This window comes from Monodelphis domestica, chromosome 2 (genome assembly GCF_027887165.1).
Source record: "Monodelphis domestica isolate mMonDom1 chromosome 2, mMonDom1.pri, whole genome shotgun sequence".
Taxonomy (NCBI): Eukaryota; Metazoa; Chordata; class Mammalia; order Didelphimorphia; family Didelphidae; genus Monodelphis; species Monodelphis domestica.
In genome coordinates this window covers 111,572,775-111,637,575 of record NC_077228.1, presented here as the reverse complement: position 1 = coordinate 111,637,575, position 64,801 = coordinate 111,572,775, and the positions used below count along the sequence as shown (strand labels likewise).

The window sequence follows — 64,801 nt, the reverse complement described above, 5'->3', positions numbered from 1 at the left end:
ATAGAAGGATTCCTGTTATCCAGACAGTATCCTAGTTGGGTGGGCAACCCATAGAGTTGCTCCACCAGTTAAGATCTTGGCCAGATGATGCAAGTGGAAAATGAACTAACTTGGGAATAAATAGGAGAAAGAAAATGGGCTGGCTTGCCCTTTGGAAAATTAGCAGGGACAGCTAGATGACTCAGTGAATTGAGAGCCAGGCTCAGAGATGAGAGGTCCAGGGTTCAAATTTGACCTCAGACACTTCCTAGCTGTGTGAATCACTCAACCCCCATTGCCTAGTCCTTACCACTCTTCTGCCTTGGAACCAATCAGAGTATTGATTCTAAGATGGAAGGTTTAAAAAAGAATTGCCAGTGCTTTTAAAAAATAGATTTTTATTTATATCTTTTGTTTTTACATTGACTCTCTGTATCCTTCGCCTTTCCTTTCCAGAGAGCCATTCCTTGTTTTACAGAAAAAAGAATTATTTTATAAAGAGGCAGAAGAAAAATTTAAAAATTAGCAAAACCAGTCAACACATGGAAAACATCTGAAAAATATATGCAATATTTCATATCTGTGACATTCCAATTTGGTAAAGGGGAGGCGTCTTCTCATATCTCTTCTTTGGGGCAATGCTTAGCTTTCATAATTTCACAACATTCAGTGTCAATTATTTTGTGATTATTCTTTCCATTTCCATTATTGTTGTCATATGCATTGTTTTCCTGGCTCTGCTTCCTTTACTACTTCAGTTCAGATAAATCTTTCATCTCGGTATTCACCATGTTCATCATTTCTTATTGCCTGGTAATATTCCATTACATTCACAGACCACAATTTGTTTGGCCATTTCCCAGTCAATGGACATTTGCTTTGTTTTTTGGCTCTTTACTTTGGGGAAGTGATGCTATAAGAGTATAAGGTTTGCCTTGCTTTATTATAAAGATATTTTATCTTACAGTTACATGTAATAACAAATTTCCACATAAGTTTTTTGAAGTTTTATGATCCAAATTGTCTCCTTTCCCCCTTATGCAGCTGGCAAGCAATTTGATCTGAATTATACAAGTGTTATCATGCAAAAAATACTTCTGTATTGTTCATTTTTGTAAGAGAACAATCATATACAACCAAAACACCCAAATAAACTAAAGTGAAAAATTGTATGATTTGATTTGCATCTGACTCCAATAATTCTTTCTCTGGAGATAGATAGCATTCTTTGTCACAAGTCCTTCAGAATTGTCCTGGATCATTTTATTGCTGACAGTTGCCAAATCTATAAAGGATCATTTAAATATAATAATCTTATAACTCTAAATACCTTCTAGCTAAAGGTACATACAATATTGCATTTTTCTAATAGGAAGTTACAATAGTTAGAGATGAGAGTAAAATACAAAAACTGATTGATAGATGCATTGAAAAAATGCCAATTAGGGGGCAGTCCCCTTTGGCATAAGAGTTTATATTCAGAATAAGTATGTTCAACCCCCTTCAATTCAGTTCATTATAACCCAAAGTTCATTCTGGATCTTTTGATGCAGTATGTGGCTTCTTCAGGCATCTTTACAGCACCTTCTCCAAAAGGATCCACTTTCTTGATTCAGGATGTTGGCAAGTTTCTTTTCCTGAAACTTCTCCAAGAAATTTTAAACCTTGAATTTTTAGGATAATTACACAATCCCCCCTGAGGAGGGTGTTGACCAACACCAGAATCACACTGGGATACATGACTAGGTTATGAGGTATATGAAATAATTGTCAAAAGAAAAACAAAACAAAAACCACCCCAAAATCCCAAAACAAAAGAGTAAAAGTAAAATTCTATATAAAAATAAGGAGTATAGAAATGATAAAAAAAAAATAAAAAATCTCATGTGTATAAAATTCTGAGTAAAAATAAACCTGTAATAGGTTCTTGAATCACAGAAAGGACCAATTAAAGTGGCTTATGTTCCACAAGCCTGTAGGACAATAGCAGCAATATAGCACTTTACCCATTTGCAACCAGGACTACAGAAAATTGCCAAACTATAAGAGAGAAAGGACTAAGTTTCAGCAGCAAATGGGAAATATCATTCCCTGGTCTGATTTTACTGTCACTGTCAGGGATAAGGGGAGTCAGGATAATAGCCAACCTGAGATACTTGACTCGAAGTTTTGCACATGGAGTGTGGTTCAAGGGAGTCCTGCATCTTAACATATGTCAAGCATTGAAACCTCGATTCTCACACTAGGTTCAAGTCCTTTTGTATTGGCTTAGAATTTCAACAATCCTCTCTGGATTGGGTTTGGTCCTTTTTTGACCTATTGCTACTTGACACTGTATAATGGCTCTTTTGTTCCCTTCTCTTGGAATCAGACATAATCATTAAACAAAGTCCCATAACATTTATCAATGTATGGCAGGTTTCCATAGTCGAAAGCTTTTTGGGTACGTATATTACTAGGGCTAATAGATACTGTAAACTTATACTGTAAAATTTATCCTTCAAGACAAAAAACAAAACAAAACCATTAATAGTGATTTCATGTACTTCAAGTATCACCAAGGATAGAAAAAAAGGAAAGGAAAAAAATCACATATCCTATTACAAACATAAGAGAAAAAAATAATTTTAAAAAATCCCAATTTCACAGTTCACATTCCATGTGACAATGTGTTAGCCAAGCAGAGGCACAACACAAAAGGTGCTCACTCAAAAATGAAATTTATATCACTCTTAACTTGGCCAGGATCCACAGTATGAGTGTACATAATTTTTTCACCAGGTAAAAACCTTTTAAAAACAATAGTACAATAACTAATACAGATTCTAAGAAATACCAAAATCCCCAAAATTATAAGAGCCCATTTAAGGATAACTGCAAACAAATCCATTCCTTGCAGCCATGAGAGGGTACACCAGCTATCATTAGGATTCACATGAGTCTCTGTGTGACATTCAAAAAACCTATAAAACATGAATATTTGTCACAAGTTCTTCAGATTTAGCCAATCTTTCAACTTTGGCAAAGATATTTTTAACAAAGTCTATTCATACTATCATTCTAAAATTTGATAGGAGAGAAACCTGAAAAACCTCTTTATTGTTGATGAAGAATTACAAATATAAGAAATCCATTTCAAAGCTACTAGACTTCACAGGAAAAATCATTCCCACCTCCCAGATGAGATTATAACACATCACAGGGTAACTTGGGCACCTCCCTCCCTCTTGGTATGAGACTGTAACAGTGTAACAGAACTGTCTTCAATATGTCCCACCTATTTTCACTTGTAGCCAAGGACTAAAAAATAAAAATCACTGCAGATACGTCACCCATTACATTTACAATAAATGCTGAGATGAGAATATAACAATGTCATTGCACTCTACTTAAACTACAAATGAACCCTTACCTCTTGTTACAAACAACTCAGAGGCAGGCAAATAAATGATGAGTCAGAGGTAGGGATGCTCCCAGATATCTGAAAATCATGTCTGAATGCCCATTAAAATAAATTTAAATTGTTAAACAAGTAAATTCCCAAAATTTGTATACAGGTTGAAACCAATGTGATGGAGTTCATCCATCGGCTCTGTGTGAGAACAAAGGCAAAAAAGGAACAAAATGCTGTTTATGGGCTTTTATGATGGCATTCTTCCATACAATCATAGGGGAGGTACAAATAAAGATAAAATAACAGAAAATTTCAATTTTGATAGCTTATGAAGTGGTTAACAGTAAATTACATATATCTTGTATTTAGAATTGAGTTAAAGAGATTTCTTATTCTGGGATGGGGAACAAACTAAAACAGTTAACATCAATAAGGCAATTCGATCTGAAGAGGCTTAAAATTCACCTTCAGACTCTTTGAGGTTTATGCCCCTCCCAAGTACAGCACATTTCCTTGTCCACACCTCTGCCATCCCCCATACTGAGGGGAGTTCCCACATTGAGTACAGGTGTTTGGGTGTGAGTTTTGATTTTCCTCATTGGAATAACTATTGCTCCTATCAATATTACTATTCCTGAAACTTCTATTCCTATTTTCCTGATTTCTCTTCTTACAATTCATAATTACAGGACCCACTTTTCCACAAAAATAACATGTGAGTGGTTGTTTGGTGGATTCATGTAAGAGAGCTTTCCAACCTTTCCAACTGTTTCAGTTAATTCTTTTATTTCCTTCCTTAATGTCTCTACTAAAGTAGCATTCTCTTTATCCTTCTCACCCTGTTTAGAAGTCGATTCCTTTATTTCCTTCCTTAATGCTTCTAAATCAGTGTTCTCCTTCTCCTTTTCCTTATGTCCCTCAAAAGCATAAACTGCCACTTTTCTATTCAAGGTTGTTGTAATTAAAATAGTGTATGGCATAAATTGTGATAGATATAAGAGTGGGTGAGTAAATTTGACTGCAGAAAATATGTTTCACTATAGTGTCTTGGTTTTTAAATCAAATATAAGGTGGTCGCCAGGGAATATATTCCCAATCATGAATATGCCCAAGTGTGACAAGGAAATCACTTTAAAAGACTGATATATATTAATTTAAGGTTGCCAAGGAATTCAGCTATGTAATTCCTAAATGAAACTCAAGTCAGCAGTCAACCTTTTATGGAGGTTTTAATTACAAACAGGAGTAAGAAAGGTATTAGAGAGAGAGAGAGAGAGAGAGAGAGAGAGAGAGAGAGAGAGAGAGAGAGAAAGGGGAGAGAAGGGAATAGGGCTTAAATACCCCCTCTGTACCCCCTCTGTTTAGGCTGGGCCAAAAGGACCAAGCACTTAGATAGCTGAGGCAAAGAAAAGAGATCAGTCCCTATCACTCATGTGACCAAAATGGAGAAACAGTCTCAGGGGCCTCCACCTCCAGCCTCCTTCAGAGCAAGCTCCTCAGAGCACAACCTCTCAGAGCAAAACCTCTCCTCACCCTTCCCCTTGTCCTCAGACCCTGCTATCTTTAAGGAAACCATCTAAGTCCCCTCCCCTCAGTTCTCACATCTACCAATCACTGTCCATGTCTCCCCTGTGCCAATGGTGGCTCTAGCTTAACCCAGGACCGCCCAGAGGTCTGCCCCCCTTTGCACATGTCTGTTGAAGGTCATATTCTCAAATAATTAAATTTTGATCTATGCTGCAGCCCTTCCTAAATCCTGTTAGGCTGAGTAGGGTGGAGATTGTAAGTTCCTGTAAGACCTGGTTCTGTCATTCCAAGTATCTCTATTGTATCAATTCCAAAATCAATCATGACTCAAAGAACTTTCTGTTCTATGCTTAAGCATAGGTCAAAGCCCTTTCCATTGTTCAGCAAAAGGTTTCTGTCCTAAAGCAGTCCCAAGTAGGGAGAAGAAGGATCTTCCCATGCCAAGGGGGTTCACATTCCAAATAGAGTTCTTACTATCAGTAGGAATTTTTTTCCAAGTATGAAACTTTCCAATGGTGAAATTTCCAACATTCACAAGTCTAAGAAATTTTAAGGTTTACACAAGTCAACTAGGTTTTATAGAGAATTTAATTAATAATACAATAGTAATCAAAGAGAGAGAGAGAGAGAGAGAGAGAGAGAGAGAGAGAGAGAGAGAGAGAGAGAGAGAGAGAAGAGAGAGAGAGAGAGAGAGAGAGAAGTATAAGTGAAGGGCCTTAAGCCAACATGGCCTAGACCTGAGTCTTAAGAGCGAGAGAATCAGTCAGTCAGTCTTTTATCACTCACCACAAGGTCTGTCTAAGCAAGGATTCTAGTGACACCAGGCCAGCTCCATCTCAGCTGACTTCACCAGAGAGAGCTCCAGTGAGACCACCTTAGAGACTGTCCTCCAAGAGCTTCCCTTCTCCAGAGCCTCTCTCAAGAGATTCTTCCCAAGCGATCCTCATAAGAGATTTCTCCAAAAGGATTCTGCTTTTTCTTATATAGGGGGTTTTCTCCTATGTCACCTCCCCTAAGTCCTTACATCTACCAATCACTGTAGACTTTTTCCAAAGGACAACCCATTCTAAAAACACTGCTGGGTTGACTTAATCCCTTTAGTAAGTTTGAATCAGAAAAAACACTGCTGGGTCGACTAATCCCCTCAAGAGAAAACCTCTGAATAAGTTTTCACCTCTTTGCTCCTGGCAAGTTTACAAGTTGCCCGACCTTTATAGGTACCTAGCATCCCATTGTATCTAAAAACAGGCATGGCTCAAAGAACTCCTTGCCTCATTATAAGCATGGGTCCAAGTACTTTCATTGTTTAGCAAGGAGTTTTCTCCCCTAAAGCAGTCTTAAGTACTGGTAGAGTAGAGGTCCTCCCATTTCTGATCCTGGCGAGTTCTCACAGTCAAAATGGGGAATGTTCCTAGTAGGGAATTGTTCCAATTGAGAATTCCCCGATGGGGAAATTTTTAACATTCACAAGTCTGAGAAATTTCAAGATTTACAAGGTCCATAGTAGGCCAGTTTGGATAGCTAGTATCATCTGTGATAACTGCTGCTTGACCTGTGTTTTGGAGTTCAATGAAGTGGGTTGTAGTGAGGCTGGTAAGGGAAGGGGGTGGGGTGGTGGAGGTGGAATGGAGCTGGTCAGCAGGTGGGGAGGCAGAGTGAAAGGATCAAGGGCAGGGATGGGGGAATGGCAGAGAGAAATGGGGGATGGGTTGGGGGCAGGGTGGAGAGGAATAGTAGGGGTGAGACCTAGAGGAGTCATAGTAAGGTAGGTGGGAAGGAGGGTATGGAAAAGGATTGAAGTAGGGATGGTATAGGTGGGGATACCGAGATAGGTGGGCACTGGGTAGTGGGATGTTAAGGGAGGGTACAGAGGTAGATTGGGAGGAAAGGGGATGAGAGGAGTAGGAGATGAATGAAGTCTGACAAGGAGAGGAGCTGAGGGGTTCAAGTCCTGGTTTTGGTCAGTTTGAGGAGAAAATGTGGCTTTTGATATGCTAAAGAAGGCATTCACTCTGCAAGGAAAGTTTGAGAAAGAAAATGTGGCTTTTGATAGTTAAAGAAGTGCAGGCAGTATGCAAGCAAAGTTTGAGGGTGGGGGAGGGAGAGAGAAAATTTAAAAAGAACTTCCTTGTAAAAATGCAGTTTCTCCTCCCCCAGAGGTTAGGCTGTAGCCACATTTTTTCAAAGTTGAGGGGGGTGGCAGGGAGCTCCTAACCTCAGTCCACAGCCTGGAAGGACCCCCAGGATTAATTTAACAGGTGTCACCAAGCAGGTCCCTTCGGCAGCAATCCAGCTGCCAGTACTCAGAAAGTCAGGCAGACCCTGGGCTGGGAAAGATCTGTTCGGTCCTAGTGCCCCTTGGTAAAAAAACAAACAAACAATTTAGTCCTGTTTGGAAGGGGGGGGGGTGCTCCCATGCACAGGGCTGTGTTGATCGCACCCCTGGGAAAGCACATTGGCTAGGAAGAAATAGGAGTCTGTGTTTTTGGGGCCGGGAAAGTGACACTGGCTGGGGGTGCGTTGCGGGGACGGGGAGACTTCCTCTACCCCCCCCACTCTTATCCAAAATGGGTGGGATGGGGTGGGGTGGGGAAACACGTGAGGAGTGTCTTTAAAGGACGGGGGGGGGGGGCAGAAACAGCCGCTCCCCTGCCTGGGTCCTCAGTTCTGTTTCTGGCAAAAAGCATCCTTTCCCTTCTCTACTGCTCCAGGGAGCCCCTTACTCTTATCCACTGCCCAGAAGGACCCCCAGAATTAATTTAAGGGGTGTATCTTCACTTAGCGCAGCGCCTGGCTGAGCAAAGCGGCAGTACAGCCAGTGGTTTCAAGCGCCCAGGGAAGTCAGGGGCAGGGCTGGGCTGGGTTCCTGTGCTCCAACTTGGACTTTACTGACCCACCCTGGGCTAGAACAGCGGTGGGGAAACTCATGGGAAGGAGGTTTCTCACCAATCCATCTGAAGAGGTGCTTAGATGATTCTGTTTCTCTTTCTCAGCAAGTGTTGTGTATGCAAGCAGGTAGCAGCTGCTTCTATCTTACCTAAGCTAAGCTAAACACTTATTTAAAACTTCTCTCAGAAGAAAATTAAGCTCCTAAAAAAAGTCCCTGACTGATGTCGCCATCTGTAAGAATTGAAATAATATTTCTACCCAGATATATATTTTATAAAGTTTATTGGAAAGGGTAGGCAATCATTCCTATAAGTAACCTGACCACATGGTCCCTAGCCTGCAAGTCTCTTCTTCCTTCCCTTTTACCTGCCTGCTCTGTTCCTGACCTCTTCCTTCTTCCTTCTCCTCTCAGTTCTCCCCCTTTCAACCTCCAAAGCCTTGACTTTGATTGACTGTACCGGCATGTAGAGGGATGCAAACCTGGCACAACTGTGTTATGTCAGGAATGTTTGATGAGTAAGTCAAGCTATTCAGGAGGGGGGAAGGGATGAACTTCCTTGATACATGTCATATACCATGCTATAAACACTTTAGTGCAGGGCCAAATAGGGGGCTTAGTAGTCTGAGAGTCAGGCCTAGGGATGGAAAGTCCTGGCTTCAAATTAGGCTTGTGACACTTCCTATATGACCCTGGATAAGTCACTTAACCCCCATTGCCTAGCCCTTACTACTCTTCTGCCTTAGAACTGTCAACTAGAAAAAACAACTATTAAATAGTCAAAATCACTCTGTAATCAAGGGAGAAAGGGGTTAGAGCTACCAAGTGCTACAACAGAGTTGCAGCTGCTTCCCAAGACTGCACAGAGTCTAGACCCCTGGAAGTGCCACTGACTCAGGATGGACTCTGAGGAACAAAAGAATTTGGGGAACCTATATACCACTCTAGATGACCTGGGGGGGTTAGGATTAGAGGGACAGTTGATTGACTTTACAATGGTAAGAAAGGAAAATGAGGGGTTCCAGACAGAAATAACAGTGAGGGGCTGATGCCCTACAATAGACACAAAAGGGAAAGACCAAACCCAGGGCTGGGCCACCTTGGTAATGGACCTTAGCCTAGGGGGAGAAACCATTGGGACAAAAGGGATGCTTAATATTGGATGGGATTAGCTGTTCCCACCCAAACTACCAGGAAGTTCCTTGTCTGGTGTAGAGGGACCTTCCCTCAGGGGGAAACTTCTCCCGTGACAAGGTCAAAACCTGGGGTTTCTACACTCAAACTAAATAAACTGGGGATCTCTAGATTTCCATGTTGACAGAACCAATACACAATACTGATTCTAAGATGGAAGGTAAGGGTTAAAAAAAAAAACCTTCTACTTATCTGTAATATTTAAGTTCTTGAATTAATCTAAAATGTCAGTAAATACTACATGCATTCAGACTGCATAGAGCCTTGGGTCATCTCTGATTTCTTTCTTTCTTTCTTTTTCCATATTTCCTGTCTAAGAATCAATACTAAATATCAGTTCCAAGGCAGAAGAGAGGTTAATGACCAGGCATTGAGAGTTGTGACTTGCCATACAACTACAGAGTATCTGAGGCTAGATTTGAACCGAGGACCTCCTGTTTCCAGGCCTGGCTCTATGTCCACTGAACCACCTAGCTGCCCCTCTGGCTTCTTTTGTATCAATCTGTCCTCCTTTTGGGCTAGCTTAGGTATTCCCCTGGAGAGTAGTAGAGGCAGGGGCTCTGCCATCAGAGGAAGCTTTTAATAAAAAAGGATAAGTGGTAGAACTAGAATAGTCAGTCTCCATAATAATGCCTGTGTGTGTGCGCGCATAAGGGCACAAAACTACTCATTAGAATTGGCAGAAATACAAATCCTCCTCCTCCTCAAGCAACCAGCATTGACTAAACACTTGAAATGTGCCAGGCACTATACTAAATATTTGTGTTACTGAGTCAGAAATGAAACTGTCTCTGCCCTCAAGGAGCTTATACTGTATTCTGCTGAGGCTATTGATATAAGTATACTTAAACTTAGAAATATAGTCGGGGCCATCCCCATGAGGTATGATGTGTGTGACAAGGAAATCACTTTAAAAGACTGATATATATTAATTTAAGGTCGCCAAGGAATTCAGCTATGTAATTCCTAAATGAAAACTCAAGTCAGCCGTCAGCCTTTTATAGAGTTTAATTACAAACAGGAGGAAGAAAGGTATTAGAGAGAGAAAGAGAGAGAGAGAGAGAGAGAGAGAGAGAGAGAGAGAGAGAGAGAGAGAGAGAGAGAGAGAGAGAGAGAGAGAAAGGGGAGCAAAGGGAATAGGGCTTAAATACCCCTTCTGTTAGGCTGGGCCAAAAGGCCCAAGCCCTTAGATAGCTGAGGCAAAGAAAAGGAGATCAGTCCCTATTATTCACGTGACCAAAATGGAGAAACAGTCTCAGGGGCCTCCACCTCCAGCTTCCTTCAGAGCAGCTTCCTTCAGAGCCAGCACAACCTCTCAGAGCCAAAACCTCTCCAACCAACCCCCCTCCGTCCTCAGACCCCCGCTATCTTTAAGGAAACCATCCAAGTCCCCTCCCCTCAGTTCTCACATCTACCAATCACTGTCCATGTCTTCCCTGTGCCAATGGTCGCTCTAGCTTAACCCAGGACCGCCCAGAGGTCTGTGGCTTTGCACATGTCTGTTGAAGGTCATATTCTCAAATAATTAAATCTTGATCCTTTGCTGCAGCCCTTCCTAAATCCTGTTACCCTGAGTAGGGTAGAGATTGGAATAATTAAATTTTGATCTATGCTGCAGCCCTTTCTAAATCCTGTTAGGACTGAGTGGGGTGGAAATTGTATTTTCCAAGACCTGGTTCTGTCATTCCAAGTATCTCTATTGTATCAATTCTAAAATCAATCATGACTCAAAGAACTTCCAGTTCTATGCTTAAGCATAGGTCAAAGCCCTTTCCATTGTTCAGCAAAAGGTTTCTGTCCTAAAGTAATCTTAAGAAGGGAGGAGGAGGAACCTCCCATGCCAATGGGGTTCACATTCCAATAGACTATCAGTAAGAAAATTTCCAAGTATGAAATTTCCCAATGGTGAAATTTCCAACATTTATAAGTCTAAGAAATTTTGAGGTTTACATGTGTCTGTACCTTGATACCTTTCAGTATACCACAAGAGCCCCTAGGTAATGAACTTGGACTTCCAGAGAATGAAGTCATCCTTTATTGATTCCCATGTCTGTGAAAGTATGACTGAGTCAGGAAAGTCTTTGAACTTAATATGAACTAAGGAGAAACATTTTCTCTCTTTGTCTATTTGGAGTGTTCATTTGGGACTCTGCTGTCTTTCTCTTTGGCTTCTTGATGGGTGGGGAAAGGTAATTTCTCTGTCTTTCTCCACCACTAGCAATGATGACAGCTACACACCCATGGCATTGGGAACACATGTTTTACTAGTTAAGGCAGCCTCCACAAAGCACATGTTCTAGAAGCCAGAGGACCACATATCACTGAAAGTCACTTGGCAAATGCCCTATAGCATGGCTGGTTGTAGAAATCACCTTCCACTGGCAATATACACATGTTGCCCAGAACTTTTGAGCTAACAAGGTAGCCACCAAGGCCAGAAATGTCCATTGATCACTGTTTGGTCACCTGTGCTCAGAGATAGACACACAAAACAGAATGGGCATCCAGGGGCTTCATGTTCTATCTCAGGTTCACTTAGACAAGTATATATTCCTGGTGTTCTGTGTATCTAGTTTCCATAGCTGTTGGGTAGAGGATGGGGACATGGTAGGAGAATAATCTTCCTTGACAATTTGGAAATCCAAATGAGAGGGCAGAATTCCAAGTGACATACTTGGAAAGGTAGAAGATAGAGGAAGGTTTTTCTTTGTTTTGCTTTGTTTTTCCTGATTGTCTCATAATCTACTGAATGAAGGGCTCTCTCAGTCATTTTTGACATAATCACATAGTCATAGGGAACCATGAGGGAGTGCTATGGGACGAATCCTTAAATAAGGGACAAGAGTACATTGGATACCCCTGCAAAGACCCAGGCCCATCTCCACTCATGCTCTGACTGCCACAGGTACAAAGCAAATACAAGCAGGACAGCTAGGTGACTCAGTAGATAGAAAGGCAGGCCTGGATGCAGGAGTAATGGGTTCAAATTTGACCTCAGACACTTCTATGTGTGTGACTTTGGACAAATCACTTCACCGCAATTGCCTAGCTCTTGTTGCTCTTCTGTCTTGGAACTGATACCTAGTATCAATTTTAAGACAGAAGGTAAGGGTTTTTAAAAATAAACACAGATTAATTTGAGAAGGCACTAGCAACTGAGATCAGGTAGAGATTCATATTTGAGGTGTTTTTTTTTTTAACCCTTCCCTTCTGTCTTAGAATCTACACAAGTATCAATTCCAACAAAGAGCTAAAGGCTAGACAACACGGTTAAGTGACTTGCCCAGGGTCATAAAGTTAGGACATGTCTGAGGTCATATTTGAATCCAGTTCTCCTGACTCCAGGCCTGGTACTCTATCCACTGAGACACCTTGCTATCCCTTGAAGGTGTTAGAGGTATCAGGAGAGATGATCATTAGCTATCCCTTCTGAACTTTTCCAACCCCTTAAAGGATACAATGAAGGGAAATCTGACCCATAACCTTCAAACTTCACTAACCTGAAGTTTGTTCAGACTTGCCTTAAAAAAAGGAAAATCATTAGCAATGAACACCAAGGCTTGGTGCCAAGAAACTTTCACAAAGGATCCCTAGTGACTTTACTCTTGCTGTGAGTGACAGCTAGCTCAATTAAACCTGACTCAGAGTGCCCTTTCAAAATCAAGGAGTAACTGCTTGTCTTAGTTCCAAAGTTAGACTGGTAAAGATTTCGATATTTGAAATTGGAATATTGAAAATGGAATTCCTTCTTGCTACCATGGCTCACAGTTTAACATTTAACCATAAATTAATCAAATATTAATATTAATAGCAGGAATGGACAGTAACTTCAGACAGCACCCATACCCCTTACCCACCCACACCCATGCCCATACCCAAGCCCCCTACTCCATAATAAGGAATATGGGAAGATGCTGTTGAGTAAGCCATTGACCATCAATATTGGTCCTTCCTAAATCCAAAGGAATGATTCTTCTGATAGCCAAGATAACTCTTCTATACCTGTATAGATCCTAGATTTACAGCTACAAAGAACCTCAGAAGCTTCAAACTCCTTCATTTTACAGATGAGGTAACTGAGGCCCCAAAAGGTTGTGACTTAACCAAAGCCATACAGATCCTAAATATTAATGGTAAATTCAAATCCCAGGTCTTTTTGTTATCGGTAGGAAGGATACCCTTGGGGTTCGGGAAGGATACCTTTTGCAAGAATACAAGACACCAAAACTTAGCTTAAAAACAAAAAAGAGATTTATTAATTTAGAAAGTAATGTTGAGAGTGGCCAGGAGGATAGCAAGGTAGAACAGCAAGATGGGGGGGCAGTTCCTTGGTAGGACAGCATGAAAGGAAAGGCTGTTCCTCCATGGGGACAGCATGGATGTAGAGGCTGTCCCCCAGACTACACCAGTTCTGGGGTTTATATACTCTTTAGATGCTAGGTCCTGGTGTGGACATGACTTGGAGAGTGTTAGTCCCTCAGGCATTTGGTGGGGTGGAGTGGTCATCTGACTGGGGCCTGCCTGGAGGCATAAATATTCATTTCTTTGTCCACCTTAAATCTAGAGGACAAAAGAGGGTAAACATCTCAGGACCCTGGGTGGAGTCATTGGGTGTTTCTAGGTTAAGAGTCACAAGGATGCAAGGGCTCTAGGGAGTTTCCCTGATAATAGTTCACCTGGGTTTCTGGGGTATAGTGCCCATGTCATTTTGACTCCCAAACCCCCAATTTTTCCTCTATTGGAAACACACTGACCTTGATTCAAGCCTTAGCTCTGACACTTGCTCTGTAATTTTGGGCAAGTTGCTTTATAACCCAGACTAATGAACAAAATGTTTCTACACTGTACCAAGGCCTTGCTTAAGATTGATGATAGAAAGACAAAATAGAAACATTCTCTGCTCTGGAAGGGAGAATATTATGGTGAGGTAGGGACATGAGGAGGTGGGGAGGTAATGACACAATAGGTTGGGTGGTAGTCTCTCGGTGACCGAGAATGACAATTGTCTTTGTGCATTATCATCTATTGATGCACCCTCATGTGGCTTTGGAGTCCGAAGGCTGAGGCACAGAGTTTGTGGCACATGGGACATGGGACGCCAGTTGTTACGGGAGGTGCGGCTGTGGCCTGGTGTCGGCGTTCACGCGCAGCGGCAAGACGTCGAGGTCGCTCATCTTCAAAGGTGGCGGCAGTGGCATGGTTAATGTGGGTTCGCCAGCTGCTTCTGTTAGAGGCAGCAAGTTCTAGTTGCTTTGGTGTAATGCCAGACCACTTCAAGTTGGACTTTAGCTGATCCTTGAATCTTTTCTTTGGTCGGCCTTGTTTCCTGGTCCAGTCGGTATTTGATGTAGACGCCCAGGTCTAGATCCATCACAGCATGTCGTAATACTTGGGTGAAAAATAGGTTGAATAGTACCGGAGTGAGGACACAGCCTTGTTTCACGCCATTTGAGATGTTGAAGCAATCGGAAGTCTCTCCACCAGATAGGACTTCCCCTGTCATGTCCACATGAAAGAGCTGGATCAGTTTGACGAATTTTGCTGGGCAACCGAGCTTGCTGAGGATCACCCACAATGCATCCCTGCTCACTGTGTCGAACGCCTTTGTCAGGTCTATGAAGACAATGTAGAGACTCAGGTTCTGCTCAAGGCATTTTTCCTGCATTTGCCTCACCATGAAGACCATGTCAATGATGCTGCGATCTGGTCAGAAGCCACATTGTGATTCAGGCAGGTTCTGCTCTGAAACAGATGACAGGAGTCTGTTGAGTATAACACGGGCGAGGATCTTTCCAGCAGTGGAGAGTAGTGAGATGCCTCTGTAGTTGTCACAGGCTGCTCGTGCGCCTTTGTTCTTGTATAGGGCTATGATGGAGGCATCTCTGAGTTCTGGGTACATGTCTTCCTCTTCCCATATGCTGGTCAGTACTATGTGTATTGCCTGGAGAGCCTTTCCATTTAAGGCCTTGTACACCTCAGTTGGGATCCCCTCTTTACCGGGTGCCTTGCCTGCACTCATTTGTTTAATGGCTTTTTGGACTTCCTCTATTGAAGGAGGGACGTCAAATTGTTCAATGGTGAGGTTTTGGGGGATCTGGTCAAGGGCGCTTTGGTCGACTGAAGAGGGTCGTTTGAGAAGCTGACTGAAGTGTTCTTTCCACCTGTTGCTGATGCCTTTTTTTATCTTTTATGAGACTGTCACCATCAGAGGATAGCAAAGGAGTGGTGGTGGGTTTTAATGGCCCATAGACAGTCTTGAGGGCACTGAAAAATTGTTTGTAGTTTTTTCGTATCAGCAAAACGCTGGATTTCTTCTGCCTTTTTTTCCCATCATTGGTTTTGCATCTTCCTGATCTCACACAACAGGAGGAAACAGATAAATATGGACATGATATTTTGAGGAGGAAAAGAGTATTATTAGCTAGGGGCATTAGGAAAAATCTTATATAGAAGGTTTTATCTTAGGGGAGTCTAAAAGGAACCTCGAGATTATAAGGGGAAGGTGCATTTTAGATGTGGTCTGTTTCTAAAAAGATCACACAGTAGGAGGTTAAATGTTGAATTGAAAGTCTGGCTAAAAGGTAGAATGAATGCTGGGGAGAAATTCAAAGAAAGCCTGGCAAGTAGTCTGGAACCAGAATGGGAAATGTTCTAACTGCCAGAGTGGTACATCTAGGCTCTGGAGGTCTTTATTAGAATGCCCAAATGCACCAGCAAATTGGGTCTCCTCAGAAGGGCTGACTCCATCACTCCTTAGGGCTCTAGGGGTAACACTAAGAGGTAGAGGGTTTCTTTCTAATGATATAGAGCTCACCAGCCCTTGTGTGCTCTGTCCTCCATTATTATCAACAGGTCAATTAGGCTGAAAATCAGTTTTTAGAGATGAGTATTTATTATAATAATATATAAAATATTGTTGCACCTTTTTATCCCCTGACCCCAAAGTCTGTGAAATATTTTCCCACATGAATACACAATTCAACAGAAAGTGTTCTCAAGCTTTAGAGTACACATATGGCAAAGGGGAACTCTTGGCTAGAAGTCCTTTGTACTCTTTCCTTCCTGGGATACACATATATTTCTCCTTGGACAAGTTGAAGCTTTTCTGTGGTCTTCCTTGTGGAGACTTGTATTTGCCTTTCTGAACTGAGAACAGTCTATTCTTGGCTCCTGGCATAGACACTGCCAATAGTTACTGCTGACCAGGTGTAAAGATTAAAATTTAGGGGAGAGAGGCAGGTAGAAATTAGTTTCTCTCTGTAAGGAGTATTATATTTTATGAGGTTTATTAAAGTTAAGGATTAAAGAAAATATAGGATAAGAAAAACGTGCCTAGGCCAGAGAGGCCTAGACAAGATAATCTAATGGAAGAGCCGTGTCTGCTCCAAAATGGAAGTCCAAAAAAGACACAAAAGCCTTTGCAATCAGGTTAAATCCCTTCTCGATCTGGGCCCACCTGAGAATTCCATGAGATTACAAAGCATTTTGGGGAAGTGGAGTAAGGGCTTGTGGGGATTGAAGTCCAGAGTTCGAGTCTATTTTTACATATCCCTGTTTGATCATTTGAAAAAAATTAATTTTTTTCCCCAAAGGATCATGAAAACATAATCAATTTAAAGATTACAATAATTTGAGGATAAGAGGGAAAAAAAGAACAAAACCAATAATTGCTGGATGCATTGACAGAAAGCCAGTTAGGGGGCAGTCCCCTTTGGCATGAAAGTATACATACAAATAAATGTTCAATCAACTACACCCAAAGTTCATTTTTGTGCAGCTTGTGGTCTGGAGGCTTCTTCATGGTGGCTTCTCCAACAGTTCAGTTTCTGGATTCAGAGAGGTAGCATCTTCTTTACCTAAAATTCTTCTCAAAAGGAATTTAAACTTTGCAATTTAAAATAATAATTTTTTTACATTTCCCCGTGTTGTGGATGATTGAAAAATACAGGATCACTTAGGGATGCATGGCTGAGGTATGAGGTATATGAATCAATTGGCAAGAAATATTAAAAAGACATCAGAAAATTCCAAATAAGAAAAGAAAATACTGGATGAAAATGTAGACTATCAAAGTCTTATGTGTAAAAATTCCAAGTAAAAAGAAAAATAAATCTATAACAGGTCCTTGAATCAGGGCCCAATCAAAATGATCTAAGCAATGATGCATTTACCCAGTCAGTAGCCAGGACTACAGAAAGTTACCACACTATGAAAGGCAGAAAAGGGGACCAGATTATAGGAGCCAAGGTTTTGGGGATACTGGTCTGTGAGTATTTTCAGAGTGAGTATGGACACAAGGAAAGCCTATGTCTTAACAACATTTTAAACACAGTAACCTCGAGTCTTCACACTAGGTTCAAGACCTTTGTATTGGCCTAGAAGTGCATCAATCCATCCTGGATTCGGTTTTCTTTGGCCCTGTGCAATGGCTCTTATGTGTATATCTTGTCCTGGAATCAGACAGAATCATTAAGCAAAGTCCCATAATTTTTTAGATAATTAGTGGCATCATTTTTATAGTCACAAGCTTTTTAGGGCATGCATTGACAAATGTATCTTAAACTTGTAGTACTGAAAAATCAAAAGGTTAAAGAAAATCTTAATACTGGTGACATGTGCTTCAAATATAAAAAAGAGAGAAAAAAATAAAAAAACTGAAAAAGTATATTGCACATGCAAGAAAAATATAATAATAAAAGAGCTTTAAAAATTAAAAAATGTAGCTTTTATAATCATTGACACTCTGTATCAGCTAAGAAAATATAAAATACAAGGCTTTCTCAACAAAAATGAGACCCATTTCCTCTTTGTATCTGGCCATGATCACTGTGAGTAGAAGGCAAATGAATTGAACAATGTTAGCAATTTTTTCATTTTTTAAAAATACAGTAGTACAAATATGTAGATATCAATATCCCCAAAATTCTCAATAGCCCAATTAATTACTATAGCAAACAAACACACTTTCATATTTCACAGAAGTTGCTGTATGGCATTTTTTAAACCTATGAATTGATGGACATTTGTCACAAGTTTTACAATCATAGCAATCTTTCAACCTTGGTAATAAACATATTTTTTAAACAAAGTAAAACTCATCTTGGGTTAAGAACATAATCAAGAAATCTATATATCATTCTGGTGCAAGTAAAGTAATGAGCTGAAGAGTATAAATAAAGGGGTGCTCCTTTTTTTGGAGGCTTTTTAGGGATACAAATGCCCTGAGATTAACTGCCCCAACTTCCATTCACATGTGGGAAGTTTGGGGTCTATAAAATATATTTCACTTCAGCTATGGGCCTTACCTCGTGGCAGGGGAAGGCAAAATAACCAGAGATTGTTAAAAAAAATTCCAAAAATCATACTTAAACAACCCTTAAAATCATTTGAGATATTTAGCACATTTAATTTTCCAAAGGTTGTTATACAATTATAACCAGTCCTGAAGTCCATCTATCCTCTATGTGAGAATTTACAAAATCAAAATAGAAAGGCTATTTTTTTTTCATATGGTCTTAATTACAATAATATTTGTTCAGCACAGTTATAGGGGGAAAACAACAGAATTTTTAAAACTTAGTACATTAAATGAACAGTATGACAGAATAATATTGAATCCAGTAATATATGAATTTAACATCACAAAGTTATATCTTAAACAAAACAATCAGGAAAAATGCAATAGAATACATAGATTTGTATAAACCATTGGAGTCTGAAATGCCTCAAAATATAGCCTTTAGTCTCTTCAAAGTTCTTTGGGGTTGTTTTTGTTGTTGTTTGTTGTTTTTAATTATCCATTTAGATGCCTATTGTCAGAAGGCCAAGTGGTAAGGGCTAGGCAATGGGGTTTAAGGTATCTGCTCAGGGCCCCACAGCTGGGAAGTATCTGAGACCAGATTTTAACCCAGGTCCACATGTCTTTAGGTCTGGCTCTCAGTTCGCTGGGCCACCCATTTGCAACTTCAAAGTTGAATCTTTGGGCTGAATCTTTCTTCTGGCACACAGGTGAAATCAGTGAAATTACCAGAATAGCCAAAAGGTATCCTTTTAAATAGCCCATTGCTTAAAAGTCTGTTTCTTTTCCTCTCCCTTTCTCTCTCTCCCCTGCTACCATCCGCCCAGGTGGCCAATACCCCAGTTTGTTTGTTACCAGCTGGTCGATCTGCTCTGAGGATCTGGGTTTGTTGGGCAGGCAGGTCACCAGATGATTGCAATCTTGTTTGAATCAGTGGGGCCAGGTGAGCGAGAGAGGTCAGGAGCAGCAACAGGAGAAACAGGCAGGCAGAACAAAGCAGCCAGGTGCCAGGTGGGCAGCAAATGCAACAGGTCTGGATCAGGGACTGCAGGCAGGAATGGAGAAGTGGCCAGCCGGCAGAGCCGGGTGGGGGAGCTATCTAATGGCTGGAATGAGCAGCAGCTTTGCAAGGGTAAAAAAAAATCTTGACCAGAGAAATGTGGCTCAAAAAAATTTTTCTAGGCACTAGCTATTAAAGCTGAACTAAAGATCAGAAAAGAATCAGAAGATTGAGAGTATTTTCTCCCATTAGGTCGCCAACTATAAAGATTAAAATTTAGGGGAGAGAGGCAGGTAGAAATTAGTTTCTCTCTGTAAGGAGTATTATATTTTATGAGGTTTATTAAAGTTAAGGATTAAAGAAAATACAGGATAAGAAAAATGTGCCTAGGCCAGAGAGGCCTAGACAAGATAATCTAATAGAAGAGCCGTGTCTGCTCCAAAATGGAAGTCCAAAAAAAGACACAAAAGCCTTTGCAATCAGGTTAAATCCCTTCTCGATCTGGGCCCACCTGAGAATTCCGTGAGATTACAGAGCATTTTGGGGAAGTGGAGCAAGGATTTGTGGGGATTGAAGTCCAGAGTTTGAGTCTATTTTTACACAGGGGATACTGTCAGTCAGTCAGTCAAGAAACATTTAAGTATCTACTATATATATGCCAGGCACTGTACTAAGTGTTGGGGATACAAAGAAAAAGGAAAACAATCCCTGCCCTCAAAGAGTTTATAGTCTAATAGGGATGACGAAATGGAAATAACTACACACAAATTAGCTATATGCAGGATACACAGGAAATCATCACCAGAGGAAAGACACTAGAATTTACAGCAATCAAGAAAGGATTTTTGTAAAAGACAAGATTTTAGTTTGGATTTGCAGGAAGCCAGGAAATCCAAAGGCGAAACTAAGAGGGACAGAGTTTCAGCCAGTGAAAATGCCCAGGGTCTAAGAGTGCCTTCTGGGAGAAATAGTAATGAAGTCAGTATCACTGTGTGTGGGAAGGGGTTGCTAATGGTGAACCCCCCACCGAAAGAAGTTCACAAAAATGAAGCTCAGAAGCCAAAGTAGAAGACAGCAGTTTATTCTTTTGAAAAAGGGACATTCCCTTCTTTGAGTGCCTAAGGAATGTCAAAGTATTGAGCCCAGGGAGCCAATTTATAGGGCAGGGATAGGGAACCTTTTAGAGATGGAGTGTTGGTCGCTGCCCCCACCCCACCTCCCTAGAGACTCAGTGCCATGCCACAACCCACTCCATTGCTGGGCATGCCATGCCCCCCTCTTATCCCTCAAAGGGGAGAGAGAAAGCCTCCCCATGGGCTGCTGGGCTGAGGGATGGGTATAGAGAGAAATGTCCTCAGTGAATATAGAGAGGGGGAGTGGAGTGGTCTGAATACTCCACCCTCCTCCAGCTCTGCCATCTGTGATCTGCCCACTTTACCCCCTGTGCTCTCCCATTGGCTGCTGGGCAGAGGGACGGGGAATGTGGAAAAATGTCATCAGATACCTTGGAGAGGGGGAGGGGAGCAGTTCTGCCTGAGTCTCTTTGCCTTTCTAGTAATGAACTCTGGGATGGGGGGGGGGGAGGGCAGCTGCATGCTCACAGAGAGCACCCTGCATACCATCTTTGGTACCTGTGCCACAGGGTCACTATCACTGTTATAGGGTCTCCTATCCTAGAAACCCTACCCCTTCCCAGCTCCCTCCTTCCACCTTTTGTTTCAACCACAGGTCTTGGACATCTTTAAAAGATAAATGAATTACTGGGTTGTAGATTATAAAATAAGAGATGGATTGATGAATTGTGAATTACCATTGGAGGGAGACTGTTTATCCCCAGAGAACTACTCTGCCCCTCAAGGCCTTTGAAATGTGCCAGGGTTTTTGTTTTAGAGAAGGGGGAGGTGTTCTAAAAGGAAGGGAAAATACTCACTTCTATCTAGGTCCTTAACAATTCTTAGGAGAAAGACAGATTATATCCCCCTCAATGGATCATAGAACAGTTGGGAGAATTAAGGCTAAGAAGATTGGAGAGGTGGAGGTAGTGGTAAATTATGAAGAGCAAAGATTTTACAAAGAAGTCCAAATCCTCTGACCCTCTAAAGTTCATGAGGTCCTTTTCTAGCCAAGACATGTCAGGGGAAAGAGAAGAAAGACAAGGAGAGGGGCAACTACGTGGCTTAGTGGATAGAGAACCAGGCTTGGACTCAGATAATTCCTAGCTGTGTGACCCTGGGTAAGTTACTCAATCTAAATTGCCTAGCTCAGTGATGGCAAACCTATGGCACAGGGGGCCAAAGAGCTGCTCCCCTCCCCCTCTTCACAGCACCTGATGACATTTTTTCACATCTCCCACCCCTCTGCCCAGCAGTCCAATGGGAGCACACAGTGGATAAGGTGGGTGGATCACAGGTGGCAGAACTGGAGGAAAGGGGAGCAGAGTGCTTGGGCCACTTCCTTCCCCCTCTTCACCTGCAATGAAGACATTCCTCACTTCACCAGCCCCTCCTCACCCAGTAGTCCAATAGAAGTGCTTCTTCCCTCCCTGTGTGGGGAAAGGAGGGGGGCAGGGCATGCCTGACATTCAGTGGTGGGGAGGGGCATGGCACTGAGGGGTGGGGGTGGGGCATAGCGCTCCATCTCTAAAAGGTTTGCCATCACTGTTCTAGTTTTTAACTGCTCTTCTGTCTTGGATACTTAGTGTCAGTTCTAAGATAGATGGTAAGGGTTTTTAAAAAAGATATGCTCAGAAGAAACAAAGGTCCAGACTGAGTAAATTTTCTTAAGTACTTCTTTCTCAGAAGCTTAGCCCAAACTGCTTCCTTCTGGGTCCTACTTACTTGGATATCAATTCCAATTAGCTCTCTAATTTTATAAAGGTCCTATAAGGTGTTTCCAAGTCCCTTGAACAATCTGAATAGTTTTTCTGTCCCACCTACAAAGGCATCTTGGCCTCATTCACACTGAGTATGTAGTCCATAAGTATTCTTTCCTAATAAATGTATCAGAACTAAATGGGGAGTGTTGTAGGGTGCAGAGGTCAACCCTCAGGGTTCAGGAAGGATACCTTTTGCAGGAATGCAAGACTCCGAAACTTAGCTCAAAAATAAAAAGAAAAATTTATTAATTTGGAAAGTAATGTTGAATCTGGCCAGGAGGGCAGCATAGGTAGACGCCTGACTCCTAAGTGGAACAGCATGTGTGGAAAAGCTGTCCCCCCAGATGACATCTATTCTGGGATTTTATACTCTTTACAACAGTGAGCACTTGACTCTGGAGCTTGGGGTAGGGGGAAGGTTTGCCCGAGGGCATGGATGGTTCTCCCAATTTGGAGGACAAATGAATGAGCTTTGTCTCTTTGTCCATCTCAATTCAATGGGGCAATAAGAAGGGGGTGATCTTTTAGGTCAGATGTTTTGGGTAGGGAGTCACCTGGGCCTAAGGGAGCAAAGGAATTTCCCTGATAATAGCTTGCCTGAGTTTCTGGGGGTACAATGCCCATGCCAGGGAAGGGCAATTTTGGTGTCTTACTCCCCCTTCCCTCCCATCCTCCCCACCAGACAACTTAATTTGTTAAATTATTTAGATTTGCATTTAATCTTTGAGACAATAGGGAGTCACTGTGAAGATCTCAGGAGTCTAGGATCTATATTTGAATTTTGCCTTTTTTATTGGCTTTGACATCATGTATGCCTTGATGTCTACACTTGCACTTGAATTGGATTTAAGTGAGGCAGAGTTGCACAGTCATCAGCCTTATTTTCTCTTCCAGTCACCCAAGTCCAGTGGCAAGAGAAAAGTCAGGATCACTGAGTCTAGCTTGGGATGCAGTGGGTGACCTTGGCATCTTTGATGTCTAACCAAGCTCTAAGCTTCAGCAGCTTTCATGGCCATTGGAACAAACTTTTTATTTGCCCATTCTCCTGGGGGAAATCTTTACATGCTTTCAGTAGATACCTCCTAATTCACTGTCAGCTAGCTAGGCTTCAGAAAGATGACTCTGCCAGCTAAACCGAGGGCTAATTGGAGTGGGGAGAGGCTTGAGGCTGGCTGACCCACCAGCAGATTTTACATCATTCAGGGAATGTGGCAAAGATGAAATCGATAAACCTAGGCAACAGCTTGAATATTGGGGGCGAGTATTAGTGACGAAACATGTACGGTTCTTAGAATATGAGCCCGAAGGACTGAGAGGATGCAGAGAAAAAAAGGAAGAAAAAAGAAAGGAGGGAGGCGGGGAGGAAAATAGAAAAGGAGAGGAGAGAAGAGAAAAGAAAAGAAAAAAAATTATAAGCTGGGGGAATTTGTAACAGAGAACAGAGACCGGGACAGAACTTAGGCAATACAGGGAAGGAGAAGGGACCGCGTAGTACCTGGGGACAGCACTTCTCACAGGAAGAGGCGGAGTTACCCAGCTGGGGGCGGGGCCCGCGCTTGTTTCCTGCCTGTCTGTAGAGGCCGGGGGCGGGAAAGGGACAAACTTCGTTTTCTGGCCTGGCCCTTTTAGGAACGGGATGGGCATGGCCGCCCCCAGGGCCAATGGCCCGGAGCTTTGTTGGCCGCCTCTCTAATGGTGTCCACTCCTTAATAGGCACGCCGGGACAACCCCCAGGCCGGATCAGACCTATCCTCCACCCCCTGCCTTGCTTTCCCGGCGGCAGCTGCAGCGGCCCCCGACGCCGTCATGTTCGCTAAGGCTTTTCGGGTTAAGTCTAACACTGCTATCAAGGGCTCGGACAGGTGAGGGCCGCGGGGCTCCACCTGGGAGGGGCCTGGTGGAATCTTGGGAGGCTTCGGACCCTGTAGAGGCTTGGGCATTCGGGGGGTTTTCGGGCCCCAGGGGATTTTAGGGGATCTTGGACCAGGAGGGGCTCTGGGGTCTCTGGGGACTTCGGACCCAGGCGGGCCCCGGGGAATCTCGGAGGTCTCAGACGCGGAAGGGACTCAGGGATCTCTCGTGGCTTAGGATCCGGGAGGGACTCGAAAATCTCCGGGAGATTCGTATCTGGAGGACTCCGGGGAATCTTGGGGAGTCTCGGACTGGAAAGGGCTTGGGGATTTGGGGAGGCCTCAGACCCGGGAGGGCCATGGAGGATCACGGGGAGGGTGGCCCTGGGACCCAGGAGTGGCTTGAGATATTTAGGGAACTGCGAACACAAGAAGGGCTTGAGATTACGGACCCTGGAAGGAGGCTAGCACTCTTGTGCCCTGGGACATCCTGGGTGGAGGGGGGATGGGACCAGGGGTGGAGTTGTTTGGGCTTTAATGAAGTTTTGCTGGGAAGAGCTGCCCCGCCCTATGATGCACTTGTTTGGTACCTCTGGAGGATCTGTTGGAAGGTAGGCACTGACAGTAGTACCCTGGGGAGCACAAAACAGTCACATTCCATGAGAGGAGGGAGGGACCTTAGAGATCTTCCAGGCCAGTCACCTCATTTTATAGGGGAAGTAGAGGAGGCTCAAAGAGAGAAGATCTTTATCCAGAGATTGCTAGCAAATCTGGAACATGAACACCTTTGAAGAGACATCCACAGATGTCTCTGCATTCATTAATACCCTTTGAAGAAGCCTGTGTGATGGATGTCGTGAAGATAAGCAACTCACAGGTAATGAAAAAATACATGGTGGGTTTGAGCAGGTTATATAGCATATAATCAAGAAGAAACTAAAGAAAAAATAGGATTATATAATATCATCAGGGAATTGTGGGACTGAGAATAAGGGAGGGTAACATAGCAAGAGTAAGGAATGCAGGTGGTCTGCCCTATTGGTTGAGTCCCTTATAGTAGATGTTTGGGAAGACATGGAAAATAGGACCTCAGGAAAAGTAGGTAGATATGGGATGCACTTTGCAGTTTTGGATGGAGCCTTCAAATAGATAACATCACAGGCCCATTTGAGAGTAATCTGTGAGTTAGTGTGTTACATATCTAGATTAGCAAGCAAGAAAGCAATTAAGGCAGCTAGGTGCAGTGGATAGGGCATTGTGCCTGTTGCTAGAAAGAATTGAGTCTATCTAGCTTCAAACCTTTATTAATTTTGTCATCCTGGATAAGCCTTCATCTTTAGTTTCCTCTTTGTAAAATGTGTACAAAAATAACACAACCTCTTGTAGGATTGTCCTGAAGATCAAATGAGATACTATGTAAGACTTAGAACTGTGCCTGGCTTATAGTAGGCACTTAATAAATGCTTGTTCACCTGTCCTTTCAGTCAACAAGCATTTATTATATGCCCTTTTGCCAGGCATTAGGATAAATGCTTGGGTTACAGAGACAAAAAATAAAACAGCTTAGTCTCTGGAGCCTATAGTCTGTATTGTCAATCAAATTGTACTTTTTTAAGTGTCTGTTATAGGGGCAACTAAATAACACAGTGGATGGAGTCAGGGTTACTAGGTTCAAATATGACCTCAGATACTTCCTAGCTGTGTGACTCTGGGCAAATCACTTAACCCCAATTGCCTAGCCCTTGCTGCCCTTCTGTCTTGAAACTGATACTCAGTATCAATTCTGAGAGAAGGTAAGGGTTTTAAATATACATATGTAAACAAATAAAAATAAAGTATCTATTGTGATCCTGGCATAGCACTTGGTACTCTGGATAAACAAAATTGACCTGCAGTCCTTGACTTCAAGGGACTTAAAAAGATAGAGATGACATTTAGTATCACGCATATCTTTTTAATAGGAATATACAAAGTAGATACAATTTTGAGGGGAAGATACTAGTAGATAGGTAGAGAAAATGGTGTTTAGGCTTATCATTGAGGGAAACCAGGGATTCTTATAAGGGGTAAAGAATTTCAACCCAGGTAGTACAAATATAGGGATAGGGGAGATGGAATGTCATATATGAGGGACAACTAGAAGGTCAGTTTATCTGGACTGAAGTATGTGTGGAAGGGAATAAAATGCACTTGTAAAGATTAAAATTTAGGAATATGGGGAGACTGAGGCAGGTAGAAATTAGTTTCTCTCTGCAAGGAGTATTATATTTTTAGAGGTTTATTGAAGATTAAGAATTAAAAGAAAATACAGGATAAGGAAAACGTGCCTAGGCCAGAGGCCTAGACAAGACCTCACCTACATTATGGAAAGAGTCACGTCTGCCCCAAAAAGGAAGTCCAGAAGAGAGACAGAGAGCTCAAAAGCCTTTGCAATCAGCTTAAGTACCTTCTAGATCTGGCCCACCTCAGAATTCTGTAAGATTACAAAGCATTTTGGGGAAGTGGAGCAAGGACTTGTGGGGATTGAAGTCCAGAGTTCAAATCTCAATTTTGCACACTAAGGCTGGAATGGTATGGTGGTGCAAGGTAAATACAAAATATCTATGGAACTTCTACTTCAATATTCCCAATACACAAGTTTGACTAGTATTCATCTGCTCAAGAAGCTGGGTTCAAATGTGGCCTCAGCTACTTCCTAGCTGGGTGACCATGGGCAAGTCACTTAATCCCAGTTACCTAGTTCTTACACATCTTTTCCCTTAGAACTGATACTTAGTATCAATTCTAAGGCAGAAGGTAAGGTGTTTTTTTTTTTTAATAAAGCTTTGATGATTTTCCATTGCCCCTATATTAAAATAAAAAATCTATATGCCCTATTTTTCAAAATTTTTTTCTTACCTCCACCTCTTATAATCTCTAGCTCTTTTTCCATTTTTAAACTTTACCTTCAGTTTTAGAATCAGTACTAAATCTCGGTTTCATGGCAGAAGAGTAGGAAGGACCAGGTGATTGGGGTTAAGTGATTTGCCAGGACTTATCATGTCCAATCCTGACTTTTTAAAAAATTAATTTATTTAGTCAATTTAGAACATTATTCCTTGGTTACAAGAATCATATTATTTCCCTCCTTCCCCTCCCCCCACCCTTCCCACAGTTTTACTGGTGTTTTTTTTTTTACTGGGTGTTACATGTGTCCTTGATCAGAACCTATTTCCGTGTTGTTGGTGTTTGCACTAGGATGTTCATTTAGAGTCTATATCCCCAATCATATCCCCTCGACCCATGTAATCAAGCAGTTGTTTTTTTCTGTGTTTCTACTCCCACAGTTTTTCCTCTGGATGTGGATAGTGTTCTTTATCATAAATCCCTCCAAGTTGTTCAGGATCACTGCATTGTCACTAATGGAGAAGTCCATTACCTTCAATTGTACCATAGTGTATTGGTTTCTGTGTACAATGTCCTCCTGGTTCTGCTCCTTTTGCTCTGCATCAATTCCTGGAGGTCATTCCAGTTCCCATTAATTCCTCCAGTTTATTATTCCCTTGGGCACAATAGTATTCCATCACCAACAGATACCACAATTTGTTCAGCCATTCCCCAATCGAAGGGCATCCCCTCATTTTCCAATTTTTGGCCACCACAAAGAGCGCAGCTATAAATATTCTTGTACAAGTCTTTTTCCATATTATCTCTTTGGGGTACAAACCCAGCAGTGCTGTGGCTGGATCAAAGAGCAGACAGTCTTTTATCACCCTTTGGGCATAGTTCCAAATTGCCTTCCAGAATGGTTGGATCAATTCACAACTCCACTAGCAATCCATTAATGTCCTGACTTTGCCACATCCCCTCCAGCATTCATTACTTTCCATTGCTGTCTTGTTAGCCAATCTGCTAGGTGTGAGGTGATGCCTCAGAGTTGTTTTGATTTGTATCTCTCTGATTATAAGAGATTTAGAACACTTTTTCCATGTGTTTATTAATAGTTTTGATTTCTTTATCTGAAAATTGCTTATTCATGTCCCTTGCCCATTCATCAATTGGAGAATGGCTTGATTTTTCATACAATCGATTTAGCTCTTTATAAATTTGAGTAATTAGACCTTTGTCAGAGGTTATTGTTATGAAGATTGTTTCCCAATTTGTTGCTTCCCTTCTAATTTTGGTTGCATTGGTTTTGTTTATACAAAACCCTTTTTAATTTGCTGTAATCAAAATTATTGATTTTACATTTTGTGATTTTTTTTCTTCTAACTCTTTCTTGGTCTTAAAATCTTTCCTTTCCCAAAGATCTGACATGTATACTATTCTGTGTTCACCTAATTTGCTTTTAGTTTCCTTCTTTATATTCAAGTCATTCACCCATTCTGAGTTTATCTTGGTGTAGGGTGTGAGATGTTGATCCAAACCTAATCTCTCCCATACTCTCTTCCAGTTTTCCCAGCAGTTTTTATCAAATAGTGGATTTTGGACCCCAAAACTGGGATCTTTGGGCTTATCATAGACTCTCTTATTGAGGTCACTTACCCCAAGTCTATTCCACTGATCCTCCTTTCTGTCTCTTAGTCAGTATCAAATTGTTTTGATGACCACTGCTTTATAGTATAGTTTGAGATCTGGGAATGCAATGTCATCTTCCTTCACATTTTTTTTTCATGATTTTCCTGGACATACTTGATCTTTTGTTCTTCCAAATGAACTTTGTTATGGTTTTTTCTAATTCAGTAAAAAAGTTTTTTGGTAGTTCAATGGGTATGGCACTAAATAAGTAAATTAATTTGGGTAGGATTGTCATTTTTATTATGTTAGCTCATCCTATCCATGAGCAATCAATGTTTTTCCAGTTGTTTAGATCTGGTGAGTGTTTTGTAGTTGTGTTCATATAGTTCCTTTGTTTGTCTTGGCAGATAGATTCCTAAGTATTTTACATTGTCCAGGGTGATTTTAAATGGTATTTCTCTTTCTAATTCTTGCTGCTGAGATGTGTTGGAAATATATAAAAATGCTGATGACTTATGTGGGTTAATTTTGTATCCTGCAACTTTGCTAAAGTTATTGATTATATCGACTAGCTTTTTAGTCCAAGCCTGACTTTCTATCCACTGAACTACCTGTCTGCCCTTTCTATCTCTTTTCAAACTCAAGTGCCATCTTTTTCAAGAGATCTTTTCTGATTTCCTCAGTCATTGGACTCTTTGCTCCACAGCAATGTGTGTACATACATCTTCTATTTCTAATTGGTGGAAAAATTAGGGATTTTTCAAGTTGGGAGGTGGACAGTGAATAGATACAGTTCCTTTAATTCAGAAAAGTAGGTATCTCCCCCCCCCCCCCCCATATCTATAAGGAACATGATAACAATAACTGATTGATCAGTATGGGGCCAGTTTCCAGATTAGATATCTAGATTGCTTGACATGTACAATTATGAGAACACTCCTTTAATTATCTTAGGATTTGGCTTCATTTCTGGTCAATATAACCCAGGTCCTTCTTTGGTTAAGGGTCTCTAAATAGCAGGTTCAGGTTATAAATTTCCCAGTCATGAAGGATTAGGTTCAAATAATGAAATAATGTTTTCTCTCATTTCTCACAAATGAATAAAGTTTTCTTACAGGACAGAAATTGGACTGGACACATACTTGAATAGGAAGGGAACTAAGCTAGCTGTCAAAATTGTCACAAGATAGATGGAGTCAGTGTGGTTCAGTCAATTCCCACTACCACTTGCTGTCCTAATCCCCTTGATTTTCGTCAACATATTGACTGCCAAGGCAGTATTAGAGAGAATCATTTTGGGGGTCAGTGCGATCTTGTCCCCTAGTATAACATGCCACTGCCTTCTTCAGGTAACCTGATTATTTTTTTCATGCCAAATATAGAAGACAAATAAGTACATGAGGAAAGTGTCCTGGGCTGAGAAATTTTTTCATTTCATGTCAGAAAGCTAGGTGGCACAGTGGATAGAGTACTAGAACTGGAGACAAGAAAATCAGAGTTCAAATCTACCCTAAGACACTTACTAGCTGTGTGAACCTGGACAAGTCACTTCATCTAAGTCTGCCTTGGTTTGCTCATCAAATAGAGATATTATGGGCTTAGCAAGCAGCAAAAGTTCAGACCTCAGAAAACCCTTCCTTACCGATTACAAACTGAATGCTCCTAGGGCACTGAAATTCAAACTGAACAACAGGACAGAGGCAGGGAACCCTCCTTCTGGACTCAAAAGGTACACCCCCCAAAAGCCGGAATCCAAGAATACTTGGGTCTAAGGGGAAGGCAGAGGGAAGGTCCCAGGACCCCTCCCCCCCAACCCAGAGGGCTGAGCCCCCAGCGGCAGCAGGAACCTCTGAGCGGGCAAAGGTGCTGGTTTGGAGGGTCTACCTTAGGAGCAGCGGGGCACCTGGCTCGGAGCGTCCAGCGTGGACAGCGGGGAGGAAGCCAGGGAGAGACTGGGCCGTGGCTGGGTCCCTCCATCTGGCTCCAGTCTCATCGTTGCCTCGGGGCACATCCAGACCAATCCAGTTGAACCTAATCCCATCAGGACTCCTCAGAGCTCAGGGAGGCAGGCAAAGGCACTAGGGAACCTTGCAGACAGTGGAGAAGCAGCTGGAGAGAACTGGAGAGAGCCCCCTCGGCCCAGACTTCCAGGAATCTTCGGCCTCAGAGCATATACAGCACAACCCAGTTGAACTTAATCCAATCAAAAGCCTCCAGAGGACAGGAAAGCTAACATTCCTCCCCTAGAGACTGTACCAAGAGATCTGACAAAGCTCCAAGAGGGGAGACTGACAGCCCCAAAACCAAAAACAATGAGAGGAGCAAGAGCACAGACAAATACGGGGAGCAAAGAAAGGGTAAACTCGAGCAAACAACAGAAAAAGAAGAAAGAAATTACAATAGACAGCTTCTGCACAGGTAATGAGCAAAGAGGGAACAAAACAGAAGAGGAGGGATCAGCAAAGGAAAAATCAGAAATCCCAGTGAATTGGATATAGGCTTTGGAAGAACTCAAAATGAAATCCAAAACACAATTAAGAGAGGCTGAAGACAATTGGGAAAATAACTTTAAAACTAAGGTAAGTCATCTGGAAACGGAGGCACTTGAACTAAAACAAGAAAATAGTGTCTTGAAAGCCAAAATTAACCAGCTGGAAAATGAGGCAAAGGAGATGAAAGATGAGGCAAAGCAGATGAAAGATGAGGTGAAGAAGAGGAAAGATGACCTCCAAAGAAAATCAGATGAAAAGGAAAAGGATGACCAAAAAACCAAGGATGAAATCCAGGCTTTAAGAACCAGAATACAACAAATACAATCAAGTGACCTCACAAGGCAGCAGTACACTATAAAACAAAACCAAAATAATGAAAAAATTGAGGAAAATATGAAGCATCTCATTCACAAAACAGAGGATTTAGAAAATCATTCAAGGAGAGACAATTTAAGAATCATTGGTCTACCAGAAGACCATGACAAAAGAAAAATCCTGGACATCATACTACAGGAAATTATTAAAGAAAACTGCCCCCGATATCCTAGAACAAGAGGGAAAAGTGGAGATTGAAAGCATCTACAGATCACCTCCTGTACTTAATACCCAACTGACAACACCCAGGAATGTTATAGCCAAATTCAAGAACTATCAGACCAAAGAAAAGATATTACAAGCTGCCAAGAAGAAGTCATTCAGATACCATGGAACTACAGTGAGGATAACGCAGGATCTGGCGGCATCCACTCTGAAAAACTGAAAGGCATGGAATATGATATTCCAGACAGCAAGGGAACTAGGTCTCCAACCAAGAATCAACTACCCAGCAAAACTGACTATATTCTTACATGGGAAAGTATGGTCATTCAACAAAACAGAAGAATTCCAAGAATTTTCAAAGAAAAGACCAGGCCTGAACAGAAAATTTGATGTCCAAGTACAGAACTCAAGAGAATCATCAAAAGGTAATTAAAAAAGAGGGTAAAAAAGAAAAACAAAATGAAAATTTTTTAAGAGACTCAATAAGCTAAAATGATATGTATCCCTATAAGAAAAGAGGTCATTGGTAACTCTTAAAAACTGTTGTTATTACCTGGGCAGCAAAAAGAAGTACACTTAGAGGGAACAGTGACAAACTATAGGATGAAAGGACAAGACATAGATAGGTATATATGCATGCAAAAATACATACACATGAGTATGCATATATATATATACATATATAACTAGAGCTTAAAATGGGTTAATATTAAAAGAAATGGGAAAAGAAACAAATGGGGGTAAATTTATATGTCATAAAGAAGCTCATGGTGGAAGGGCGGAGAACATCAATACACTGGAAGGGTAAAGAGGTCAGAGACAGAAAATACTCAACTTTTATGTGCTTTGAAATTGACTCAAAGAGGGGAAAACAATCCAATCCATTGTGGGCAGAGAATAGATTTGTGCCCTATAGGGGAGTAGAAGAGTAACAAAGGGTCTGGTGGGGAGGGAAGCAGTACAAGAGGGGGAGGGGGAGGAGGGGTTAATTTTAGAAAGACTACAGGGAAAATAAGGGGGGGAACAAGGAGGGCTGTTTAAAAGTAAACATTGGTATAGAAGGAAATAGTGAAAGAAGAAAAGGCAGGAACAGGAGCAGAAATCAGACCTTTGGGAAGGGAAAGATTTTAAAACCAAGCAAGACTTAGAAAGAGTCACAAAATGTAAAATAAATACATTTGACTGCATCAAATTAAAAAGTTTTTGTACAAACAAAACCAATGTAACTAAAATCAGAAGGGAAGCAACAAATTGGGAAACAATCTTCATAAAAACCTCTGACAAAGGTTTAATTACTCAAATTTACAAAGAGCTAAATCAATTGTACAAAAAATCAAGCCATTCTCCAATTGATAAATGGGCAAGGGACATGAACAGGCAGTTTTCAGCCAAAGAAATCAAAACTATTAATAAGCATATGAAAAAGTGTTCTACATCTCTTATAATCAGAGAGATGTAAATAAAAAAATGCATTGCTGGTGAAGTTGTGAATTGATCCAACCATTCTGGAAGGCAATTTGGAACTATGCCCAAAGGGTGATAAAAGATTTTGATCCAGCCACAGCACTGCTGGGTTTGTATCCCAAAGAGATAATAAGGAAAAAGACTTGTACAAGAATATTCATTCATAGCAGCGCTCTTTGTGGTGGCCAAAAATTGGAAAATGAGGGGATGCCCTTCAATTGGGGAATGGCTGAACAAATTGTGGTATATGTTAGTGATGGAATACTATTGTGCTAAAAGGAATAATAAAGTGGAGAAATTCCATGGAGACTGGAACAACCTCCAGGAAGTGATGCAGAGCGAAAGGAGCAGAACCAGGAAAACATTGTACACAGAGACTGATACACTGTGGTACAATCGAAGGTAATGGACTTTTCCATTAGTGTCAATGCAGTGTCCCTGAACAATCTGTAGCGATCTAAAAAACACTCTCCACAAGCAGAGAATAAACTGTGGGAGGAAAAACACTGATGAAAAGCAACTGCTTGACGACAGTGGTGGACGGGATATGACTGAGGAGAGACTCTAAATAAACACTCTAATGCAAATACCAACAACATGGAAATGGGTTTGAATCAAGAACACATGTGATACCCAGTGAAATTGCACATCGGCTATGGGAGAGGTGGTGGGAGGGAGGGAGGAAAGAAAAGAAAATGATCTTTGTTTTCAATGAATAATGTTTGGAAATGACCAAATAAAATAATGTTTAAAAAATTAATTAATTAATTAAAAAAAAAACCCAACAACGAATGGAGATATTATGAGCACCTACCTTCCTCGGGTTGTCATGAAACTGAAATAGTCCTTTGTAAATCTTAAAGCATCATAGAAATGCCTTTTATTATTATCAGCTGTCTTTGATTGTACCTTGTAACTTTTTATAACACACCAGACCCATTTTCCTCTTCTTAAAATAAAAGGATGAGCCTTTTTAGTTCCCCAGGAAACAGTATGGGAACAGATTGGGGATGGGAAAAAATTAGAAATCTTCATGACATTGGAAACTTAAGTGTTTTGCACCGAGATAGTTTGGTGAATGAAATCAGATTCATACCTTGAGCCAGGAAACCATGTTTTGAGTTCTGAAGTTACCATTTACTAGCCATATGACCTCAGACAATTTGATCTCTCTGACTTAGTTCCTTGTCTGTAAAATGAGGGTAATAATACCTATGCTACCTCCTCCACAGGGTTGTTGTGAGGAAAGCATTTGGTTAACCTTAAAGTGCTTCAACAGTGGATTGAAAGCCAGGCCTTGAGATTGGAAGTCCTGGGTTGAAATGTGGCTTCAAACATTTCCTAGCTGTGTGACCCTGGGCAAGTTATTTAACCACCATTGCCTAGCCCTTACCTTGTAACCCCAATACACAGTATTGATTCTAAGGTAGAAGGTAAGACTATTTTTTAAGGGCTACTACAGAAACAGTGTTCCTTTGAGATTGATTTCATATATTTGTCAGAGGGAAAGTGCCTTGCATTTACCCATCTAATAATGGTATTTTTTTTTGTAGGCGAAAGCTTCGGGCTGATGTGGCAGCTGCTTTTCCTGCCTTTGGTCCAGAGCAACTCTCTGAACTAGTGCCTGGGAAGGAAGAGCTCAACACTGTGAAGCTCTATGCTCACAAGGGAGATGCTGTCACTGTGTATGTGAGTGGTGGAAACCCCATTCTTTTTGAGCTGAAGGGAAATCTGTATCCCACAGGTATGCAAAAGGAAGCAGAAATTCTTTTGCTGACACTTTATTTCACTTTCCCATTTCTTTCTCCCTCATTCTTATTCTCACAAAAACAAATGTATACTTTTTTTAAAAGTAGCTAATTATCCATCTTTAGTCTTTTCCAAACTACTGTTTTCTTTTATACTGGAATGAAAAGTCTCATGACCAGGAGGACATCGGGACCATGGAAGGAAAGAAAAGGAATTAGTATAGAAGGAGAAATAAGGAAATCAGTTAGAAGGGAAGTTCTGAAGTGAAGAAGAAAAGGCTATTAAAAGGTTTATTGGACAAAAAGCAGGGTCCTGACAATGGTTCTATTTCTTGAAGAATCCTATAATGTTCCTTTTAGTGGGGTCAGGCAGCTAGGTAGCTCAGTGGATGGAGAGCCAGGCCTAGAGAGGGGAGGTTCTGGATTCAAATATGACCTCAGACACTTCTTAGATATGTGACTCAGGGCAAGTCAGTTAGCCTCAATTGTCAAGCCCTTATGACTCTTTTGCCTTGGATCTAATACTAAGTGTTGATTCCAAGATGGAAGGTAAGAGTTGGGGGGAGGGGGAAGAAGAGAAGGGGGAGATCTATCCTTAGTTATTTCTTGTTTAGTTAACATTTGTTAGGTACCAATTCTGTGCAAGGCACTGTGCTGGGATATGAAGTCAAAATCATAACAGTCCCAGCCCTCAAAGGGCTTACATTCTTTGTACTCCAGGAGGGAGGAAAAAGTATTTACACAAATAAATAAGGTAATTTGAGGAAAGGGAGGATGGTACCAACTGTGGACCTCAGAACAGTTCCCAGAGGTCGTGGTACCCTAATAGAATATTGAAAGAAGATTATAATTTCTGAAGGACTGCTATGAGGAGGCTGTACATGATAGGTTTAGGACTTTATGAATAAAAAGAAATGAGAAATGGGATGTCAAGTTTTGGAAATAGCCAATAGTCCACATTGACTGGAATATGGAGTGAATGGAAGAGTGTAATATGAAATGAGGGTGGAAAGGTAGTTTGAAATGTGACTGATGAAAGCTGTTCATGTTGGGCTGAGAATAATGGAAGAATTTTAATGATGTGGTCAGACATGTATGTTAGGAAGATTATTTTAATGGCTGTGTGGAGAATTGATTGAACAGAAGAAACTGGAAGCAGGGAACTATTGTAGTATCCAGCTCAGAAATAGTGAGAACCTGAACCAGGGTAGAGTGGTTTAGTTTTTTTTTTTTTTAAACCCTTACCTTCTGTCTTGGAGTCAATACTGTATATTGGCTCCAAGGCAGAAGAGCGGTAAGGGCTAGGCAATGGGGGGTCAAGTGACTTGCCCAGGGTCACACAGCTGGGAAGTATCTGAGGCCAGATTTGAACCTAGGACCTCCTGTCTCTAGGCCTGGCTCTCCATCCACTGAGCTACCCAGCTGCCCCCCAGTGGTTTAGGTTTTAAGAAGTGAATGGATGTGAGAGATGTAAAGAAGACTTGGCACCTGACTGGATATGTGGAATGGAGCCAGGATGATTCTAGCATTATCTGGGTGACTGGGAAGATGGTGGTTCCTTTAATAAAGTAGGTAATGAGTACTGTTGTGGACCTGTTGGGTGTGGGATGCTATTGGGACATTCAAGAGGAGTCGTCCAACAAACTGTAGCTAATATAGCCTTGGAGTTCAGAAGACAGATTAGGGATGATTCCATGACCTCCTTTTCCTCAGAAACTGGAGTGAAAGAGGAAGATGGGTAAAACTATAAGTGCCTGAGGTATGGATTGGGGTAGATGAAGGAGTTCAAAGCAGATTGTCTGAATTTTCTTCAGTCAGTTAGGAAGCAAATTGCTAAGAACTCATTTGGTAAGGGTGGGGTTGGAAGTACCATTTTGGAATGGGGCCATGAGAGAGTATATGGTTTGGAACAGGGAATAGGGGAAAGAAGAAAAGAAGAATAGAAAGATTAATTTGAAGACCTCCTTGAAATTAGATAATTTGAGTTTGTAGTGAATCCAGTTGCATGGTTGTATAACCTCCATTGTTGTCCGGCATCATGGTGTAATGTACTGAAGTATCATGAGAAAAAAGATTCAGAGGGGTTCAGCCTAATTAAAATATCCACCTGGGTCTCAGAAAAGGGGAAAAGGTAAAAGAGTGTTGTTGAAATCTAATTAGCTGTTGATATTAGACATAGAAATTAAGGGAAGCAACCCAGTGAGCACATCTAAAGGACATTTGTGACAGATGGGATGGGATCTGCCCCCTAGCAAAATATCTCATATACCCTGAGCCAAGGCCCTTTCCTTTTATAGGGACCAGCCTGCAGTTCCTATATAGTTTACCTGTGGGTGGTAACTGTAGCAATTAAAATTAGTTTCTCTGCTAGAAGTATTATATTTTTTTAGAGATTTATTAAAGATTAAGAATCAAAGAAAATACAAAATAAGAAAGCACACGTCTAGGCCCAGAGAGCCTATTCACAATCACTTACTCTACATCCTGCCTGGTAGAGTTGCGTGTGCCCAGACACGGAAGCCAAGAGAGCCCAGAGACCGGGTAGGCGGATACAGTCAGTTTAAATAACCATTGTGTTCTTGAACTCAAGTGAGATTCAGGGAGATTAGAGGGCAATCTGGGAACTAGCAAGGACTTCTGGGGATTGAAGTCCAGGGTTCAAATCTCCATTTTTACATAACCTGAGAAGGAGAAGGAAGACTGAAGGAAAATAGGTGAATAATAAAGACTCAGAGACAAGTTAAAACACATGGGAAGTCGTGATCTCTGTGAATATTTCCCATGGACAAGTGTGCCAGAGAATTAATGGGAAATACAAGGAATAAGAAAACACGTGGGGAGTAAGAACTCCTTAATGCCTCCTATGGACAAGAGTGCCAGAGGATTAATAGGAAGCATGGGGGAAACAACGTCCTGAGAAAAGAGAGGTCAGGAGGATTAAGATAGAAAAGAGGAATCAGAAGATCCAGAGATGTAAGAGAGAGATTCATGCTTATTCCCCAGTATTTATTGGAGGTTTTAGAAATGTGGATTGGGAGGTGATCAATGAATACATAACATGGCATAGGTTTTAACATTGGTTGAATTGACAATGACGAAATCAAAGAGGTGGAGGAGATTAACCTGACATGCAGTTTATAAAGGAATATGGTCTGACAAGGTGTGAGCTAGGACCCTGTGGCCGCTCAGGAATTATCTTGCCCTTTGGACTGTAACTTCTATACAATGAACATTAAGTGGTAAATGAATATATAGGATACAATATCAATACATCAACCATACTTCCAAGATGCTAACATGCCTGTTTATTCTAGCTGAAGTGATTCTAACACTGTTTGTCCTCAGTTAGTGGGATGTGCAAAAAATGTGGAAGACCAGAGATGGTATTTACCTTTCTTTGCAATCGTAGCCTTTAGCTGTCTGGGGTCTAGTGAATGCTTAATAAATCCTTAAAAAAAAAAACCAAACCTTATCTTCTGTCTACGAATCGATACTAGATATCATTTCCAAGGCAGAAGAGCTATAAGGGCTGGGAAATTGAGACTTGCTCAGGCCATGTATGGATAATTTTAGGGTTGTGACCTAATCTAAATTAATTTGGTCACCAGAGAAAATCCCAAATAAAATACCCAAGTCATTTTGGAAATTTATGGTGATTTTAATTAACATAGAGGGAAGGAATATAGGAGGGTATAGAATATCTCCCACCTGGCCTGTGCCAGGGGAAGCTCAAAAGACCTCCACCACAAGGTCTTTGGAAAAGATTAGAGGTTTTTCTAAGAGGATAGTGTTTAGAAGCTAAAGGAGAAAAGAATCAGCCTAAACTCCAAGAAAGCTCAGTGAAGATGCCTCACCTGAACTAAGCTACTAAGCTTCCCCCAGTATAGTATCAAGGAAAACTCACCACCAACCCCGGACAATGGCTGCCACCATGCCAAGATGCCAAAACGCTCAGCAAGCTGCCGCCAGAGCCACCTCTCCATGAAAAGATGCCGGAGAGAGGAAGTGACGTGAAATAGACAGTTTTTACATCACTTTCCTGTGTCTCACATGTACCAATGGTAGCTTAAGCTTGACTTAGGACAGCCCAGGGATCTGTCATTTGTTTCTGATTTGTCATTTGCTAGCACATGTCTGTCATAGGCCATCCTCCTAAATACTTATTCCTTAAGTATGGGTGTAGACATTCCTGTTTTTGTTAGACTAAGTAGGGTGGAGTAATCTAAAGTTCACAGTCACAGCTAGGAAGTGTCTGAGGTGACATTTGAACCCAGGTCCTCCTGATTTCAGGCTTGAAACTCTATCCACTGTGCTATCAATAAATGCTTCTTGACCAAGAATCAGCAATGACCTCTAGGCCCAGTTCTTTGTATAGATATAGAATACATAGTCCTGGCCTTTAGGGAGTCTGTCAGATGGGCATATGGGACACAATACTAGAAAAATTAATATTACAAGACAGAACAATCCCACCTCCAGAGAAGGAGCTGATAAATAGAAACAAACATGACATTGTGTTATATATACATGCACATTTTTTGTCAAATGATGCCTTCTCTAGGGAGGGAGAAACCTGGGAACTTTAATGTAAGAACAAAATTTAAAAAACACACTGAACAATCAGTGCCAAATAAAAGGGTATAGAGTTACCCAGAAGTATGATACATTAGAAACAATGCTGATTTGAGGGACAGAAGTCTCAGGTTCTAGTTCTGTCTTTGCTACTTATTAGCTAAGTGATCCTGGGCAAGTTCATTAACCTTTTTTGTGCCTCAGTTTTTTCATTTGCAAATTGTTTGTCATGCCTACCTAATAACAGTTCGTGTGACAATCACCTGAGAACATGTATAAATGTTTTGAAAGCTGTAAAGTTCCATGCAGATGTAAGATTTTTTTACTGTGGACTTCTTTTTGGACAGTGTACACCTTGTGGTCTTACCCTAGTCTTCTGCCGGCCTTCATGACATGGCCTCTTGTGCTGGACAAGCTGGCTGGGGGAGCAGGTAAGAAAGTAGTATTTTAAATTCCAATGAAGAATGAGTAAGAGGTTTAAGATGAAGTAAATAAAAAATATGTATTTGTTTAAGAGGCTTATTGAAAAATTTCCTGAATATTTGTCTGGGGTCTATAAATAAGACAGATCACAGTGCAGTGATGCAACCCATGGAGAAGTGGTGGCACTTTGCCCCTCTTCCCAATCTCATTCTTACTGTTGTAATTATACATCTGACAAGTTGAATCCTGAAGGAGGTTTAATGCTGTTTTTAAATTTTTCAGGTTTTAATGTTGTTACTCTTAGTAATTCAATCAGGCATAAATTTTGCCTACAGTATGTAGCTTTTAGTCGCACTTCATGTCAGAGTTTGGGATCCCATCTCCTTGGGTACATCCCTCTGGCAGCCCAAACAAAAATATCCATATAAACTCATCTTCACAGAGCTGGGAGGGAGTGTGTCTCTACCTTCCATCTGTTAAGTAATCAGGAGTCTCCTTTACTAATTCAGTTCAATCCCATTGACATGTTTTTAAGTGTCCATTATATGCAGACTGTTAAGTGCTAGTATTACAAATGAGTTCCTGTTCCAAAGGAGTATGATTTGCATGGTTCTTTTCTTGGTTAAGTAAATGACTGAATGGGACCTTTGGCTCTATTCTTCCCATGTATATTCTCTGGAATTGTTCTGCCTCTGAAAGTAAATTTTGAAGAATGCTGTGTTTTGGGGTGGGGTGGGGGGATTTCTCAGACCAGAGTAGTAAGTTTATAGAGTATATCGCTCATCCTTATAGATTTCAGTCAGAGCATACAGAAGACATTATTGACCTTGGCATTAAGAGTTAAGTGGTACTTCCAGCTTTTGTTTCTAGATCCCTCAAAAAGCAACAGAGCAGAGGATGACCTCAAGAGGGGAGTTGTTTTGGTATACCTGTGTTGGACAGAGATGTTATTCCAAGGGTCATTTGGTTTAGGTCCTGACTAAACAAGACTGTACCTAAACCACTTGAAGTAAATCAAATGGTGGTTACTGTGTTTTTTGTTTTTTTAATGTCCAAGAATTCTTTAGTAGTTTATTCCAGAGGAGCTTTTGAAATAGGACCCTGGCAACTCTAAAATTCTGTGATTTAACTGATGTGATAAAGCAAGAAGCTAGTCAAGTGGAATGTGGAATAGTGGAATACTTTGGGTAGAAATGTTTTCTCTATTTTGTCATAGATTTGATGCTGCCTGGGATCGTGGTGCCACCTGATGGTTTACCTCAGGTACAACAGGGTGACCTCTGTGCCATCACCTTGGTTGGGAGCAGGTATTGTACCAACCAGCTTCACATTTTGGGGGGATAAGGAAACCCTGGGGGATTATGATGGGGGAGGGGAGGAAATAAAAACTTGTAAGGCAGATAAAGACAGAAATGAGAAGACAGGCAGTTCAACAGTGTGATTATAAATAATAAGAATTGATACTAAAACAAGGTGTTTTTTTTTAAAGACTGAGACTTAATCTTTAAAGATCACATGACCCTGGGAAGGAAGGGACTATGCAGTTCATGATGGAAAGAACCTGGATCTTTATTACTAACTGTATTACTAACTATTACAAACAGGATTACCAATACTCAATTTCCTAAATCTGTACCTTTCCCCCCTTTTAAGTTCTAATAAAATAACTTCAAAATTTTAAAAGTTAATAAAAACTAGGGTTGGAGAGAGCTGGTCACTTAAGTGGCTATAGGTTCCATGTATCTCAGTTGGTGTATCTCTAGAGCTTTTGGGAGAGAGTGTGTAATTTGGGGGAAGAGAGTAAAGAGGAAAGGAAGAGCCATTTGAGCTTTCTAGAATCAGTTACTTTTCTTAGAGCATCCTTGAAAATATTCACTTGTCTGCTTGCCCAGAGCGGATTTGGGGTGAATAGAAAAGAATTATGGTTTCATTAATTTTTCTTCCGGTATCATGGCCAAGTTAGATAATGGCTGGGAAAATATGAAGGATATTACCAACTTGGCTACATTTTATTAAGTTCTCTAACTCAGCTGAGTTCAGAACTTGGTGGGTATCATGATCCCTTTTTAGAACCTAAGCAGCTGGATGTTTTGATCTGAATTTTTGTACATAGTAGGAACTGACTCAGAATGGATGGAATCATCAAGTCTTGTTGAAACTTTTTCATAGTTCAAGTATTGGAAACTTTAGCTTTAAACTTTCTTCACAGGATTTTATATAGCCTCTCTACCCCTTTCTTCTCTTGTTATTTCTCCATCTCCTCTCCCTGCCAACCTCCCAGTGGCCATTTGTATGATTGCTCTGCCAGTGGAAGGAAGCTGTGAGGGAAAAGAAAGGAAATATGATTCAATACCACAGAGAAGTATTTTTATATTTGAATTTTGCAAGTTGTAGTTGAATATATACATACTTGTATCTGATAGTCTAAGAATTCAGAATCTTGCACAATAGTGAAGTTACACTATAAAGACCCAGTTTAGGAGAAACTAGAAAGTTATAAAACTTCTCCATCTAGCTCTTGCTTGATAGATTTTCTTTTTTCTGCTTTCTACTTCATCTTGAGGTAGATAGTATCACCTCTAGACTAGTTCAGAATATTAGTGTATAAGTTTTCTTATTTTTTAATGAATTCTTTCATTGAAAGTGGGAAAGGTAATTAAATTTTTTGGTTTAAAAAGGTACCACCAATATTCTTGCTTTTTAGTACTTGCTGTATAAAATAATGGTGATGATGATGATGATGATGATGATGATGATAATGACTATAGCTAACATTATTGTGGTGCTTACTATGAGCAAGGTGCTGTGGTAAGTGGTTTACAGATTTGATCTCATTTGATCCTCACAACAACCCTGGGAGGTAGTTGCTATTATTTTCCCCATTTTATAATTGAGGAAACTGAGGCAAACAAGTTAAGAGACTTACCTGTGATTACATGTTGAATAAGTATTTGAGGTCAGATTGAGAGTAAACTTAAACAATGGTGATATCAACAGATATGTCAATTTAATCAGAGAAGGTGAAATATGGATTGGAAACAAAAAGTCTTATGAATAAGCCACCTGAAGATAGTTGAAAATTGACAGTATTTTAGTTACTCTGATGAGCAGGTGTGTGTGCTTCTGTTGCCATGTTGGAGTGATGCCATGATTATCTGCCCTTGAAAGGTTCTAACTCCTAATACTGTTTTGTCTTCTTTCCTTAGGGCTCCTGTTGCTATTGGAGTGGCCACCATGTCTACAGATGAGATGCTGGCCTCCAGGCTGAAGGGGAGAGGTTTTACTGTACTCCATACCTATCTTGACCACTTGTGGTGGGTATAGAGTCTCTCTAATTCCTTCTAGAGGCAGGGTGAATGGCAGGACTGGAGATCAATCTAGTTGTGATCTTGGCTTTACCACTCATTCCTCTGAGCCTCAATATTCTCATCTATAAAAAAGATAGAGATGGACCAATGTAATCCTTGAAGTCCCCCTCCTCCCCCCACTTGTAGAAAATTATTTTTGTTCCTCATTTTGTCATAAAGATTATTGTGAAGACTCATGAGAGGGACCTTTGCTTCCTTATAAAAAGGCATTGTCTATACTGAAGGTGGAATGGTAGTTAGAAGATCCTCACTCACTGTAGTAACAGGGATCCTGCCCTCTGAGGGATGACAGTTCTCCATTGAGAAGGGCTGTCTCCTGGTCCACAAGTTCAGAGTTGATGCCAAGGTAGAATAGCAGACTAGAAGCTTGTCTTTCACCTTCCTGATTACCAGCTATATTTCAACATTTTATTTCAGTACTTCTGACTTTTCTAGTTAGTTATGGGAGTTTGCTAAGTATGATGGATATAGAAATGAGCTTCCTGAAAGTATTTTCTCAGATAGAAAAACAAATATTGTGTTGACCTTTTATATCTTTGTCCTAGTAGGAACTTTCCAGGAGTAGAATGGGTAACCTACATAAGTGGTGGGCTCCTGTTATTGGAAGTCTTCAGGTCGTGGCTGGATGAACAGTTGTCAGGGACATTGTGGATCAGGGGTGTTTTTGGTCAGGTATAGGTTGAATTAAGTGACCTCCAAGGTCACTTTTAGCACAAATATTCCATGATTCATGGTGCATTTTATTGTTTTTTTATTTAAAACTTTTTATTGATGCCTTTTTGTTTCTCTATCCAAGTCATTTCTAAATATGCCCATTGCTTATAGCCTATGTCCACTGGGCTAGAGCTTCTTGCCCTAAGAGTAAAACAGTTAATTAAAGCAAAAACAATAAATTCAGTGACTATACTTGACAGTGAATGTAATATTCTGGCCCTCATTGTCCTTCTTAGAGTGCATTTTCTTTTTTATTCTAGACCCTTACCTTCTGCCTTGGAACTGATAAAGCATTAGATCCAAGACAGAAGAACAATAAGGGCTAGACAATGGGGGTTAAGTGACTTGCCCAGGGTCACACAGCTAGGAAGTATCTGAGGCCACATTTGAACCCAGGACCTCCTATCTCAAAGCCTGACTCTCAATCCACTGAGCCACCTCCCTCCCCCCCCCCCCCCACAGTGCATTTTCTTCTTCTTTTATTTTTTTTTTCATTTCTCTCTCTCTCTCTCTTTTATTTAATAGACTAATTTAGAGCATTTTTCCAGAATTACAAAAATCATGTTCTTTCCCTCCCTTCTCCCCAACCCCCTCCCATATCTGACACACAATTCCTCTGGGTTTTAGATGTGTCTTTGGTCAAGACCTATTTCCATATTATTGATTTTTGCACTAGGGTGATCATTTAGGGTTTATAACCACAATCATATCCCCATCGACACATGTGATCAAGCAGTTGTTTTTCTTCTGTGTTTATATTCCCACAGTTCTTCCTCTGAATGCAGATAGTGTTCTTTCTCATAAGTCTTTCAGAAATGTCCTGGATCATTACATTGCTGCTAGTAGAGAAGTTCATTATATTCAATTGTACCACAGTGTATCAGTCTCTGTGTACAGTGTTTTCCTGGTTCTGCTCTTTTCACTCTGCATCAATTCCTGGAGGTCATTCCATTGCACATGGAATTCCTCCAGTTCATTGTTTCTTTGAGCACAATAGTATTCCTGCAGTGCATTTTCTAAAATAGCCTTAGGTTGATATTCTGAGTCTACTGCATTGAGGGCTAATTGCTGGTATTAATTAGTGTCATTATTTTACTGGTTGGTATAATCTGTAACAACCAAGGTGGCATATTTGTGGGGGATCAGGAACCAAAGCTTGAAAGGCCTAAGAGAGAGAGGGGGGACAGATAAATCATTTGTTAATCACTTCTTATCCCAGGCAGAGCTACACAGGGGAAGGTGAGATTGGATCAATGTCCAGAGCTGAAAGGTAAAGAAGAAATCCCCTTTAGTCTCTGGTTTCTGTTTTCTTCCCTGGATGGATATAATCTTGATCCCCTTAGTACTTTAGAAGAATAAGATGTTCAGTTCTTCTGAATTAATAAGGTCTATTTATTGCTTTGAGATTCAGGAATTATAGTTTTAGGGAAGAGGGAAAAATAGGAAGTCCCTAATTCTATTTTTAACCTAAATTCCCTTTCAGGGGTTGAGAACTCAACTCAGATCTGGGGACCTGAGTCCCTGAGGACGTTTTGGAGTTAGGCTGGTGTAATTTCCTAATATAGAGAGATACAGCAATTGAAGATATCAATGGAAAATCTTCTTGGGTGGATAGTCTTCCCCAAAGGGAAAAAGTCTCTATCCACCACTGTTGAGGAAGGATGGCTAATCTGATTTCTTCAGATCGATGAGGGATCATAGCAAGTTAAGTTCAGCAAGTTGCTCTTCTCCCTTTCAGTTCAGAAGAGAAAAGAACCCCTTTCCAACTGTCCATCTGCTTTTCTTGGCTAGAGGTTCTAGCTCATCCCCCATTGCCAGCAAAGTTCCATTTTCTTCTTGCATAAGGCTTCCTTATAAATCAAGTCCTTGCATTGTAATTTGTACCTCTCTTATCCACAGTGGTATAGCTTCAAAATCAATTTTTCTCTTGTTTCACCAGTTACTTTAATTCCTCTATCATCAAGTTCTCTCTTCATCAGTTTCCATCAATTTTTGGTGGTGAGTCACCATACTTACCATGGCTCCAGTACACCTTTTAGACTTATTGGCTGGTGTTCCCTGAACCACCATCTCTGCTCAGGTTTAGCTCTCCAGTTGGTTATAGTGATTAGAATTAGCAGATTTCTTCTCTACCTCCTCCCCCCCTATTTGGAATTGTTTGTGGATGTTTCAGTTTGTTGTCATCTGCCTTCCCAAGTCTTGTTGCTATGAAAATGTGGTCATTTTGCCTGGCCATGTTAACTAGATTGATGTTGGACCTGCTGCATCAAGTTCTCAAGGTGACCCGAGGATAGCCTTCTTCTCTGACTCTGGATGTCAAGTGTTTTGTGGTTCCCACACAAGCCTTCAGGCTTGCTGGAGCAAATGATCATTGTTAATTATGAAAACACCCAAAGTAACCCCAACATTTGACTAAGGGGAAAGGCAAATTTCTGAACAGGAAATACAATCTTTTCTTTTTTGGCTCACGCCTGTCTTCACAGTGCTCTGGAATTTCTGATGACAGACTGTCATTAGCAATTCAATCAAAAACTGGTAGAATATGGAGAATCTCAGAATATTAGCAAGACTATAGAGATTACCTTAGTTCAGTGCACAGAGGAGGAAACAGGTCCAGGATTTTAGTGACATTCTCAAGGTTGCACAGCTAGGGTATGTCAGAGGTGGGACCATCCTGTGGCTCTTTCCCTCTTACCTGCTGTTTCTTGGTCCACATTGGACAATTTAAAAGAGAATATAGCTTGCAGAGGTGCCAAAGGCATTAAATTTTCTCAGTGTATTGATGTTTTCCTGAATTATTTTCTCTCTTTTTTTTAAAAAAACCCTTACCTTCTTCTGTCTTAGAGTTGATACTAAGTATGGATTCTGTGATGATTAAAATAGTGGGAGTCATAAACTGTTACAGATAAAAGAGTGGTTGGCTTAAATTGTGAATGCAGAAAATATGATTTCAAGACAGTTTCTTGTTTTAAATCAAATATAAGGTGGTCGCCAGGGAAAAATTCCCAAATATTAAATATACCCAAGTCACCTGGGTTTTATAGAAATTTTAATTAATACAAATGAGATATTAAAGAGAGAGAGAGAGAGAGAGGAAATAATGAGAAAAGGCTAGACTAGCCTAGGCTGAAAACCCTGAGAGAGAGATCAGTCAGTCTTTTATCCACTCACCACAAGATTTGTCCAAGCAAGATTCTAGTGTTCAGAGAGACACCAGCTGCCTCCTCCAATTCAGCTTTTCCCAGCTGAATCTCCCGAGACCTCCTTTTTGACCTCCTTTAAAGGGAATTTTCTCCTATGTCATCTCCCCTAAGTTCTCACATCTACCAATCACAGTAGACGTTTTTCCAAAGGACAGATCATTCTTAATTCACACCTGAGTAGACTAAACTTTTGATTAAGTTCACACCTGAAAAAACCTCTGAGTAAGTTCTCACCTCTTTGCTCCTTGTAAATTCACAAGTTGCCTGACCTTTATAGGAACTTAGCACCCTTTTGTATTAGATCTAAAAATAGGCACAGCTTAAGAATTTTTGCCTTACTATAAGTATGGGTTTAAGTATTTTTTCATTGTTTAGCAAGGAGTTTCTTCCCCTAAAGCATGCTTAAGTAGGGGTGGAGTAGAGGTCTCACATTCCTGATCTAAGTTCCTTCATTGTTTAAAATGGGGAGTGGTCTTAACCAAATCTTATGAAGTAGGGTCTGAGAATTTTTAAGATTCACAATCTCCCCTGATGATCATTGGGAGACTAGTCTCCCCATTGATAATTTAACATAATCATCTTGTAGTCCTAAATGCAATTCTAACTACAGTAATATATACAATATTCACTTTTCTAAGAGGAAATTAGAGTAGGTGAGGGAGGAAATAGAAAAAGAAAGAATGTTTTGCTAGGCGCATTGACAGAAAGCCAAATTAGGGGCAGTCCCTTTTGGCATAAATGTGTACATTTACAATAAATGTTCAATCAAAGTTCAGTTCAATCAACCATATGCAAAGTTCATTCTTGATGTTCCTGATGTAGTGTGGATTTTCTGGCATCTTTCTGCAACAGTTCATTCTCTGGATATAGAAATTAGCAAGCTTCTTCCTTGAAGATATTTTCTCAAACAAAATGAAAATCTTAGATTTTTATAAAAATACAATCTCAAACAAAAGATCAAAAATCTTGGATTTTAAATTAAAATACAATTCCAAGGCAAAAGAGGGGTAAGGTCTGGCTACCCTCAGTGTTTATAGTGTAGTCTGAAGGAATTTTCTGCACAGGATTTTCTCTGCCAGTGTGGGAAAATATTAGCTGTCTAAGGGAAGAGGTAGTTTCAGTAAGGCTGAAATCTTTCCAGCTGCCTTATGTCTTTCTTTACAAACAAAAACCCAAAAAAACCTGTTACAAGGATGGCCATCTAAGGTTGAAGGAAAGACCAAAAAGGAAAAATCTAGGCAATGTGAAAATAAAACAAAAAACCAATAGAATGTATATTTTTAAAGTGTAGATACTATAAAGTATGGATATTGTTCCTGTAAATTGACTTAATCTTATTTGGTATATTAAGATACGTCTTAAAAAATTTTTTTTAATTTAAAAAATTTAGCTTTCCTTTGACATCTTTAGGTTTCATCATTTTCATACACGGGAAACCTGTGTGCATTAATATCCATTTGGGTTAGGCACAAGGCAAGAATTATTCTTTTATGATTTTAGAGAAGACAAAATTAAGGTGTAGAATTTTCTAGCTAAGAACTGGAGATAGAGTTGGGATGGAAATCCTGAACCTCAACTTCTAGTCTAGCACTTTGCCCTTCATCTTCTCTCTTTTTTAGCTCTTGGCATCTCCTGAAGTTCCCTTTAGTTAATCAGTCCTGTAGTTGTTTGTTTGTTTGTTTTTAAATCAGTCCTGTAGTTCTGCTCTGAATTTCTCACATGCCCTTTTTCCAGGCAGTCTGGGGACAAGTCAGCTCCACCCTCTATTTCCCCACTGGACCAAGAGCCTCCAGAGTATAGGGGGAACATCATAGAGGAGAGCCCAGTACAGGAAGATTCTGTTCTTCAGAGTGACATGGAATGTCTCACCTTGCAAGGAGACAAGGAGAGCAGAGTGGATAATGAGAAATCCCCTTCAGAAGTCACTGATGAACCAAGGGAGGAAGGAATGAACCAAGACCCAGCTGATAGCAAGACCTTTCAAGGTACTGTTCCAAGAGAAGCGAGATTGGGCTTTTTTCCTTTCCGTTTATGTGACTGCTCTTTGTTGTTCTCCTTTTGCTACATAATATTCCCCAAGTATAGGGAGAGGAGACTCCCTTATTTTGAGGTGGGAATAAGTTCATAATCTTCATGACTGCTCTCATATCCTGGATGCTTTTTCCAGCTTCCACCATCTTTCCCTTGCCCCCAGCCTACTCATATAGTTCATTGTAGACAGTAGTTGAAATATTGTCATCGGAGTTTGGAGACATTATATAGCTTAGAGTCATCATCATACTTTTCTTTCTCTGTCAAAAGAGATCACTTCTCAAGGATTATTGTCTACTTCAGTGTCTAGAAATGGATTTCCTTCAGAGGCTTTTGGGGAAGCCTTTTGCCTAGCCTTGACTTCCTCTTGCAGAATGTTCAGTGACAGAGAGCATGTGCTTTTGTCTTTTTCTTCCAGAGCAAATGGATGAGCTGCTACAGAGATGTTTCTTCCATGCCCTCAAGTGCCGAATCACAAAGGCTGACCTCCCTTTACTCACCAGTACTTTCCTGAGTTGCCACATGTTCTCCTGCTGGTATGAAGAGGATCAGATTGGGGTGGAAGACCAGTGGGCTAGGCTGTCACTGTAGCTTGTCTGGCATCTCTATGTTCTGGTTGGAGAAAAAGGGTGGGGGAATGTCAGGAAAAGGGTGGGAAGTGGCGCATGGACCTGGATAATTAACTGGACTCCAAGTTCTAAAAAGTTACCTTTCTCTGTCAAAGCAGATGAAGAAATTATCTTGGGGTAACTGGGTGACTCTGTAGATAAGAGAGCCAGGCCTGAAGTTGAGAGGTCCTGGTTTCAAATCTGGCCTCAGACATTCCCTAACTGGGTGACCCTGGACAAGTCAGTTAATCCTGTTTGCCTAGTCCTTGCCCTTCTTTCTTAGAGTTGTTTCTAAGACAGAAAGTAAGAGCTATAATTTTTAAAAGAAAGAAAGAAATTACCAAAAACAAATTCAGGCTGAAACTTTCACTGGGTAGTCTCATAGATGAATACTGAGGATCCCAGACCTACTGAAACTACCCCTGTCTTGAGGTGGTTAGTAAAATTGATGCCATCCATGTAGCCTTCATGGGCTGGACTCAGCTAAGTGTCCCACAGTCCATAAAGCTACAGTGAAGGATTAAATCTGGGAGGCCTAGAAAAAAATTAAACAACTGACTGGATTTTGAGACCAGACTCCTTATGAATTTCCCCTTGATTTTTAATGATTTTTTTACATGTGCCATTCTTGTCTTGCTCTCTTGTCATTTATGGATCTCTTCAACACCTCATAACTATGTCCCAGGGATGGGGTTTATATATTGAAGACCTAGTGCCTTGGGCTAGAAGTCTGCTGGATTAGTGGTGGCTATTGAGAAGAGTCAGTTCTTGTTAAATAGCAACCCATAGCCACAGTCTAGGTGACCGGGACCCCAGGGCTGGGAGGTATTGAGAGCTCTCATTTTTTTGGAGGCTCTTTGAACCTATTTCACTTTGTCTCCTTTCCCACCTCTTCTAAGAATGGGTTGGAGAACAGGGAAGAAAAGTCCCTACACCCAGCGTCGTTACTCCATGCTTAAGCCTCCATCACTATTGCTTTCCCTTCTTAACATGCATTTCTGTTTTCTCTAGCCCTGAGGGACAACAGCTGGACATAAAGAAGTCAAGCTACAAAAAGGCAAGTGAAGCTCTTATCCTGACTCAATGGGAAGGGGAAAAGCAGAATTAGCAGGACTGTGACCCAGCCAGTGGGGCCAGGTAGCCCAGGTGAAGCTCTTTGTCTCAGTCATAAGGAAATAGTATCTTTCTGGGCCTGGCATGGGGGATAGGTGCCTATCCCACTTTCCTTTTTGGTCCCTTTTTATCTCATGGGGTTTCCATAAATCTCAACTGGTTTCAAGTCTCCTCCTCTTCCTCCTCTACTTCATCCTGGTCACTACTACAGATCCCACTTGGGGGTAGGAGCCTCTCCATTTCCAATTTTAAAAGAGCAGGCACAAACATCTTTCTTTGCCCCCACAGCTTAATACAGTGTTTTGCATGTAGTTAAGTCCTCAAGAGATGTTTTTTGAGTGAGTGAATAAGTGAAACTCATGGGTTTGCCCCATGACCCTGGCCACTGACCTTTTCTCCCTCAGCTCTCCAAGTTTCTGCACCACATGATGAAACAGAAGATTGTGCAGGTGAAGGAGTTGAGCAAAGGTGTAGAAAGCATCATAGCTGTGGATTGGAAACACCCCAGGTGAGAGCCAAGTGCCCATTGGTCCAGGCTGTTCTAGCTTGACTTGTGATGGAGATGTCAGGACACCAATGTCAAATGCTTTGTCTCACCTTTTCCTCCTGATGGGTTTCAGCATTACATCTTTTATTGTGCCTGAGCCCTCCTCATCTGCCCAGATTGTCCAAGAGGATACCAAGGAAAAGCCTTATCACCCACCAGAGATTGAATTCCTTTACTGTGTCCCAGCCAACATGACTGCTCTCTTCCAGGAGTATGGCCATAAGTGAGTTGTTATAGAGCATCTGCAAACCAGTTTTGTCTGCTCATTGTTCTCTTGTCTAGTCCAATCTGTTACCTTTCATCTGACCCCATTGGGAAGGAAATAGAGCATGAAAAATGAGGAGAGAATCCTAAAAGAAAGAAGTCCTTGTTTTGTGGTACTTATCACAATTGAGTCCATCTTCTTGTATCCCTTTCTCTACCAGGAAGGGGAGCCCTCTCTCAGGCAGTGAGGTCCATACGATCATCATTGACTATGCAAAGAAAAACAAACTGGTTGATGCAAACAACAAAAAGTAAGTAAAAAGGATGTGATTGGGTTGAGAGGGAGAAGGAGGGAGGGAAGGGAGTGTTTGTGTGTGTGTTTATAAGTAAGTTAGAGAATGCTAAAATTGCATATTTTCTGGACTTATCCCGCCCAGTACTTTCATTTTTCTAGATGGAGCACTACTAAGTCATATAAAAATCATTCAAAGGAAGTAGAAGTGTTTAAACTGGACAGTAAAAAACTCAAGGGACATGACCACTGTTGTCAAGTATTTGAAGACAGTCTGTTTGGCCTTACAGAGAAGGAGCTAGAGGATTCACTGTAGGCAAAGAAGCAAATTTAGGGTTAGTATACTGGAACTGGCTGACTCAGGCAAAGGGAGTCTTTAGGTGGAGGCCATACAACCACTTGTGTCCACGTGTCCTCCTAGGAATCTTTCCAACTTTCAATCTGAAAGCCAGAGCCCAGAGAAGTGACATAAGGAAGGTTGTCCTACCTGCCTCCCTGGATTGTTGTTTTGTTGGGAGAAAATGTAAGGTACTGTCTGAAAGTGAGGAGCTGTCTTTGTTCATAAGGATTCATTCCTTACAGTCACCCAACTAGTTGGTGGCAGAGCCATGCCTAGAAACCAGATCTCCAAACTCTCAGTCCTGTGATCTCTCTACTTGAATATGATTTGTATTTTCCTTCCAGAAACTCTGACATTATTTCTTCTCTCTGTGGGGCATATTACTTGATAAATAATTTTATTCTCAATCTGTTATCAAAGTTTTACGTGTCCATTAGATAAGAAAGCTCAATTTTACCTATCATTCTTTCTCCTTTCCTTTAGTCTTGTGAAGATGGACCCCATTTTGTGTGACTGTCTCTTGGAGAAAGATGAACAACATACAGTATTGAGGCTTCCATGGGATAAAGTCCTTGCAAGGTAATAGAGGTGAACCTCTTTGCCACATTTTTCTCAACTATAAAATGGGGATAATAATATCACTTATCTCACAGGGTAGTTATGAGGATCAAATGAATTAATATTTGTAAAAAAAAAAGTACTTACACAGTGTCTGGCACATAGTGGGTGCTATATAAATGCTGATTTGCTCCCTTGCTCATTAACTTTCCTTAATTTTTCTCTGTGCTCTTCCTTTCCTTCCCTTGAATCACCTGATTGCATAATATTTTTATTTATTTTTCTGATTACATATAAAGCAATTTCCAAATTCTTCCTCCTTTCCTCTCTCCCCACGACAGTAAGCAATTAGATATAGTCCTGCAAAACATATTTCCAAATTAGTCATATTGTGAAAGAAAACACAGACCAAAAAAAGGAAAAGCCAAGAAAAATAAAAGAAGTATAAAACCAGTATGCTTCATTCTGCATTTCAGACTCTCATCAGTTTTTCTTTGGAGGTAGATAGCATTTTTCATCATAAGTCTTTGGATCTTTGTATTGCTGAGAATAGTTAAGTCATTCATAGTTGTTCCTCCTTAAAATGTTGCTGTTGCTGTGTATACTGTTCTAGTTCTGCATACTTCACTTTGCATGGGTTCATGTAAGTCTTCCCAGGTTTTTCTGAAATCCTCCTGCTTGTCATTTCTTATAGTACTATAGTTATCCAACACATTCATATACCACAACTTGTTCAACCATTCCCCAGTTGATGAGTATCCTCCCATTTTCCACCACAAAAAGAAATGCTATAACTATTTTTGTACAAGTAGGTCCTTTTCATTTTTTTTTCTAATCTCTGTGGGATACAGCCCTAGTAATGATATTGAATCAAAAGGTGTACAGTTTATAGCCCTTTGGGCATAGTTCCAAATTGCTCTCCAGAATAGTTGGATCATCTTACAATACCAACAGTGTATTAGTATCCCATTTTTCCCATATCCTTTCCAATATTTGCCATTTTCCCTTTTTATCATGTTAAGGATAATTTTAGCATTGTGACCTAAACTATATTAATTATTGGTCGCCATGGATATCCCAAATAAAAAAATACCCAAGTCAGTTGGAAATTTATGGTGATTTAATTAATATAGTGGAAAGAAATTAATAAGAAGGGAGAAGGAAAGGGTTGAGGATTTTTCCCTCCTGGCTTGTGCCAGGGGGAAGATTAGGCTTTAGGAAGATAAAGTTTTGGAGAGAAAAGGAGGAAGGAATCAGCCTGAACTCCAAGAGGGCTCAACCAGGATGCCTGAACCTGAATTAGCTCAAGGGCAAACTCACCACCAAAACTCAGACAAATAGCTGCCACCACGACAAGACATTGGAACGCTTAGCGCAATGCCAGCCAGAGCCGCCTCTCCGAGGAAAGAGACAGACCAGAGGAAGCCCTGCGAAAAAACTTAGACGATTCTACCTCCCTTTCCTGCATCTCCTCTGTACCAATTGTAGCCCAAGCTTGACTTAAGACAGCCCAGGGTTCTGTCAGCTGTTTCTGATTTGTCACTTTCTCTATCAAAGGCCATCCTTCTAAACACTCAAGCTTCAAGCATGGTTACAGACATTCCCGATTTTGTTAGACAAAGGGGGAATAATGCAAATTTCCTAAAACATCCCTGGTTTTGTTAGGCTAAGCATCTTCATTGTTACAAATCAGGAGATAGCTAAATCCAATCTTCACAATCAATATCACCAACCTGATTGATGTGAGATATCTCAGTTGTTTTAATTTGCATTTCTCTTGTCAATGACTTATAGCATTTAAAAATATGACTATATATAACTTTCTTAATCCCAAAACTACCTTTTCATATCCTTTGACCATGTATTCTTTTATATGAGATAATTTACTCCATTCTACTGTTCATCCCTCTATCTCACCCCTGAATTTTATTTTTTTTTAGCTTCATCCCAGTATAGTTAACTCATACTCATTGCCTTCTGTTTGGGTATACTACACCTATCTAACTGCCTTAATAATGAAGGAAGGTAAATTTGCAAGCTTCCCAGATTCCAATGGCTCCTGCCTGTCATCTCTGCTTCTTCTACATTCCATTACATGTCTTGCAAAATTACCTTCCTTCAATAATGACAAAGTTCTTAGGAGTTGCAAGTATCATCTTCTCATGTAAACAGTTTAAACTTTTTGAATCCCTTATAGTTTCTCTTTTCTGATTCTCTTTTTATACCAGACTCATGACCATATTACTTATTGATTATTGTATTTCCAAATCTTCAATCCAAAGGACAAAAGAATTCCTGAACAGGACATTATTTGCCACAGGGTCCTAGCTCCCACCTTGTTAGACCACATTCCTTACCAAGTCACATATTTGTTTAACCTCCTCCTCTTTGATTACATGATTGTCTATTGAGCCAATGTTAAAGCCTATGCCATGTCACATGTTCATTAGTTACCTCCCACTCCACATTACTAAACTCTTCAATAAAAGTTTGAGGGCACATGTCGTGCCCTCTCGCAATACCGTCAGAGGGGCATGGCAAGATGTAGCCCATATTTTTTTTTAACTCCTTGTCTCTGAGTATTCCTTTGTCTCTCTCTTTCTCTCCTCTGTCCATTTTCCCTCAGTTTCCAATTTCCTTCTCAGGTGTCCACTAACAAGAATTTTAATATGTTACTACAGGAGGTTACAATTAGGAATGCTTGATAATTCTCTAATTCATTAAATATCTATTTTTTTTTCTCCTAAAGGACTATTTTCACTTTTGTTGGCTAGGTGATTCTTGGTTATAATCCTAACTCCTTTGCCCTATAGAATATCATATTCCAGGCCCTCTAATCCTTTAATATAGAAGCTGCTCAATCTTGTGTTATCCTGACTGTGGCTCCATGATATTTGAATTGTTTCTTTCTGGCTGTTTGCAATATTTTCTCCTTGGTCTGGGATCTCTGGGAATTTGGCTATAATATTCCCAAGAGTTTTTATTTGGGGATCTCTTTTTTTTTTATCATGGCTTTTAGGTAGTCCAATAATTCTTTTTAAAAAAACCCTTACTTTCTGTCTTAGAATCAATACTGTGTATGGGTTCTAAGGCAGAAGGGTGGTAAGGGCTAGCCAATGGGGGTTAAGTGACTTTCCCAGGGTCACACAGCTAGGAGATGTCTGAGACCATATTTGGACCCAAGGCCTCTTTTCTCTAGGCTTGGTTCTCAATCCACTGAGCCATCTAGCTGCCCCCTAATAATTCTTAAATGATCTCTCCTAATCTATTTTCTGAGTCATTCATTTTCCCAATGGGATATTTCATTTTCTTTTATTTTTTCATTCTTTTTTTTAAACCCTTACCTTCCATCTTAGAGTCAATACTGTGTATTGGCTCCAAGGCAGAAGAGTGGTAAGGGCTAGGCAATGGGGGTCAAATGACTTGCCCAGGGTCACACAGCTGGGAAGTGTCTGAGGCCAGATTTGAATCTAGGACGTCCCATCTCTAGGGCTGGTTCTCAATCCACTGAGCTACCCAGCTGCCCCCTCTTTTTCATTCTTTTAATTTTGTTTTATTATTTTTTAATGTCTTGTTGGAGTCATTGGCTTCCATTTGTCCAATTCTGTTTCTTAAGACGTTCTTATCTTTAGTGAATTTTTCACCTTTTTTACCATTTGGCTTCTGTTTTTAAAGGTAATTATTTTCTTTCTTTTTTGGTCTTCTTTTTTTTCTCAATTACATGTAGAAACAATTTTCAACAGCTGTTTTCTGACATTTTGTGATCCAAATTCTCTCCCCCCCCCCAGGTGGTAAATAATATGATATAGGTTTTACCAGTGCTGTCATGGAACACATATTTCCATATTCCCTATGTTGTGGAAGAAGACATATATTGCACATATAAGAAACTCATGAAAGAAATAAAGTGAAAAATGGTATGCTTCGATCTGCATTCAGAAGGTGTTATTTTCTTAAATTTTTTTTTGTGCCTTCTTTACCAAGATATTGACATCCCCCTCCCCGTTTTTTTCTTTTTCCAATTTTTACAAGTTTAAGTTCTGCTCTACTTCTGGAGTGGTGGGGGCACTGTCCCAAGTTTCAGGCTTTTTGTGCTGCTGTTTGCAGAGCTAGTTATGGGGATCTAAAAGTTTTCAGTTCTTCCAAAGTGGTATGACTTAAGAGAGGTATGGTCACTACTCCTTTGGCCTGTGCTCTGGTCTTTGAGTGGCCACAAGCATTCTTTTTTGCTCTGAAACTGTGATCAAGGTCCTCACTCCTTTGCAGCTGTACCTTCTGGTGTGATAGTGCTTTTCCTTACCCTGGAATAGTGACCTGGAACCAAGTGCGGGCAATGTAACAGACTCTTGCATCCAGTAACCAGAAAGTGTAATCTTCTAACTGGTTGTCCACCCCTTTTACCGTCTGTGGGCTGAGAGCTTCAGAAGCCACTACTGCAGACTCACCATAAGGCCTGCTGTTGGACTGCCAGGGCATAGTCCTGTACTCCACTGTGCTTCACTCTCAACCATGTGAAACAGACTTTTCCTGCCAACCTTTTAAGTTATTTTGAGTTGAAAAATTATTTCACCCTGTCCTTTTGCTGGTTCTACCACTCCAGAATCCATTTTTAGGTTTGTTTTTAAGTTGTTTGGAGAGGAATTTGGGAGCACTCTGGAGAGGCCCTGCCTTTACACCACCATCTTAGCTCTACCTGCATCACATTCTTAGAAGGGTTATGCAGGGCATTGTGTTAACTGGTGAGGTAGAGAAAAATTTCCTAAAAGTCATTGGTGGTCGGTTCTCAGGAATGCTTTAACCAAGATTCACCTTGGTTTCTGTGGCCTTATTCATGTTTTAGCTTGGTTCCAAACCACAAGGCAAATGAGATGTTAATGATATGTTAAACACCTTGGGGCAACTTCCTGTTATTTTTGACTGATTCTGTTCAGAAACTAGAGAACTGGGGTCTGGAGCTTAGGAGATGCATCAAGAGTAAGGAGGTAGATTTGGAAGTTAATTTTCTATGGGTGATAGTTGAGATCACAGTAGTGATTGTGATTAACAAAGGAGAAGTGTAAAGATAAAGTATAAAGAGCCTTCACAGATGAGGTGCCTGAGAAGGATTGGTTGGGGCTTTAGGAGGAGAGTCAGACAATATGGTGGTTTTGGAGCTTAGGAAGAAGGGAATATCTTTAGGAGCAATTAGTTGGTCACCAGTGTCAGAAGGTCTAAGAGAGTAGAATTGAAAAAAGGCCATTGCTAAATAGGTTGTGGTATATGATTGTAATGGAATATGGTGCCACAAGAAACAATGAGTTGGACAGCCACAAAAAAAAACCTGGAAAGACTTATATGAAGTGATGCAAAGTGAAATGAATAGAGTCAGGAGAATGTTGTATACAGTAACAATAATCATGTATGATGGTTAGCTGTGAATGAATTAACTATCATCAGCAGTGCAAGGATCTGGGACTCATGGTGAAAAAGGCTACCCACTGCCATAGAAGGAACTGACAGAGTTTGAATACAGATTGAAGCATGCCATTCTTCACTTTATTTCCTTCATGAATTTTTCTTTAGTGCAAGCAATATGTGTCTTCTTTCACAACATGATGAACATGGAAATAGGTATTGTATGATAACACATGTACAACCTATCATATCTGCTGCCTTGGGGGTAGGTGGGGAGGGAGAGAATATAATTGCAAAACATAGGAAATGATTAAAAATTGAATTGAGACCACCATGTAGTTCAGTGGATAGAGAACCAGTCCTGAAAACAGGAGATCCCAGCTTCAGATCTGGCCTTAGAGACTTTCTAGCTATATAAATGTGGGCAAGTCACTTAACCCCAGTTGCCTAGCTAGCCCTTACCACTCTTCTGCCTTGGAACTGACACTCTGTATTGATTCTAAGGCAGAAGGTAAGGGATTAAAAACCTTTTATTTTGTAAACTAGAAAATGAAAATTATATCACCATGTAATCTGGCAAAAAAAGAAAAATGGTTATTGGATTTGATGATGACCTCTGAAAGATCAATTTCTGTCTCTGCATATGGCACATTGAGCTGTTGACCTATTAAAGAGCGTTCATCTTTAGAGCATCTTTAGTTTGAAGTAATATCTAGGAGAAAAGGACAGGAGCAAGAACAACATGAATACTGATTAAAGGATTAGAAGACAAGACTCTAAAGAAAGGCATAAAGGAACTGATCTTATTTGTTTCAGAGAAAACAGGATTGCTTTTTGGAAACTATTTGAAGGTAGGTTCTCGCTGCCTGTTGTCCATAGAACTACTTCCACAAAACAGATTAGGTAAATTCCTAGGTTAAGAACCCCATTGTTGCTTACTTTTGTAATAGAACCCTCAATCTGCCCAGTGGCAGCCTTCCTCTGGCTTGGACTCCAGAGGGGAGATAATGGCTTGTGCAAGGTGAAGTGCATGGGGGTTGGGGGGTTCCTTATCTATAGGACTCTTCTATTTCAGATGCCTGGACAGATTGAAGCCTGCCTATAAAGTGACCTTTCATGGCCAAGAGCCTATTGTGAAGAAAGGAAAACTCTCTCCAATTTTCATCACCTTAGCAAAGAGAACATACAATAAAAAGGTAACAAAGAAACTCCATGGAGTCTCAAAGTTGGTGAAAACTTTGGGGGTCATATAATTCTACATTTACCTGAGCAGGAACTCATTCTCTGATATTCCTGACTTTGGGGTGAATAGCACTAGCTACCATGGCAACCCATTCTTCCTTTCACTAAATTTTTGTAATGTCAGAAATTTGTGTAATCTGCAATAAAACAACTAAAGTAGAGCTCTGAGCTAACAACTATTTATTAACGGGCCTAGCCCCCTTCAACAAATAAGATCCCAGACCTTCCTCATGGCCTTTCTTGCTTCAGAGTACAAAATTTTTAACCCGTAAGTCCCAGATTGCCAGGGAGTACAACACAAAATATACATTTTCATTGGTGGTTTCAGACCAGCAGGAGGGCCCCTCTCCTCCCCCCAGCTCTTACCAGCTCATGGATACAGGATATAGCCAAATTGCTGCCCCTGCCCTCCTCTTCCCCTCAGACACTGTAGGGAAGGCATGTATATATTTTATAGGGCACTGTGCCTTGCTAAAGGTGGACAGAACTGTCCCCCATTCCCCCCACCCCCACCTTCCCAGTTTGTGGTTCTAGGATTAAGGGCCAGTGAGGAGGTCAACACTACTCAAAGCTGGGCAACAAAGGTAAATAACAAAGGGCTAAGGGATTCCTAAATAACCAGGGGGGCTTTCCACAGAAGCTTGTGACATTTCTTTCATGCAGTGTTCTGATGACCCTGGATAGAGGTCCAGAGGTCTTCCTTACTTACCCATGATGCCATTTACTCATCAGGCCATATCACATGGGTGGAGTTCCTTTAGTTAGGATATTTTTGTGGTCAAGCAAGTACGTGTTCTGACTAGTTTAAAATCCAACATAAAAAAGCATATATTTAACCATTTAATTTAATCTAATTACTCCTAATTATATTATTTGGATGAGAATTAGTTGATTATCCTTAGCCAAATAAATATATATATTAATGTCTGTTAGTACAAAAACAATAATTACTACCCCTATGAAATTGCATTAAACTGAATAATACTGATAGGAAATTCACAGAAGAGTAAAATCATTGATTTAGAATGGTCAGGCCTCTGCTCAAATAGGGTACAAGTCAAAGTACTTCTCTCATCTAATTGTTCAGAAATTTTTCCACATCAATTCTGAATTTATTTCTCTGTCATTTCAATTCTAGGGCCAAGTGAGCAAGTCTAGTCCTTTTACCATATGTCAGTCCTTTAAATCCTTGAGGATAGCAATCATCGTCCCCACTTAGTCTTTTTGGGTATTTTTGGGGAGGACACAGACAAGAATCCTACAGATTTAGACACATAGAGCAGTTGGTGTCTGGGCTGGGGGAGAGAGGTTTTTCTATTTGTGACCTGAGATTGCCTCTCTACTTAAGCATCTCGTTCTTAGGAAGTTTTTACTTAAATAATTGAAATTTTCCTATGTAACCCCACAGACTTTCCTCACAAACCAGATGTCAGCATAAGTGAAGTTGTTTCTCTTTCTCTGCTGGCCACGAGCCTTCTCAGCCCATAGTAGCTTCTGAGGACATTGCTTGCCATTTAAGAAGACTGGTTACAGCTTAATCAGTACCCCAGGCCCTTGGCTATCCTGAGGTTTTTGGCTAAGCTACCTTATTAGGATTAGGATGGGTGTGTTTTTTGAATATCTAACCATAGCTCTCCTGAATGCCGCAGTACTTTCCCATCTCTTCTTATTATGTTGGGGTACATTACAGACCTTTTTAAATGTTTGTGCTCTACTCCCTCTGATGAGGGACACATCCTTATTTGTAAAGCAGGAAAACAGTGAGAGAGAGAGAGAGAGAGAGAGAGAGAGAGAGAGAGAGAGAGAGAGAGAGAGAGAGAGAGTGTGTGTGTGTGTGTGTGTGTGTGTGTGTGTGTGTGTGTGTGGTTTTCCGTTCTCTTCTAGTCCTGACTCTTTCTACAGGTGACCATGATCCGGAACCTGGAGGCTTATGGTCTTGATCCATATTCTTTGGCTGCCACTCTCCAGCAGCGGTGCCAGGCAAGTGTCACCATCAGCCCTGCTTCTGATGCTAAGGATACCATGCAGGTCCAGATCCAAGGGAATCAGATCAATCATCTAAGTCGGCTCTTGCTTGGTAAGCATCTTTTCTCTAGCTAAGCTTCCTCTAGGTCTTCTGAGACCGTGAGGTAGTGTCCATCGGGCATCTGGAGCTAAGTTCTCGCTTTGAGTAATCCTCAGTTCCAGGTGCTATGAGGGAAGAGAGAGGGGGAAAACACAAGATAGATCCCTGCTCTCAAGGACTTGATATTCTATTTGGGTAGGCTGAACAGACAGACATGAAAACTTGTAAAGGTAAGAAAGTGTCATCCACTAGGACCATTTGCTATATAATACAAGCCTCATCTTAAACTATTGAAGGCCTGCTGTAGCCGAGGGAGCCACTCCTCAGGAATCACTTCCCAGAGAAAGTAAGGTTCTGACAGAGTTGAGTGTTGATGCCTGAACGTGCAAAGATTGGAAAATAAGAAACATCCTGAAGAGGTGGGTGGCTGATGGCTTAGATGAGCAGGAGCAGAGATGCATCTGGATTAGGAACTGCTGAGCACTTAGATCCTAGGGGTTGTGTGCAAGGGACAGGGGATGATTGGCAAAGGGCCTTGGATGCTGCCAGGCTGAGGAGTTCATCTGCCTTTTTTACATTGTAGAAGAATATCACATCCCTCGAAAATATATCCGAGGCTTGGAAAAGGCCCCCAAACCTGTCAAGAAGAAGTGATGACTAGTGTCAAATTACATATTTCTTGGAACTCTAATCTCTGAGCTGGTAATTTATGTGACTGTTTTCAACTTTTGAAAGGATGAAATGTAATTCTTTACCAAAATAAATTTTTCTCAAGCTCCTTCTTTCTTTTTTTTTTATCATATTTTTATCGCTGTCTTTTGTTTTTACATCACCTTCATTTCCCAATATATTATTCCCCTCACCTCTAACCAGTGATTCATCCCATAGAGGGGATAAGTACTGGACCTGTGATTTCACTGGCAAAGGGAACTTCCAGGTAAGGAAACTCCCTTAAGTCCCATCTCCATAATCCTTCCAAAGAAAACAAACAGGTATTTCTGACCTTTAATCAAATATATTTTAAATTCACAGAATAAAAGAGGCTGGAGTGAAGTGGCATTCATCTCCCTTCCCTGCTTTAAGGCAGGTGGCCTCTCCTCCAGTCCAGGAAGGATGGACCCCTCTGGTTCTTAAAGGCCTCTACTGAATGTTTGACTGGCAAACTTCATCCCACAGCCTGCTGAGACGGCTCCAAGTGTTGAAAGAGTCTTTAATAATGGGGACAGGAGTGTTCTACCTTCATATACATGAAAGAAAGACTTGCCCTCGAATTGCACCAGAAAGGACTTATAATGGACAGAAAGGCCACCCAGAAAACCAGGATTTGAGGCAAAGAAGGGCTCCTCTGCATGATGAAGTCGTTTGTGGTCCCAGTCTAGATCTGCCCAATCATTAACAGTGCTAAGTTCTAATGATTTGGTTCCTCTGGGTAACTGTGTAGAGTCGATGATTACTTGCGCTCCTTGCCCGTGTAATTGTGTCTGTTCCTCATGTGTTATTTGCACTCCTGGCTGTATCCCATTGGTACATCACAGTGCTATTCCGGGACTGTGTATAATCCTGGTACCATTCAGTTCAACAAACATTTATTCTGTGTGATCTTGGGCAGTTGTTTCCCCTCTTAGAAACTTGGAGGCTGTTGAGTCCAACCTTTGAGTGAAGAAGACTCCTTTAATGACTTTTTTTGGAGGAATAAACCAAACTCAAGCCCATTTCATGTTGAAACAACCTTTATCAGCAGGAACTCTTTCCTGACATCAAGCCTTAATCTGGAGCTTCCTGGGAGAGATTCTCTCGGGTTCTCTAATTGTGTGATGAGAATTACATACACTTCAGCTCCGTTGGCTCTTCCTCCATCTCATCTCAGACATTGGAAGAAAAAACAAACCCCTAAACTGTTCTCCTGGGAGCTTGAAGAGAAGCAGAGTATATAAGGCTCAAAATGTATGAATGAAGCCTCCTACTCTGCACCTTGAGTCTGGGTGGGTTCCCAGCTACACAGGCTTTGCTACCTGAAGACCAGGAAGATGGTGTTTGGCAAAATTCAGAGGGAATTTAAGATGAAAGGAACTTGCCACCATACCTATCAAGACCAGCCTGTAACAAAATGTTGAGACATCTACAGCTTGTTTATCATGAACCCTTCTCTATAACATGCTAACCTTCATCCAGGAAAATGATGCTGCCGGCCCATCATCAGGGCCTGTGGTGTGAATCGATTTTGTAGAAGTGAGAGAATGCACCAAACTACCCATTCTCTCTGGACACCCTCAACCCAGCCCTCCATCCCCCAAGTTTGCTGACTGGTTAGATGTGAAGTACAGTCTGACTGTCGAAAGAATTCCCCACACTCTCCCCTAGTATATGAATTCAGTTGACTTCTGGGCTATGAATCCCTAACTTTGATCTCATCAGCACTTTGCCTTATTGAACTGAATTTAAGCTGATGAGGTCCCTAGTTCAGGGGATAATAGCTGCTAATTCTATAACGCTCTTAAGGCTTGCTAAAAGGTTTCATACACATCTCATTTCATCCTCTCACATGACACCCTGTCAGATAAGCACTCCGAGTCATCCCCATTTTGCAGACGGGGAAGCTGAAACTCAGGTCAGGTGATTTGCTCATGGCCACAGCCAGTAGGGTATCAGAGGTAGGATTTGCTGCCAGATTTCTCCTGACTTTTTAAATTTACTGACATCACCCCCTAATTTTGTCTTTCAGTAACCCTCTAGAAGGAAGAACCCCTTAGTGGTCTATGGGGTTTTGACATTTGAATCACCCTTTTGAATGCCTCAGCTGGGGAAGGGGTGCCTGCCCTGCCTAGAGACAGAAAGGAGGAGGGGCTAAGCCAGATGATATCTTTGGAGCCCCTCCAGATTAAAGGCTTTAGCCTTAATATTGTCCAGACACAGCCCTTGGTGTAACCAGCACTCAAAAACAGGGCAGAATGCAGTCCAGGGACCTCTGCCTCCACTACTAAACCTGTGTGAAGGCTGAAGGCAACAAATATAAGTGGTTACTGTGTCTAGCCCCCTGCTTCCAAGCTGAGCTCATTTGAAACAGTAGTACCAGACACACCACTTTTGCTACAAGCTTTTTATTTTTATATATATATATATTTTTTTTTTTTACAACTCAGATGATATTTTAAAAAAAGTTCATACAACACACATACGTATACACACATACACACTAAGCAACACAACCCTTAGGAAGGCACTGCCAGCAGTCACATCCACCTCTCAGAGAGAAGGAACACTTTACATACATTTTTTTAGAGCTTTAGACCTCAGCCCAGGTCCAAGATGGAGCTGTGCTTTCTTTAGAATCTGAGCTATGCTATACTTTCTCATAAATGCCACACTCTATATAGCTATGTAC

At 40.9% G+C, this 64,801-nt stretch overlaps 2 protein-coding genes across 3 annotated transcripts in view; one reads left to right on the top strand and one right to left on the bottom strand.

The window, feature by feature from the left end:
* Positions 1–23,778: 23,778 nt before the first annotated feature.
* EIF2D (eukaryotic translation initiation factor 2D) lies at positions 23,779–62,073 on the top strand. Its single transcript, NM_001252632.1, has 15 exons — positions 23,779–24,016; positions 34,551–34,741; positions 39,665–39,748; positions 40,957–41,047; positions 42,947–43,054; positions 48,760–49,010; positions 49,475–49,592; positions 50,676–50,721; positions 51,182–51,285; positions 51,398–51,547; positions 51,750–51,839; positions 52,644–52,739; positions 59,188–59,308; positions 61,257–61,431; positions 62,003–62,073. The coding sequence occupies exons 1-15, from the start codon at positions 23,961–23,963 to the stop codon at positions 62,071–62,073; spliced, it is 1,752 nt and encodes a 583-aa protein (NP_001239561.1). The 5' UTR covers positions 23,779–23,960.
* A 2,428-nt stretch (positions 62,074–64,501) lies between these two features.
* Positions 64,502–64,801, bottom strand: part of RASSF5 (Ras association domain family member 5) — a 110,254-nt gene continuing 109,954 nt past the window's right edge. For both annotated transcript variants that reach the window (XM_001365859.3, XM_007481284.3), the window contains one exon: positions 64,502–64,801. This exon is cut by the window's right edge and continues 2,842 nt beyond it. The gene's annotated coding sequence lies outside the window, so the exon portion shown is untranslated.

Excerpts from the sequence above, each read along its gene's own strand:
- EIF2D (NM_001252632.1), top strand. The coding sequence starts at position 23,961 with ATGTTCGCTAAGGCTTTTCGGGTTAAGTCTAACACTGCTATCAAGGGC. Across the intron at positions 49,011-49,474 it reads TGATAGCAAGACCTTTCAAG|AGCAAATGGATGAGCTGCTA; the intron begins GTACTGTTCCAA and ends TTTTTCTTCCAG. Across the intron at positions 50,722-51,181 it reads AGAAGTCAAGCTACAAAAAG|CTCTCCAAGTTTCTGCACCA; the intron begins GCAAGTGAAGCT and ends TTTCTCCCTCAG.